This window comes from Alosa sapidissima, chromosome 24 (assembly GCF_018492685.1).
Source record: "Alosa sapidissima isolate fAloSap1 chromosome 24, fAloSap1.pri, whole genome shotgun sequence".
Lineage (NCBI taxonomy): Eukaryota > Metazoa > Chordata > Actinopteri > Clupeiformes > Clupeidae > Alosa > Alosa sapidissima.
The window spans coordinates 17,959,436-18,026,942 of record NC_055980.1 but is presented as its reverse complement, the minus strand read 5'-3'; the positions used below and the strand labels follow the sequence as shown (position 1 = coordinate 18,026,942).

The 67,507-nt window shown below is 43.2% G+C and overlaps 3 protein-coding genes and 1 long non-coding RNA gene across 5 annotated transcripts in view; 3 read left to right on the top strand and 1 right to left on the bottom strand.

Moving 5' to 3' along the window:
* Nucleotides 1-2,352: 2,352 nt before the first annotated feature.
* On the top strand, nt 2,353-4,052 carry LOC121700473. Its single transcript, XR_006027239.1, has 3 exons — nt 2,353-2,455; nt 3,508-3,717; nt 3,945-4,052. It is a non-coding gene; the product is annotated as an uncharacterized LOC121700473 (long non-coding RNA).
* A 6,898-nt stretch (nt 4,053-10,950) lies between these two features.
* Nucleotides 10,951-25,499, bottom strand: kcnj19b (potassium inwardly rectifying channel subfamily J member 19b). The gene is made up of 3 exons (XM_042083401.1): nt 24,373-25,499; nt 13,675-13,891; nt 10,951-12,833 (listed from the first exon to the last, which is right to left on the bottom strand). Exons 1-3 carry the CDS (start codon nt 25,036-25,038, stop codon nt 12,121-12,123), a joined length of 1,596 nt encoding a protein of 531 aa, XP_041939335.1. The 5' UTR covers nt 25,039-25,499; the 3' UTR covers nt 10,951-12,120.
* A 3,842-nt stretch (nt 25,500-29,341) lies between these two features.
* znf281b (zinc finger protein 281b) lies at nt 29,342-40,954 on the top strand. Its single transcript, XM_042083400.1, is given in 9 exon segments — nt 29,342-29,466; nt 32,476-33,081; nt 34,049-34,156; nt 35,403-35,526; nt 36,025-36,117; nt 37,413-37,531; nt 38,020-38,922; nt 38,924-39,696; nt 39,698-40,954. Coding segments are annotated over 8 exon segments (2,814 nt in total). The 5' UTR covers nt 29,342-29,466; nt 32,476-32,532; the 3' UTR covers nt 39,843-40,954.
* An 11,516-nt stretch (nt 40,955-52,470) lies between these two features.
* The window catches only part of LOC121700785 (mucin-13-like), a 20,789-nt gene continuing 5,752 nt past the window's right edge, over nt 52,471-67,507 (top strand). The window contains exons 1-6 of one of the 2 annotated variants that reach the window (XM_042084032.1): nt 52,471-52,664; nt 59,188-59,881; nt 59,942-60,081; nt 60,236-60,349; nt 60,772-60,878; nt 61,168-61,229. In XM_042084032.1, coding sequence (XP_041939966.1) covers nt 52,601-52,664; nt 59,188-59,881; nt 59,942-60,081; nt 60,236-60,349; nt 60,772-60,878; nt 61,168-61,229 — 1,181 coding nt within the window. In that variant the 5' untranslated portion in view covers nt 52,471-52,600. Of the gene's footprint in view, nt 52,665-59,187; nt 60,082-60,235; nt 60,350-60,771; nt 60,879-61,167; nt 61,230-67,507 lie in introns of both variants that reach the window. The other variant, XM_042084031.1, reaches the window with a different exon arrangement.

Below are 67,507 nucleotides of genomic sequence, written 5' to 3'. Positions count from 1 at the left end.
AGTGAGAGAGCCTCCTATCTTTTTGTGAGAATATGCGACTGTCTTCAGAATCAACAGAACAAACAAATGTGGAACACTTTCTATGAACCAGTGCTCATAAAGCATTAGAAATGCATTCATAAAGGGTTATAAACCATTCATAAAGCCTCATAATAATTGACATTAATATAATGATTTATACATAGCCTACTCATGACTGCACTCATGAAACATTATGATATTACTGGCACAAAGCATTATTAAGATTCTTTGCCATCTTCATGATGACAATGATGACATCTTTGTTGTAAAGCTTTAGAGCAGATTCTGTGAATTCACCAAATACTCTTATGTATGCCCATATGTGGCCCCATGCAAACTTTCATAATGATAGATGTGCCTTGTGCATATTTCCCTCAATAGTCCTTTTTTAATTGCTCATAACAAATTAAGAGTTATAAGCCCCGAGTGAATACTCTAGGTAAAGTGAGATTTAAAAAGTAAAGTGCATAACTAATGGATAATAAATAGCTAATAAATCTAAATATTAAATAAATAGCTGTATAACAAAGATGTCATCATTGCCATTATCAAGATTTACAAAGAACCTGAATGTTGTTGACCAAGTCCACTCTCATAGTTATGGTCCCAACATAATTTTCACTTCCTCACTGATGTCTTCATTTTTATTCAGGCTGTTAGGCAAAAAGGATATAAAATAATAATAATAAAAAAGAAAACATCTTCCTTCTTCCATGGCTCCAGCTAGTCTTTGAGAGCCTCTGTCAAGCACATGGCAGAATTACAGGGGCACATAAATTCATTATGCCACATCAAACGGATGAGCTCCTCTCATCGTTTTCATTTTCGAAAAAATTCCAATTACTCAGTCTGTAAACTATGTCTGGTTTAAACCCATTCTTGATTTCAAAACAGTGAGAGTTTGATTTCTCATTTAGGGTTAGGGGAAGTTCATTATGCCCCTTCAGTAGACTCAGGACTGAAAATGTTTGTCCTGCCTTGGCATGATGATTCTAAAGAGAGTGGCTTATTGCACTTCCAGGATGGGTGGATTAGGGTCGGCTGCATATCTCTCCAAACAATGGTCCGGTTCTTACTTTGTTCCTAAATATATTTTTAAAATGAGTTGATTGGGCATTACAAATGCCAATCTGATGGCTAATTGGCTGTTGTGATGACCAGATTGGAAGCTATCTTTTTTGTGTTTCCTCTGGACTGACACCTGCCAGCAACACAGGGGAGCTGAACCCTTCCCAGAATTCTCAGCGTGCTTGCCTCACACTCCCCTTCCCCATGTCACCATTCACAGCGGCCCACTGGAGAGGACCTGGCCCACCTCCGGCGCTGGTCTGGCTGGCCCGCGTGCCAGATTGAGGCTCGGTCCATTCCAGGCTACCGTCTCTTATCTCGGCCAACCCGGGCTTCACGGGCCAGTAGGATGCCTCGAGCAAGCTGTTCTTTAAAGAGAAATCTGGCCCGCAGATACGGAGCCGAGCACAGCAGAACAGCTCCCCATTTTTCACTCCTGTTTGGAATAGCAGGCTGCATTTTATGGTCTGGGAATGCAGAAAATATAATGCGGAGTGTGATAGCCTTTTTGCACTTTAATAGAGTGAAAAACGTTCTGGATATTTTCCCCATCATTGCAGTCATAACTGATTACTCCTGCTTAAAGAGTTTGGATTGATTTCAGGAAACACTGGAATTTTCTTTGATAATATCAGAGATAAAATATTTGATGTAGGATATACAGGACTCAAAACTATTGTTATGCTACAGTGAAAGGCATAACTTTTGGTAGGGTGTGAGCAGTGGCGGTTTTAGGTACGGGCGAACCGGGCGGTCGCCCGGGGCGGCATCTTGTAGGGGGCGGCACGAGCGCTTAAAAAAAAAAAAAAAAAAGAATAATAATAATAAACGTCGCAAAACGATTTTCTATTATCCATCACTTGTGTGAGGAATTAGGGAATTGGCGCCCCTGTTGCTCAGAAGGTAGGCCTACTGCACTGCACTGTGCAGAGGAAGGGGCGAAGGGAGGGGTTTGCGGGGGACAGTTCACCTCTGGGTCTCCTTAATGAAACGGGAAAGGGGGGATGAATGGGGATCCACTGTATAGTAGCCTACAACAGTCTATTAGTGGGCTAAAATCAGTCACACCTTGACTTTCTTCCAAACAACGCACATCTCATAATGTTATGAATGCAGACCTATGATTCCTGCACATTTAATTAACTGTGTGAAATGGCTAATAAAAATAGGTGACAAAACGATTAAGAGGTCACCCAGGTGAATTGGTTTGGTCTTGACTGTGGTCGCGAGTGGCTCATGGGAATTTGTTGATTGTTGTCGACTGTCGAGTGCCAAACACGATGGACAGAAAGCGGTCAAAGCCATCAGGTGCCCAGTTCCGAAAAAAAAAGAAAAGTAGAAGAGGAGAAACGAGCAAAGGATAAAGGTATGTAATGTCCTAATAATAACAGTATCATGTCATGAGTGAAGGGCTAACGTCAATGTTAATTGATAGGGCCTAGCCCATAGACATAATATACATAGACGCCGCATCGACCGCTGCTCCCTACTAGCGCTGACGAGATTTGGAGCCGCCATCTTGGACCGGTCATCCACTCCACTCAGTGTAATCTGTTTGGCCGGTGCAATGAGCTGTCAGCACACTTAATTAATCATATCTCACTGAATACCGAACAGATTTTCACGCGGTTTTTTTTGCTGCAAAGGTCATACATGTAGCTATGATACAGGCCACATTGTTCGAAAATACAAAATACAACCAATAGTACGGTAACGTTAAATCTTACTTGTGAAAAGTAAATCCCCCGAGTATGGTCCGCCGATTTGAGCAGGAACATGCTGCACAGTGCTGTCATCTTGTGTTTTCTGCTGCAACGCAATGAGGAGTATGACCGGTCCAAGATGGCGGCCGCATTTCTTGTTTCCAGCAGCCAATGCGGCGTCTATGTATATTATGTCTATGGCCTAGCCTAGTATAACTTTTACGTTTGTTAGCCATCTTGCAATGATACCTATGCTTAGCCTATAAAATAATAATTCGGTTTTAACAAATACAACAACTAATTTCACCATGAGATGGATCATGCTTTGCAACAAAACGGTCAAAACCTCAAAAGTTCTGATTATTTATTTCCATCATTTTGGTTAACGTTGCAGTTTAGACAACGCAATTTTCATGTAACAAGGTAGGTAGGCTAGTTTCAAAGACGAACACTTGGCATTTGCAACAAATCCGTGACAGCAGTTTAATCACAACAATCATTCAGTCATAACTAAAAGAGTGCAAAGCATAGTAGCCTATTCGAGGCAGTAACCAAAGAACTAATTGTTCCTCCCTAATTTAATATGACAGCAGACATTTAGCATGTAGGCCTAAGGGCATGTTTATGAAATTTGCTATCAATGGATGTTTTGTTTTGTATAAGAGCTAAATTGTAGCCTGAAGTCTTTTAATGACAATTTCAATTGCAATTTCAGGGGCACTTCTAAAATACTTTGGAGCATCCTCTGCCACTGCTCAAGATGAGCCACCCACAGCCCCTGTTTCACAGGATGAGGAGGAGCCATCAACCTCATCAGCTGCACAGGCCTCTTCTGAGGTGGTCCCTGTCCTTGAGGATGAGCACCAATCCATGTCTCCACAAACATCTCCCTCTACGTCTGCTTCTCCTCAGCATGAGCCTTCAGGTGGGTTTTTACATCTCTCTCTCTCTCTCTCTCATTCCTTGTGTGTGTGTGTGTGTGTGTGTGTGTGTGTGTGTGTGTGTGTGTGTGTGTGTGGAGGGGGTATGCCTAGGCTACAAGAACAAGTAATTTAATGTAGTCATAAGATTTTTGATAATTTCTTAGTAGGGCTATGAGTTATGTTCTTCTGCTATGTGCTTTGAGTAATGTGACAATATGCTGTCTGATAGAAATGCCTGGAGCTGAATGCCCCACTGCTGAGGAGCCTCTGTCAACTGACCCTGCTAAATGGCCTACACTTCTGACGGACAGGATTCGGACTGAACTGGTTCGCAGAGGACCCTCTAAGTTGCCTCCTGATTTTGTTTTCCAAAGGAGTGAAAGTGATGGGAGAAGTTGCCACCACCACTATTTTAAAAATACATTAGTTAGTGGTGAAAAGATGGCAAGAAGTTGGCTGATATTTTCCATGGAGAACAATAGCCTCTTTTGCTTCTGCTGCAAATTGTTTTCCAAGAGGAACATTCATTTAATAAGTTCAGGATTGTCCGATTGGAAACATGCAAGTTCTTATCTGCTTGTTTGTGCAGAATTGCCTGTTGTTGCTTTAAAAATGACATTTAAAATGTCTCACTAAAAAAATGACTGTTTGAAAAAAAAAAAAAATTGTTGTTGGGGGGGGGGGGGGCGCTCGGGGGGGATCTCGCCCGGGGAGTAATTGAGTCTAGAACCGCCACTGGGTGTGAGGTTTAGTATCGGGAGATTTATGCTCCCTCGTCCCCTCCCCATCCAACAGACTAGCTTTCCTATTCCCCCTAGGAAGCAAGATATTACACTCGCACTGCAAAGCAGTATTTACAATCCTCATGCTGCTTATCACGACCCAAAATCCAACCACATCACTCCTCGGGAGCGACCGACACTTTAGCCTCCAAGGTCGCCAGTGCTTCATCGGCTTTTGGGTGAAATTTGACATCAAAAAAAGCCATCCTTGACTTAAATTATGCGCCACTCACTCCGCTTTTCTGAGCGATCAGATGCCCTCCGCCGGTGACAAATGTAGGCCTTCGATCACAGCTGCTTGGAACTGTTCCATTAACCCGGGGAGAGCAATGAGATGGACTCACCTTCAAGGCCGCACTTTCGACAACGGCGCTCACTGATTTGTGTGTTCAGCCATAATGGGTCAAAGCCCTGGCTTGCTGAGCAGACAGCTTTACATGTCAAAGACGCTGGTGCTTCCTCCAAGACCCCAGCTCCAACCCACAAGCACTCCCTCCACCCGCCACCACAATCTTTTTCAGACGTTTGAGGTTTGGTTATTGGGGCAGGCGACCTGGATGTAACAGCCGTATTTGAGCAGGACCTGGTGGTGATGTGGCGGCAGAGCAGCAGAGCAGGGGGCAGCCGTGGTCTACTGGTTAGGGCTTCGGGCTTGTAACCAAAGGGTTGCCGGTTCGATCCCCGACCCAGTAGGAAAAATGTGGGCGGGGGAAGTGAGTGAGCACTGCTCTCCCATGCCCACATCCACTTGAGCAAGGCACCTAACCCCTCACTGCTCCCCGAGCGCCGATGTAGCAGGCAGCTCACTGCTCTGGGTTAGTGTGTGCTTCACCTCACTGTGTGTTCACTATGTGCTGTGTGTGTTTCACTAATTCACGGATTGGGATAAATGCAGAGACCAAATTTCCCTCAGGGGATCAAAAGAGTATATACTTATACATATACATAGAGCATCAGGTCGAGGGTGGGTTCACGGGTCCATATGTCTGTTAGAGCACTTAGGATTTTGAGTGCTCCTCTGTCATTTGCATTCAATTTGCAGGAGAGAACATTGCAGCGTTACCTTGTTTTGTGGAATTAATTAGAGGGTCCACTTAATTATTTGGAGCTTTTTTGTTTTAATGTATTCATGTGATGCACTTTGTCTTCCTGAAACTACAAATTTGGTACCACTTATGCTTGCATGGTGCAATTAAAATTGTTTTGAATTAATTGATTAACTTTGAGGCACAGACATGTTAATGATCATCTCTCCAAGGCTATTAAGACTGGCAGTATTTTGATGCAATGATGGGTGATGCATGTAAGTAAATGCTCCACCGAAGGAAGGGTGTGATTAATTGTCATGGCGATGAGCAAATTTATCAGCCTTTCACTTCTTGGGTAGGCAGCCCTTCTGTCGTGACACTTATGTTACGAAAGACACAAACATTTCGAAAGACACAAACATTTCAATGCAGGACCCCAAGAAACACTGCCATCTGTTGTCCTGACTGATTCAGAACGCAGAACAGTTTGGTAAGGCTTATATCGCTGCTCTGTTGGTAAATAGCTTTGAAAGACAAGCTAATTGGGATTCCAAAAATTCTGAGCGAAAAAAAAAAAGAACTAGAGGAATCAACAGGCCTTCTGCTGAAGCTGGTGTTAATAAGCTTGGCTCACCTCCTTGCAGACCTGCCACACAAAGAGAACCCCCCATCTCCCCCCAAACCACCCAACCCACGGGTGAAGCAGTCATATGTGAGAGAGTGAGCAGTGCCATGTCTTACACCTCTCAAATCCGATCCAAAAACCCCATCCGGCGCCGCAGAGACGTCTCAAATCTCTCACTTAGCCCAAGAGTCTTCACAATGGCTGAGGAATAGTTTGCAGGGAGAACTGCACAGTGGCTGCTCATGTTTGTAATTTTGTTTTATGTTTATCGAGAACCAAACATTTTGTTGCTGTTTTGTTGCTCTCTTTTTTTGTTAAATGAAGTTTAGAATAGTACCCCAACACACACACACACACACACGCACACACACACACACACACACACACACACACACACACACACACACATACACACACACACACATACACCATTTATTTTGATCTGGGTTGTTGGTTTAATTGTGTTTTGTTGGTGGTCTGGGGTTGCTCACGCTAACTTGATTGAGCCCTGTTATTTAAAAAAGGCCCTACTTATCTCCTCATAAATGGATTTGGGCAGAGCCACTCAGATACATCAACACATTAACTAAGCACCAGGACCAAGCCGCATCCTTTGTGGCGACTTGTAATGAAATAGTAGCTATTTATGGGTTGTGTACTGATAAAATCAGACCCTGAATTGACTTTAATTTTGTTCTAACACTAGGGACAGGCGGGTTGTATAGTGGTGTTGGGAAAGGGAGCTCAGCTGCAAAGTGTTTTTTTTTTTTTACAGAACTACCATGGAGATTGAGATTGAGATTCAGTACCACAGCCATAGGTTTCTCCCAATGCGCCTCTGGGTAGGCCTTGGGGCCAAAACAGACTTGAACCACAAATGTCTTCTAATTTAAAAGCAACTGTGGTTCTATGTGTCATTTCAGATTTCAGATTTTCAGAAGGCTTGGGACAATCTTCAACCAGAATAAAGGGTCAGAAAACTTATACTGACCTGCTGGCCAAGGAAGTTTGACTCCCTTACAAGAAATGTAAGGGCTCATAGAGAAATGATTGAAACTTCCTGTAACCACATTTCGCATTTTGCTTTCATGATGCAACATCAGAACGTCTCAAAAGTCCAGGGGAATATGTCCATTTCCATTTTAGTATTGGCACGTATTGCAAACAGGTGTTTGGGGTCTGGTTGTATGAGATTCGTTGTTGTCGATTCTTCTGATTGTTCATTCATCCCTCGCTTTCAGTCCAAACATGTGAGTGGACACAGAGCCGAGACCGTGTTTGTCGTGTCTGGTGCTGTGTTTTGACACCAAATTCTCAGCGTTCATTAGTTATTTATGAGCAGCTGGTCGATGGAAGACCAGGCATCGAGGGAAAGGCAGCTAGAGAGAGAGAGGGAGAGAGAGAGAGAGAGAGAAAGATAGAACAGGTGGGGGAGAAAGAGACAATGTTCAGGATTTGAGAGAGGGGGGGAGGAAGAGAGGGTAGATGTTCAGCAATTGTTGATCATACAAAACACAAAGCTATATAATACACAGCTCATTATGACCAATGGGGGGCTAGCCAAGAAAGTGGTCCAACCAGGTCGGAGCTGGTCATCTGCCAGTGTATTGTACATTATCTCATTTTATGTCTGATGTGATTATATGGATGGAGGACATGCAGGCCAGTTTGAAAAGTCGCCATTAAAATCAGCCCCGACGGATGGCCAAGACTGTGTCCTCAAAGCTTGCCTGATGCCAGTTTAAGTGGATTTGTTTCCAAAAAAAAATAGAAAGCGTGCCCACAAGAAAAGACAATTCTGGCGTGGAAAAATGATGAAACAGAGACCATTAGGAGGAGGAAACCATGTGCTGAAAGGATTTTATAGTGTAATATTCTTGGACTCACATTTTGGGATCCAAGGTCCCTCCAGTCATCGTTCTCCCAGCTCAATGTCCATCTGTCTGCAGTGCATGTATCCATGTAGAAAGACAGAAAGAGAAAACAAAAAAGACAGAGAGAGAGAGGGGGGGGGGTGCTAAACTTAGGCAAAAATTATTCAGATGTAACATTTGTCCAGTGTGCTGTGGTGTGCGACTGTCCAGCGATCGATGTGTCGTCTCAGTCAAAACCACTGGGGCTGGAGTGCTGGCGCACAGTCAAATCTCGGTGAAAATAACCTTCTCCTACCCCTGAGCCGAGGGTTACGTCCCTCTGTAAAAGAGAAGGACTCTCGTGGGAGACGCTCAATGACACTGAAGCGATGAGTTATTACTGCCAAGCCGAGCCTGCAGTTGGGCGAGAGAATGCTGCCTATTTTCTGGAAGGCTACAATCATAAAGATGTATTTATTTGCACAGAGCTTATTTCCAAAGCCAGAAAAACCATAAGAGTCCCTTTCTGTTCACAGCTGCAGTGAGCACATATGGTGAACGACATCAAAGGGAAAAGGAATTTTGCAATCAGGGCTTTTTTGTGGTTATTGCTGCATGCATCGGGACCAGAGACTGATGAACTCCCTCATTCAGACCGAAACTGTGGAGAGGCAATGTCGATCAAGTGCCTTTTCAGAGGTCTTTGAGGAGTGTGTATGTGTGTGTGTGTGTGAAAATGAGTAGCCTACGTCTGAACTGGTCTGGCTGCATATGACCTTCTCAGCATGAGTCACATCCTCGCTTGACGTCAGGACCAGAATCGGCATCCGCACAGATGGAAAGTGAATCTCTTCTCTCTCTCTCTCTCTCTCTCTCTCTCTCTCTCTCTCTCTCTCTCTCTCTCTCTCTCTCTCTCTCTCAGAGCACCAGCAGAGTGCAATGGAAAGCTCAAGAATTTCCTCTCATTTACAACGGCCATTTAAGAGTAATAAACTTGTGACGTCTGGCTTTCGCTGAGCACGGGGAACGTGTCCAAGATTTATTTCCCCTTCTAAACAAATTGAATTCATTAACTTCACTTCCGCTTCCCACTGCCTGAGGTGAAAACAGGGGTTGCCACGGAGATGGCAATTAGCGATAGCGGAGGCTATGTTGACGCACCATTGCTGGTTTGGTGGCCTTGCCATACAGAGAATGGCCCATAGAGGTTCTATAAGTAGGTTCAACCAGAGACTTTCTAATGAGGAGATACAGCACTCCTCCATAGAAATATATAGGGTTAGTTTGTAATGCCAATATGGCAGTTGTCTACACATATCCCTCCCCTTCTCCGGCCAAAAGCCGACATGTGAATACATTGCGAGGTTGGTGTTGTGAAGTATTGCACACGTGCATTTCTGCCCGAAATAGATGCCCGTTAAGTGCCCGAAATGCGTTGCAATATGTCCACCAAGTGGAAGGACTTTGGCTCAACTAAGGCAGTCTGTTGTTAGAAAGCATTTGTTTTCAACTAAATTTACTGGCTGAGATGAAAGCAAACAGATATGGTAGGCTAAATACACACTGCACTGAGATGTAAGTGACAGAATGTCTGATGTGTCCTTGTCATTGCACCAGCATTGCACAAGTATTTTAGGCCTAAAAGAGAAACTATGCAGTATTGGCAATTTCTTCGCTGTTTTCTCGGTTTTTGCTTCTTTTTCGCTGGCTCTGTCATGACGAATGTCTGAGAAACTCCATCGCTACCATGTTCTAGTCGGTGCCTGGCGTGTATGTGTATTTAAATGCAGTAAAGGAATTCGTTACACCTTTATACTTCCTGACACTGGAGCCGTCGGCCTGCCGGGCCAAAGTTGCAAGGGTGTTTTTTCCGCTCACAGGCGCTAGGGGGAAGTGAGACGGCCACCATTCAACCGGAAAAAAGTCATATAACCATTCCAATGACTCCTGTAGGAATAGAAATTTGTCTAGGGATTGTTTCAGAAATGAAGTCTCAGTCAGCCCGGAGTATTGCTACACTCCGAAGCTGTTAAATTAAGGTGAATTAAGCTAAACAATAAACAATCTAAATGTTAAAAATGTTATTTTTTGTCTTTTCTAAAACATGCATGTGGAAATTCACAAAGCACAGCCAACACCAACAAATTCATTTCAAAATCATTTATTTTGATGATTTATTCCAATATTGCACAGGTGTTAATATTAAAATGTGTCCAGTGCACTCAAATCTAGGGAGGAAGCACTAGGCTAGTACCTCACTCCAGTCTATATTGTTATAACAACAATAATTTAAAGTATCAACTGAAACTAAATCAAGTTAATTCTTGAAAGCAAATGCTGCTGGAGCAAGCTATAGTGTTTTTCTACTTACAGTGCAATTTGCATGATCTTGCAGATAAAAGAGATATGCATTTTTTAATTAGTGCTACCCCCATACTCTATGCTGGCATTGTGAAATCTGTGTAAGTAACAGAAAAAGTGCTGTGGATAACACCATAACCACAAGGGCTATCTCATTCACAAAAAAACAAATAAAGTGTACATTACGTACGAAATGTACAGAGCTGTAAAGTTGTCAAAATTCCTTGCTCGACATGGGAACCAATTTGCTGCCAGCTTAATTGTATGTCAGCTGTTTTGCTCTGTGACGTTACAGGTAAATTGGAAAATGCCCAAATGCTAACAAGCCGAAAGCGATTTATATATCGTAGCTGTGTCGGACATATTCAATCAATGATTCGATTCCCCTCCTGTGCTTGTATACTGGGACAAAGTACAGTAGTCCAATTGAATGGGCTAGTTGAGCTATATTGTAGCTCGACTTAACTGTGCATGTAAAAGTACTGACTGATTACAGAAAACATAGCTTCGAACAGCACTGAACTGGAATAGCACCATAATGCAAACACCAGATCCATGACTACCAGGGATGAATTTTTCCTATGTGCTACGTGTATTGTTTTTAGTTTACAACATTTACAAATTACAAAAAAAAAAATATCAACAGAATGTGAAGAAATAACCATTTTGACATAATCTCAAAAACCCCTTTAGATGCTCTGTGCTGTCCAGATATCCTCTAAAGCTAGCATGATAAAGAACCGGAGGCGGACCGTCTCTCTTGCAATGCTAGTTTGGACCTCAGTGGCACTGTATCGAACACAATGCAAGTCAGTAAGAGTGCCGCTGATGCGTTGAAGACAACACAAATTCAACAGAGTTCTACATATAGCCCCTTTAAGTGTGTCTTACTCCAAGTAGAGCAAGATAATAACCACATCAATATCATAGGGTCCTTAACCAGGAACCTCTCACTCTAATTACAATCTATATCTTCGCTGCACCTTAGCTTGGTTTGGCTAAAAGCATCTACTAAATTAATATATGTTCATATGAAGTTCTGATACTGGAGTAAAATATTACATGTTTTATTAAAAGGTGTGCTCTCCTAATTAAAGGTATCCATAATTAAAGGTCTAAATCCTCTATATTGTAGATAAAATGTCGATAAAAAGTAGGAATGTAAGACTTGCTCATGGCACTAGAGGGAAAAGGACCACAAAATTGGTTGAAAATTAGTTTTGGATGGGTCCCCTGTCAGTGTGCAAAATATCGCAAATGAACTGAAAAATGGGCTCCCATTGATTCAGCTGGCAGCAGTACAAATACACCAACAACACAGTATAGCTCTTCCCCCTCTGGGAGCATGTTAGCCTCCAAATGAATACAGATGCACTGCAGTTTCAAGCTCTAAAGGCGCTAATGTACTGAATGTTGTCTTAGAGTAAAAAGCATACCATGACATTTAAATAGTCATTTACTATAATAGCTGTAGTAGCAAAAGGATGGACAGAAAGTGTGACAGAGAGCGTACTTAGTACTGAGTGTACTAAAAAGTGGAAATCAAGAAAAAGGTCAGGAAATAATATATCACAGTTAAATTCCAAATGACTCATTTCTTATTTGTGTGTGTGTGTGTGTGTGTGTGTGTGTGTGTGCGTGTGTGTGTGTGTGAGTGGAGGGGGGGGCCCTGCTGATTTGTTGATTGCTTAAATGTCCCGCTTGGTCACCCACTGATGAGCCAAGGGTCAGAGTTCACTCTTCCAAGACTCCAAGACTAGCGGTCTGCGTTCATCCTGCGCAGTTTCGCAGGCAAGTTGTCCTCCGGGCGGCCCCCTGCAGTGGCCATGGGGTTGGGGCTGGGCACGGAGGCCAGCGGGAGTCTGTGCTGGTCGTGCTCCCCCCTCTCCCCCCCGCCGCTGACGCCACCCCCACCACCAGAGGGGTGCGTCTCTGAACCGGGCTTGACCACCGCCCGTAGCTGAAGCTTCAGCTGCTCCTCAGCCTCCGCCGGCTGGCACGGGATGGAACCAAGGCGTTGGACCCTTAGGGGCAGGTCGCCCGTGCTGTACGCCTTCTCCGTGGGTGGCGCTCCTCCACCTCCACCTCCTCCTCCTCCTCCTCCACCAGGTCTCAGACTCTCTTTCCCATTCCTAGAGCTCATCCTCTGAAGCTTACTGGGGAGCCTCCCCCCGCCGAGCCCCTGCTCTTCGAAGTGGGAGACCCCGCCCAGGGAGAAGATGCGCTCACGGCGACCCCGCGTTTCCCCAAAGCTCGGGGACAGGGGTGTGATGGGCGCCGGAGAGGGCAAAGAGGTGTTCTCCTCCTGCTCCTTGACGCTGAGTGGCGGCGTGTTGACCTCAAACGTGTTGTGGAACTGGGAGTAGTCGACCCGGAAGAAGCCGTCCTCCAAGGACATGACGGGCAGGAAGCGGTGACCCCACAGCACCTCGTCCTCCGTGTAGGACGTACGGGCCTGACATGTCATACCTGAGAAACAGAGAGATAGAGAGGGGTAGGGAGAAAGAGAGAGAGAGAAAGAGAGAGGGAGGGAGAGGGTGGTCAGAATAAGAATAACAGCTTTGGCTATGCAAGTGTGTATTTGTCATGCCAATAAAACACTTTGAGATTATTTCTTTTGTAGGGACACTTTATTTATTTGTTGTGCCGAATATATTAAGGTCAAACTAACAAAGCCCAATAAGAGAGAGAGAGAGAGAGAGAGAGAGAGATGAACAGATACAGTGCCAGTGGGAGAGACCGTGAGAGGCAACAAACTCTGGTTTGTTTAACCATTAACCCTTATCATGCCATTAAACCATTAGAACATTTAATACCTGGAATCCAAAACATGCGTGCTGCCTTGACATGAAGAGAAAGGGAGAGAATAGAAGAGAGAGAGAGAAAGGCTGAGAGAAAGAGACTAATGGACCCTGGTGGGTGGGTCCAACTAAATGCCTGTTTGGAGTGGATGATAAGAGGTATGAAGCACAAATCCTATCATAGTGTGATTATTAAAGCAATTATGGTGAGACACCTTAATTGCCGCACCTATTTTTTAAAGGATGTGTTTTGCTATTTTCCTGCACCTGACAGCACTTGTTAAACTGTTCATTCGGGAGGTTTTTTGACGGTGGAATGTGTTATTAAGGTTTTCACAAGTATCAGAGGTTATTATGTGTTAAGTTTTCAGCTTTGTGTGTGTGTCTGTGTGTGTTTGGGGGGGGGGGGGGGGGGGGGGTTACTTTGCCACCAGTTTACTCATCCAATTTTGTACATCTCTGCATCCTATGCAGATTCAGGTGTGCCGCAGCCACTCAATCCCCCTCACCTGTGGTCTCAACAATGCCCTCCAGAATGACGACAATCTCGAACTGCTCGTTCATCAGCGAGCGCTTGGACAGGTCGAAGAAGGGGCTCTTGGGATTGATCTCGTGGCAGATGGTGAGCGGCGACACGAGGAAGAGCTGGTCTGCACCCGTCCCAAAGCCCACGTCAAGCTCGCGCTGGTCCAGCGGCAGGAACTCCCCCTCAGGGGTCTGACGAGACTAGAGAGAGAGAGAGAGAGAGAGAGAGAGAGAGAGAGAGAGAGAGAGAGATGGAGGAAAAGAAAAAAGAGAGATAGAGTAAGAGAGAGATGGAGGGGGAGATAAAGAGAGATGGAAGAAAAGAGGGAGTATAGAGAGAAAAAGAAAAAAGAGAGATGGGGAGAGAGATGGAGGGGGGAGAGAGAGAGATGGAGTAAAAGAAAAAAGAGAGAGGGTGTATTGAGAGAAAAAGAAAAAAGAGAGATGGAGGAAGAGAGATGGAGGGGGAGAGAGAGATGGAGGAAAAGAGGGCGTATTGAGTGGAAAAGAAAAAAGAGAGATGGAAGAAGAGAGATGGGGGACAGAGAGAGAAAGAGACATGAAATAAAATGTTACCATTTATGACTTAATCTGTGAGGTGAGACAGGTAAATGACATTGAGCAGAAGAGAACAACATCATATTTATATATCTAGTAAGTATTTTACAGTGAAGGGGGAACCTCAGAGGCCTGGCCCTGCCCACCTGTGTCTCAGCTCATTTTCATCTCATTGACCAGGTTGGTGGGCCAATCAGCAATGAGAGAGGATGCTATTAGTGTGAAAATCAAAAGAGCAGACGTAAACGGTAGCAGAAACGACTGCAAACTGTAATTTTATGCAGTAAAGGTAAATATATTGTTTCCTGACTGCCGATGCTGTTTATTAGTTTGTGAAGGTTAGGCTAGGTTAGACGAAGTAGGAAGTAACTTTAAGAATCTCTAATCAATGTGATTGGTTAAGCTGGACCAATGATACCATGACAATGATTGGAAACATTTCCAAATGGAGACTACCCAGACTCTCTTCAACAAAGTACTTGAGTCTGATATCAGGCTAGAACCTCACTACTACCACCACTACCAATGTGTAGCACCCACCTGGGTGAAACATGACAGACATTTTGTACCAGAACGCTCATCACATATACCAGCTTGAGGTGGAGAGTGAGAGAATGAATCAGCCAATTACACTTAGCGGCTGATTAGGGAGATGAAATGACTGAGCCAGGTTGGGAATTTAGCCAGGACACCAGTTAACCCCCTACTCTTTGTGATAAGTGCCATTGGATCTTTCATTAACCTCAGTGGGGTCAGGACTTTGCTTTAACCAGCGACTTTCTAATGAGGAGACACAGCACTCAAAAAATCCTCCATAGAAATGCATGGGGTTAATTTGTAACGCAGTTGTCTACACATATCCCACACCTTCCGTGGCAAAATGTCTACATGTCAATACATTGAGCCAATCATGTGGTGTGATGTGAATACATTGAGCCAATCATATGGTGTGTTGTGAAGACATTGTGCCAATCATGTGTTTTGATCTCGCCGCTGGAGCAAGTTTGGTGTAGTGAAGCCTTACGAATGTAGCCTGACGAGCCAGGCCCACATTAAAATGTAGGGTCTGGGCAAACACCGTTCGCAGTGCTCAGTCCGAGGGGCGGGATAATCAGTTGTCTTTCAAATTCCCTCTGCACGCAATAGGACAGCGGCAGCGCTATGAGTCCAATGTGTTTCCCACCAGCGGAGCTAGTTGGCTAGTTCAAACGTTTGCCTACTTAATAAAAGCTTAACTCGTGTCACACTGTTCGCCAGCAGCAACATCCATCTTATTTGTTTTCAAGTAGCAGGGAATTCAAGCCAAACCGTTGCAACTCTGCCATCAATCATTATGTTAAGCCCACCTAACGACTCTATACACAATGTCATTGGCCTGATTAAGTTTTGATTTCTGGAGCTCACAAGCCAACGGAGAGTTGCTAGACTAGCCCTGACAGCAAATGTAATTTGCGGCCGCTAGGGGCGCGTCTAGATTTCTAGGCTATTACGAATGCGCATTTCTTCCGAAATAGATGCCCGAAAACTGCCCAAAAAATGTTGCAATATGACCACCGAGTGGAGGGACTTGCCTAAAAGGACTTTGCTTTAACGTCTCATCTGAAGGAGCCCGCTGTCCCCGTCACTGTACTGGGGCATTGTGACTGTCTTATGACAAGAGGTCAGACTGTCTGTTACTAAATCACCAACACCACTTCCAGCAGCAACTTTGTTTTACCAAGAGGTTTCCCATCCAGTACAGAGTCCAAGCCCACATCTACTTAGCTTTCATTAGTCATTCAGCAGAGACAGGGTATCTGTTTGTCTGGCTGTTGATGACCAAACGAGACAGACATCAAATCCACAGCTTTAAGACATGATCCATTAATCCTCATGTCTGTCATTGTATTTTGCTTTAATTCTTCAACTAAAACTTGTGTTGTAAAAGCGTTGTAAAAGGATGAATATTGTTACTGCTTGTATTCTGTACGCAGACACAGAATGTAGCTGATCAAAGTCAACTCAGAGAAAGCGACCAAGCTCCTTTAGAATGCTCTGTCCTCCTCCTCTCTGGATTCGGCATGTCTGTCTGTGGTAGAGAGTTTAGTTTAGCGTTCCCAAGCCCTGTTGCACGGATGGTGCAATGGCCTGAGCTGACACTTTCAGGACACAGATGGTGAACAGACCGGGCTACACGCTCACCGTGCCGTTCTCGATAAAAATTAAAAAAAAGTGTCTGTGTGTGTGTGTGTGTGTGAATATGTGTGTGTGTGTCGGGACATTTCACCCGGCAGCAGTGAGTCAACACTGACCGCCTCCCCATACGGTCTCTGAGAGGAACCCACACGGAGCAGGTCAGTATGGGTCTCTGCCATGGTGGCACTGTAGAGGTGCTTGTCAGTACGCCACTCACCAATAAAGTGAGGCAAGTTTATTTACATAACACAACTAATACAATGTTAACTCTTCAGAATGCTGATGTTCCATTAACATAAACTTGAATTTCCCCCTGGGGATTAATAAAGTATCTATCTATCTATCTATCTAACTGGCCTTCAGAACATTCTGAGGTCCGATAAATATGTCTAATGACCACTCCAAAAAGACAATGACTGGCCGCTGTCAATGGCTACAGGTTTTATACTTTTGATTCATGTCTTTCATATCATTGCTATTCAGTTACCTCACCTAGGCCTACATATCATTTTGGGAGTCCCATTGGATAAAGATGTCCCCTGTGAATGGCTCTGGACACAGTGAATCAGAATTCGTATTGCTATTCCTAACCATGGACTGTGCTTTAACTTCTGATGACTCTGATGTAAAATAAGGGCCAGAGAATGAAGCATGCTTAATTAGACACACCTCAGGGCAATGGCTGTTCATTTTATGGAGAGGAAAGAAAACTCCACTCAGCATGTTTTATGTGGAGAGTATTAAAAAAAGATAGGTAGGTGGTGTGGCAGATGTGAATGAGTGAGAGGTGAGTGAGACATGAATGATGAAACAGGGAAGAGTGTGGGAAGGGTGTGTGTGTGAGAAACAGAGAGAGAGAGAGAGAGATAGATAGATAAATAGATAGAGAATAGATGTATGAGACAGAAAGAAAAAAAGAGAGGGGGAGAGGAAGCATGAGTGGGGGATGTGAAGAAAAGTGCCAAACAGACACACACACACACACACACAAAGAAGAAAAAAATCAAAGTGTTTCTGACAGGCAGTGTTCAAATCTCCATCTTCAAAGCAGACTCCACTCAGCTAGAAGCTGTAAGGCAGTATGGAGCTGGGTTCCCCAAGGTGGCTGGGAAGCCCGTGGAGCCTATGAGAGGGCATGGGAATGCATGGAGGAGCCGAGATATCCCGCTCACCCCTCTAGAGCTGGAGGCCCAGCGTGGGACCTCAGGTGATATTTATTCATGTCCTTCACCTCCTCCTCCTCACCACCTCTTGCCGCCGCCCGCTGTGCACTCCTCCGCCCTTGCGCCCCCCTCCCCCGAAAACACACACTTTCCAGAATGTTCTTTCACATTTCACACACACACACACACACACACACACACACACACATATTCATATTCTCAGTCACGCATTTACTCTATCACACACACTCATAGGCGTGCACACAATCACATACATAGAGTACACACACACACACACACACAAATACTCACTCACACACATAGACTAACACCACCACCCACAGGGAATCTGTCATTTTCACTGTGCTCATGCCTAACCTGGCCATGTATTCAGCATACTTACATACTGTACACACATGAGAACACACAAAATAGGATACATGAGAATGCAGACACACACATGTAAACCACAGATGTAAATTTGACCAGAGATGTAAATAGTATAGCTAACTCTGGTACAGGGATTGAACTGTGCATGGTCCCTGACAAATAAACTAATAAACTAATTAAACACACACACACACACACACACACAAACACACACACACACACACACACACACATCTGACAGACACCCACCTACACCAGTAAATATTGTGTGCTGCTAATCACAATTGCTTAATGCGAGATAATGAGTGCAACCTGTGTCAGGAAATTAACCAAAATGAAGGCACTGATGATTCAGTGCAGAAAACATTAACTTCAATCTCGCTCTGATGCAATATCTGCATATATTTATATATACTTTGCAACATATCCCTGGAGAATGCATTTTTTGCTGCAGTGAACTGTACAAAATGCAACGCTCACTGCAGAACGGAAATCACAAAGGGACTTACTATATCAGGGAATGAGCCTCTACATTAAAGCACAAGTATTTCTTTCTCATTCAGTCCCCATGCGTTCATTCTTCACACTTGCTAAGATGTGTCAATGTCTGAAGCTTGCAGAATACGAAAGTTCTTCATTTACATGATAAGGTTCAGATTTACTTTTTTTCATTTGTTCATTTGAATTCTAGCACACCACAATCCCTCAGCCAAATTGCCCCCCCCCCCCCCACACACACAACCCCCACAACAACGCCGTCCTCTACCTACAGCCTGTGGAATCCTCACAAGCGGAACCTCAGCCTCAACCACCCAACCCCCCGATCAGTTCTTTTATTTTTTCTGCCCTGCTTCAGATAATGCACCTTGGCTGGGAAATAAATAGATAAACAAACCAAACCAAAACAAGGAAATAAATAAATAAAATAACCCCGCCTCCAACAACCTAACCAACCCTGACTCTCACCCAGCCTCACCTGCCTTATCTCCAGCACACCAGAGGATGGAGGGAGTTGGAGAGGAGGACCAGAAGAAGAGGAAGGAGGGAGAGATGGTAAGAGACAGAGAGAAGGATGGAAGAGTCGGAGGGAAGGATGAGGAGAGAAGGCGGGGGCTAAATCACTGGCCTGAGACATAGTGCTTACGCTGCAGACTAGCCAGCCAGAGAGATATTGGGATGTTTCTCATGCCACTGCTGATGCTTGCTTGAGGGAGGATTCAGAGCATTGCATCTTTGCAGGTGTTGTTGTTGTTGTTGTTTAAGGGTGTTGTGTTGCAGGACAGTGGATGTGGAGAGGAGCATGGGCCGAATGAGCTGCTGAGATCTGTCACCTGTCATGTGAGATACATAGGCGCGCATCCCAGCAGACAAACTCTTGTTTTTTATGACAGTATGCACACACACACACACACACAAGCAAACACACACACACACACACATACTCCTTCCCCTCTATTTCTCATTTCTCTCGTATGCAGAGTTGCTCCTTCTCTCTCACACAGTGTCAGAATCACTCTCTCTCTCACTACACTACACACACACACACACATACACACACTCTGTTGCCTGGGACTCATTGCGGACGACAGTGCAGGGTGCTCCATCTGTCAGTCATCCTACATTTCCTCATTCTGTTTGTTCTACCACTTTTTCTGTTTCTTCTTAATCACACTTTCTCTCCTTCTCCATCACTCTATCTATCTCTTTCCTGTTTTTTGCCAACTCTTCACTATGTAGTCTCTCTCTCTTTCTCTCCACAAGGGAAATAAATAAATCTATCAGCCGATACTGTATCATGCATGTAGATGGCTGCAACTGAAGTAGGTGTAGTGTTTGGAAGTACTGAGTGTTCCTTAGGTCCACAAACGAGTTACTAGGAGTGCTGCTTGGGTGTTGAGATGTCTATTCCTCTGGTGCTCTTCGGCTTGGAGATCCAAAATGTTTCTGAAATAAACAGTAATTCTGAGGCACTCACAAGGAATATAAATTAAAAAGCCAAAATCTTTTAATGGATAGCCAAGTTTAAAATAAAGGCTTTTTAATATTCCTTGTGAGTGCCTCAGAATAACTGTTTATTACTGAGTGTTCCTTGTTTGAGTGTTTATCTGAATACCTTGTTTTTTATGCTGCCTGGCAGCATGAGTATGAAAAGAAGAAGCATATTATATTGTTTATAATAAATAGTAAATTGACTGCTTTTATATAGTACCTTTTTCCACTCAAAACACTTTACCTTCATTTTTAATTTATTACAGTGCATGAAAATGCACTGTACTGTTCTTCCAAGGCAACAGCAACAACAACAACAACTTCTTATTATTATTCCGCTTACCACTTTTTCCGTACACAATTTCTCTTGAACAGTTTAACTCAGAAACTTTGTTCAAACTTTGTAACGTAGGTCTTCAAACGAACCAAGCTGCTATGTCTTTTCAACTTTGAAACTTTTATACTTTTTAAACTATTAAAGAAAAACTTTTTAAAAATCCCCATAGACTTAACATTGCCGATTATGACATCATAATACGGCCATTAAGCAATTAGAATCCTATGGCAGGTGTTCAGGCCACCTGGATCAACTGCCAGTCTCAGGCTTTAAGCATACAAACTGGCCCTATTAAGACTACACATCCTGTTCAACTGCTTCCTCTGCCAAAAACTGTTTCAAAATAAAAGTCCTCACTACAATATTTCACTATTAAACCATTTAACCCTTTAAACTACTGAACTTGTTAACTGTTCAGCCATTGTAATTGTTACTTGTCATCAACTATGACTCCTACCCACTGTAGCTAGTTAGCATGGTTAGCATTGCTACCATTGTTAACATTTTTAGCATTTTTAGCAAAACTGCTAAAAATGCCTAGCTAAGTTAGCTAAGTAACATGGTTAGCATAGTTAGCATTGTTAGCATGCTAGTTAGCATTTTTAGTAAAACTGTTAAAAATGATTAGCTAAGTTAGCTAAGTAACATGGTTAGCATAGTTAGCATTGTTAGCATGCTAGTTAGCATAGTTAGCATAACTACTAAAAATGATTAGCTAGGTTAGCTAAGTCACATAATTAACATAGTTAGCATGTTAACATTGTTAGCATGCTAGTTAGCATTGTTAGCATAGCTACTAAAAATGATAAGCTAGGTTAGCTAAGTCACATGGTTAACATAGTTAGCATGTTAACATTGCTAGCATAGTTAGCATGTTTAGCAAAACTGCTAGAAAACATTAGTTAAGTTAGCTAAGTAGCATGGTTAGCATAGTTACCATTGCTAGCATAGTTAGCATGTTTATCAAAACTGCTAGAAAACGTTAGCTAAGTTAGCTAAGTAGCATGGTACTATAAAACCTTAGCTAAGTAGCATGGTTAGCATAGTTAAAAATCTTAGCATAACTGCTAGCAAACATCAGAGCCATTCCAACTTTCAGTTATCGTCAAATATCTACCTATACACAGCCATTAAACTATTTGAATATCAACATTCATTAAACTGCTAGAAAGCGTTAGTTAGCTAAGTAGCATGGTTAGCATGTTAGCATTGCTAGCACTGCTATAAAACATTAGCTAAGTAGCATGGTTAGCATAGTTAAAAATCTTAGCATAACTGCTAGCAAACATTAGAGCCATTCCAACTTTCAGTAATCGTCAAATATCTACCTATACACAGCCATTAAACTATTTGAATATCAACATTCATTAAACTTCCAGTCTGTCAACAACTTTTAAACTATTTACCTTCAACTTTTAAACGGTCTACTTTTAAATTATCATTAAACTATCTATGAAACTAGCTGTCTATCAACAACTTTTAAACTATCTACTGTCTATCAACAACTTTTAAACTATCTACATTCAGTTTTTAAACAGTCTACTTTTAAACTATCAACTTTTATTAAGCTATGCAACCACCATGTCTATCCTAGCATCACCGTAGTAACCATCTCTGTATTATCTGTTTTAACTATACATGATATTTTACATCACAACTTTAGCATTTTCATGCACTGGTAATTCCTTGGAATTGCATTTCTAGTTTAATTTATATTACTCTAAACCACCTTCTGTAAACCAACTGTATACTACTGTCTGCACTGAACTATATATCTTGTCCTGCCTATGCACCACCTGTCTATACTTTGTATATCACATTGCACTTTTCTGCTTTTTTAGACTTCTGGTTAGCAAACTGCATTTTGTTGTCTTTGTACTTGTACTCTGCACAATGGCAGTAAAGTTTAATCGAATATAATCTAATCTAATCTAAATTACACATTCATACACCGATGGCGGAATCTGCCATGCAAGGCGCCAACCTGCACTTCAGGAGCAATTTTTGAGTCAGGAGGAGTTAGGTTCAAACCGGCAACCTTGACAGTTACTGGGCGACTCCTCTACCTCCTGAGCCACTGCCACCCAATAAATGTATACTATACAGACTGATATACCATAACAACCTTGCATTAGTAACACAGAGGCTCCAGAGTGAATTCAGGTGAAGAGGCCAACTTCTGGAGACAGGAAAACTCAAGGCTACCTCCCCTCTTGACAGACAGCTAAGAAACGGAGAAACCTTGACCCTGCCTCACTCTATCCACTGAAACAGAGAATGGAAAGTGTGCTTGTGTGTGTGTGTGTGGATCTCACCTGGAGTCAAAGACTTGTATTTGTCACATACATAGAGATACTACTGTAGAACACGGAGTGAAATGTGATTGGTTATTCAACTTCTTTCTGCGCAGTGGTGCTCTTGGGGGAATCACCAACTATTTATAAAGATCAAGAGAGATTTAATAAATCACGAGGGGCGGGGGTATTTTGACTCTTGCCTGATTTGAACGGTACTGCATGTTTTGCTGTTTGTGCATACTTAACATGTAAATACGAATGACCTTGGGCTATATGTCGTATCCCAGCTTTTCTTCTCTCTCTCTCTCTCTCTCTGTCTTTATCTTTCTCTTTATCATTCTTCCAAAGGCAACATAATACTGCTGAGTTTGAACCGAACCCATGGTCCATTCAGTCCCACTGAACCTAAGCCAGCAGCAGAATCAAGTCTGCTCATGCTGTCTACAAAATAAAAGGGTACATCTCTTAACAGCAATCCGCTTCAGAGACACCATGGTTCAAACTGTCACACTCATCCGAAACAAACGGCCATTAGAGCTATTTTGAACCATTAGTAAATAAAAGTAAAATGCGATGCCTTTAAAGCAATATTAAATGATTTATTACTGGAGTGATTCTGCCTGCTGCGCTTAGAAGCATATGTCTGGAGCAAACACATCTTCTGATGGCTATTTATGTATGAGTTATTTGTCAAGCGGACTAACGGATTTATAGAGCTCAAGGGACAAGATGCACTGCTTGTGCTGTGTACTCAAGCAGATGAGAATGAATTACCCCAGACAAACAATTGTTTATGGTGGCTTTGTAGTTTTGGGCTGTGTGTAAGTAAAGCAATAAAACCATACTTTTTTGTTACAATCATATCATATGATTTTGTTTTAGTCATTAGTTTCCAATTCCACATAAAAAAACTCCCACAAGCTTTGTCCACATGTTGTCATTACATGCTTCACTGCCAAACCCCCCCCCCGCCCCCAATCGGAACTGTTTTGTAAGAAACACATCCTCCCCTTCTCGGTAAGCTTGATGTGGTCCCTCAGGTTAGCTTCAACACACCTTTCACTGGGTGTGCTGGGAGGACATGGGAAACATCTATCAAGGCTGAGGCCTCATTACAGGGCCTGGTGCTGACAGGTAAGAATGAGGTGTATCTACACCATCTCTCTCCCATCTCATCACATCCAGTGTAGCTCAATGCCGGGGGGAGGCAGATCACCGTCCAACAAATCCACACTTATTAGAAGCCAGCTCCTGTTAGTCAATTTTGGTGTTGTTGGTTGTCTCCCAACTCTCTTTTGCTCACTGTCTCTATCCCCCTCTTTCACATGTGCGCGCGTGCACACACACACACACACACACACACACTCACTCACTCACTCACTCACTCACTCACTCACACACACACACACACACACACACACACACACACACACACACACACTAACTCTCTTTATTTGTTTCTTTCACACACTCACAGGAACAACTGCACCTGAATGTAAATCCATCTAAGCATGACATGTACCAACATTCAATCAGATCACTCTTGCTTTATTACAGAGAATGATGCTGGACGCCTTCATTCATTTGATTACCCCCCCCTGCATGTTCCGCACTGCACACAACACACACACACACACACACACACACACACACACGCACCACCACACAGACAGATCCAGAATTTAATGTACACAATTTACACATGGAGGGGACACAAATTGCGCACAAGCTTTATATGGTATTGTCCTCTGATGCGCTGCGCATTTTACCTACCTTGATAAGTTTGCACCGGATCTGTGCCGACACCATGTGGCTGTTTCGCAAGTTTCCCACGCGGAACATGAGGCAGAGTTTGCCGTCCCGCTGCGAGATGACCGCGTCCTGGCTGAACATCAGTGTCTCCGCCCGCTTCTTCGGCTGGGACATCTTGATGAACATGCAGCCGATGAGGAACGCGTCAACGATGGAGCCGAGCAGCGACTGGAAGAGGAAAAGGATGATTCCCTCTGGGCACTTCTCTGTTATGTATCGGTAACCGTAACCGATGGTCGCTTCAGTCTCGATGAAGAATAAGAAAGCCGAAGGAAAGTTGTACACGTTGGCGACGCACGGGGTGTATGACTCGTCGTGCCCGTGGTTTATGTCCCCGCGAATGTACGCGATGATCCACCACATAAATGCCATTATGAGCCAAGCAACGGTGTAAGTTAAGAGAAAAATCAATAGGTTCCATCGCCACTTCAAGTCCACGAGTGTTGTGAAGAGATCCGATATGTATCTGCTGGTCTCGCCGCCAAGGTTACCATGCTGGACATTGCAGCGTCCGTTCTTGTCCACGAACCGCTGGCGTTTCCGTTTGGCTGGAGCAGTGAAACCGACTGCTTGGTTGGTATTGACCACCTGGTAGTCCTCTCCAAATTTCCTTCTAATCGCAGACATAATCTCACAGTTGTTGCCCGATTCGTGTGCCTGGTTATTTTTTGTAGGAAAACAACAACTCACTGTCTCTCAATTGCTGACATCTTCAACTATAACAGAAAAGGTTGCTCTCCTCTTGAGATGTTAGGCAAAATCTTAAGGAAGAGAAGCAAAAATGAAATGCAACGTCGCGCTGAGCGCTTTACGCAAAGTCCTTGCACAATGGTTACTTCACTCCATAACTTTTTGTCGCAGACATAATAATAGCCTATGTTAGAGCAGCAGTTGCCGTTTCTCTCAAGTACAATTTACTAACATTCAAACTGCACATGACAAAACTGTCCGGTAGTCTCTCTCGTGCGTAACGATCGGCACTCCGATAGTCTGTCAGGGTCACCAGTGCGCTATTAAGAAATACAAAAAAGTATGACAAACTGCGGCACTCTCTGCCAGTTCTTGTGGACTATGCGATCGTTGGCGTATATGAGAGTAGTTGTGGGGGGAGGATGGGCATATTGTGTGCTAGTCTTTACCCAAACCAATCAGGTACCCCACAGGCAGAGCAGAGCTAAGCGACTTGGGATCTCGATCGAGGCTGAGGTTGCCCATGTACCCATGTCGATGGCGCCATCTACCTAAGAGTCACCAATTGTGCACTTGATAGGTTTCATTTGGAACTATATTACATTTTCATACCGTTGTCACTGTGTTTTAATATGCAGATCTGGCAGCTTTGTGGCACATCAGATCGGACCTATTTTTGCAGTGTAATTTTCACAATTCCAGTTTCTTTTCTTGGTTCTTAACATACCAAGCGATCATGCCACACTTTGACATCCTATCAATTTGACATCTTTTCATCTTGGACATGATGGGAAAGAAAAGAAAAAACGATTCACAACAACAGCTATTCATCTCCTCAATGCAAGTTCCAGTCAAAATCACTCCTTAGGCCATACATAACAAACATATTGCAAAAAATATGATTATGATTATGTGTTTTTTTCTAACGCATACCTTTTTTTCACACATAGCCTACCAAAACTACTGACAGCCAGGCCTATTTACCATCAAAAACCAAATTATCTACAAAGCAACCTTTGTGGGCAAAGAACATCCCCAACAGAACAGCCTTCAAGAGCATTTCACTGGGGTTATCATGCAGGCACCTTCCTTCATTTGTGTTTCATTGAATTAGACCCATGACACCTCCAAAAGGCTCAACACTGATATCTGCTGTCCCAGGCCCACCCCCTCCGCACTCATGTTGGGTTCTCTAACTAACAAATACCAAATTCTTCAGTCCTTCGTCTTCATTGCTGTGGCCATTTTGGCAGTGAGTTTCCTGTTAGTTTTCTTTGTTGTTGTTTTTGTTTAGTGTTACTGTTTTTACAATTGAACTAGAAGATTAGTTCATTACAGAACCAGTGTACCTATATACCTGAGCAAGTTAAAATATTTTATATTTTAAAACTGCCAAAGAGTAATTCACTACATAATATAATCTGGATGTATTTATAGGGAAAAGGGATTTGTAGGGAAAAAATCAACCATATTTTGTGTTCATAATTTGTAGCCAATGCAATTCTGCAAAACATAATGTTGCATTTTGTTTCTCTCGGGCAATTGCAATTTCCTTTGCAGCCATCTGCTGGAGCAGCAACATTAAAGTGAGTGATATTTATGAGAAACTAAACAAAAACGTGAAATGCTGATAACAACTCTGGAACCTTTGTGATGGTTGTGGAGAGCTGGATGTTGCACAAACAGACCAACATAACACGGACAACACTGCACACATCCTTTACACGCTCTACCGGTCAGACAACAAAGGACACCTCTCCTTGAAAGGTTAGAGGTCGGAGACCCCTTCTGTTGTTGTGATAAGGAATGCTTCAGGAAGTAATTCCTTTCCATGGCTATCACAGTTGATAATGACTCTCTTCTGGGAGCACTCTGTGAAGAGACATTTTTTTGGCACAGTCAGGGCCATAGTTTGAATGATGGGCATTCAATAACTAGGAGAATCAATGTGCTAATTTAAGTGCATACATTGGTGATTCTGTCATGCATCATGATTGCTGACTTTGCACTCTGCTAGCCAGAGGATCCTAATTGTTATATCTTAAGTTAAAGTATTTTTTTATCGGTTTTATTTGTTCATTGGATCTATCTATCTATCTATCTATCTGATCATGTATTTGAGACTAGATAGATAGATAGATAGATACTTTATTGATCCCCAGGGGAAATTCAAGGTCTCAGCAGCAGCATACATACAACACAAACACATTCTTTAACAGCAGAAAGAGTAATTAAAGTATATAATATAAAAACACAACTAAGCAGTAAGGACAGTAGAAGATAAAGAATATGCTAAATATACTAAAATACAAATTATACTAACACTTAATACAATATATAAAAATATACTAAAATACAAATGACAAATGACAGGCGCTTGCAATGACTGAGGCAGGGACTGAGCCTGTGATTCTCTGTGCATAGTAAGGTATGGTAAGGTGCTCTAAGGTGCTCTGTGTGAATGAGTGTCATTGTGGTAGTGCAATGGTGATAGTGGTCATGGTGATAGTGCAAATGAGTAAGTCAACAGTGCAACAATGCAGAAATAAGGTAAAGTAAAGTGTATATATCTATATATTTAACTATTTAAGAAAATGTATAAGTGTGGCCACAGTTCGGCTGTGGCATGGAGGGGGGGGGGGGGTTATGCATATGTGCTGATGTGCTAATATAGCACGCAAACAGTGAGGCATAAAGACAGTGGTACAAGTGCCTAGTGGACAGACAGTACCAAACATGGAGGGGGTGAAGAGGCAGACAGACTATGCAGAGAAGTCTATCTCTCCTCTTCCCTTAAGTGAGGCATTGAACAGTTCAATGGCCCTGGGGACAAATTACTTTCTCAGTCTGTCAGTTGTGCAAGGCAGTGAGCGAAGTCTCCAGCTGATCAGGCTCTTCTGCTTAACAATAGTGCTGTGGAGTGGGTGACACTCATTGTCCAAGATGTTGATCAGTTTGTTCAGGGTCCTTTTGTCAGATAGTGAAGTGATGCACTCCAGTTCAGCTCCAACTACAGAGCCAGCTTTCCTTACCAGCCTGTCAATTCGCCCCACATCCTTCTTCCTTGTGCTTCCTCCCCAGCATACTACTGCATAGAAGAGGACGCTGGCAACAACAGACTGGTAGAACATCCTGAGGAGCTTACTGCACACATTGAAGGACCGCAGCCTCCTCAGGAAGTACAGCCTGCTCTGCCCTTTCTTGTAGAGTGCGTCAGTGTTGGCTGACCAGTCCAGTTTATTGTCCAGGTGGAGACCCAGATACTTGTAGGTGCTAACTACCTCCACATTGACCCCATCAATGTGGACTGGTAGCAGAGTGGGCTTAGACCTGCGGAAATCCACCACCATCTCCTTGGTCTTTGAAGTGTTAAGTTGAAGATGATTGAGTTTGCACCATTGCACAAAGTCCTCCACCAGGCTCCTGTACTCCTCCTCCTGCCTGTTCCTGATACATCCCACAATTGCAGTATCATCAGAAAACTTCTGCATGTGGCATGACTCGGTGTTGTAGCAGAAGTCAGATGTGTACAGGGTGAACAGATGCTGCAGATCACAGTGTCAGAGAGACAGTTCTTCAGTCTGACGAACTGTGGTCGCTCGGTCAGGTAATCTGTAATCCAGGTTACCAGGTGAGCGTCCACACCCATCTGCAAGAGCTTGTCTCCCAATCTGAGGGGCTGGATGGTGTTAAAAGCACTTGAGAAATCAAAGAACATGATTCTCACAGCACTTTTCCCCTTGTCCAGGTGGGAATGTGTCCTGTGTAGAAGATAAGTGATGGCATCGTCCACGCCCACTTTCTCCTGGTAAGCAAACTGTAACGGGTCTAGTGCATGGCGTACCTGGGGTCTGAGCATGCCGAAGACCAATCGCTCCATTGTCTTCATCACATGTGATGTAAGAGCGACAGGTCTGTAGTCATTAAGACTATCAAAACAATACAATGACTGCTCCATGCTTATTTATTATTCCCTGCCAATCAGTGTCATACAAGTCCATTGTGGCATGCACGCACACACACACACACACACACACACACACACACACACACACACACACACACCTTTCATCCTTGACTGAGTTACAGCACTTGCAGTAATCTTGACTTTGCCCCTGACTTTGAATGAGAGCAGAGCCATGGACAGAAATACAAAGGGTGCCCTCTGCTGGTACGTTAGCATTATACAGCACCAGTTGTCTGTCTCCTCTCACGACCCGTCCGCCAAACCCATAATTCCCCGCGCCCAGACAAGATGGAAGAGAACAGCAGCCGCAGGAGAACAATGTTTTGGCAGTAAAAACTCAAAGGAACGATTACTGGGGAAAATATAAACGCTAAAGAGTCGGTTGCGGTCATGTATTGGTGAGTGCGAGTGAACATCACTTTTTGCTTTAGGTTAAATATGGATATGTATCGAATAACGTAGGATGTAAACGGCAAAATCAGATCACGGTCGCTCAAGCGAGAGATGCATTCAATTCCAAGCATCATTGTTTCGGTGTTGCATGGGCCATTTAATGCGGGGTTTCATATTGTACAAATGTTGCGTGGCTAGCTTAGCTGAAAGAACTGCTTATTTGGCTCAGTCGAATACCTACTATTTCAGTATGATCTACGCCACTGCAAACTTTGCGGAATGTGTTACTAATATGCAGTAGTTGGAAATAGCAAGCTATAATTAGAGTTATAGCTAGCAAGCAAACGTCTTTAGCAGCCATCTAATGCTATCGCTAACTTAGCTGGTTATGCTACGTATTTCTTTCTCCACGAGAATGCATGCTAGTCAGCTAGCTAGTCAGTTAGCAAACCGTCTTTCAAAGGCAGACTATGAATGTGGTAATCAATACTTTAGTGTTTTTGTTTAAATTCCTGTTTTTTCATTATTTCTAATGTCTAACCAATGCGAAATTATACGAACTGTGTCCATATACAAATATATGTATGGTAAGCCTACATTAATGTAATATGTAACGATGTTGTCTGCCTGCTAGCCATGTTGTAACAAGTCAGTGCTTTGATGCGATGAATTAACGTTAGTTAGCCACACTGTAGCAATGTCTCGTGTGGGAAATTCAGCTTTGCATAACGGATTTCCATTATTTTTCGGTCAGAACAGCATTAAGCGCAGCGCAACATAACATACAACGTTATGAATGGACAATGGTTTTAGAGACATTAATTGGAAACTCACTGGATTAGCGGGAATAAACGGTTGGCTCGTTAGCTGGCTATTTTAGCTTGCATGAATGAGGTTAGTTAGCTAGCAAGTTAGCAATGTTCATCACAATAGTCCGCTTCTCCTACGGTTTCAATGTCGTCTAACCAAATGGTCGGGAGACTAGACAATAAAACTCGCAAGCCTTCATTTAAGTAAGGCTTTGAAAACGTGTCTAAGTGCGATTACATTTAACACATATTTGTTAATTTCACACTGTCTGATTGGTCGCTATATCAATGAATTTAACGCTATGATGAAAATAATATTGCAGAACTGAAGTTATCAATAAGCTTAGTGCACTTGTCCCCTGAGAATATGGGATAATGTATTCCGTCTTAATGGCAGTCTACGTGCCTCTGTGTTCAATGTTGCTGCTGATCCTTTAAATGTTCTCTCAGTGAAATGTTTTTTGGTGTATTTCGTTCACCAACTCAAACATGTCACCTCGGCGCAGTCTGTCAATGTTTTATAACTGACCCGTAAGGCAAGGTATCACAATAATCCCCAGTCACTGGTATTAGTAATGCATCCCCTAAACGCCGCATGCAAGTATTAATACCTCTAGGTCCTAGTGATTAGAAAGCACATTTAAAAACATGGCTAAATTCTACAGCGTGTCGAAACATGTAACATCGACAAAACATGGTGCTTTCAGATGTGTATGTCAATGTTGTTCTGTAGTTAGCCCATGAAGCTGAATTCTTAAGAGGTGAGTGTTTTTTTAAGCTGACATCTTCAAAAAATGGCTCCAGTTTCTTGCAGTTCTTTTTTTAAAAAAAAAAATAAGAGTAAAACCATTGTTTTGGCTCCTACTGGTAAGCTAGAGTTTGGCTGGAGTTTGGAACATGATTCATAATCGTTTTTCCTTGTACTTGCTTGGCCCCAATATTTGATAGGTTGATTCCTACAGTCAGGAGGTTAAGCCCTTACAGTCTAACTAGCTTATGTCGCCTGTAATCCTCCTTGACCTACACAGGTAAAGGCTAATCACTGGACGTGGAGTCTTCGATTTTACCATGATCTGTGATAACCTCCAGTGACATGCACGCTAGGAGCTGACTCATAAAAGATTCATCCAACCTCTGGTAGCCATGGTAGCTATGTCCAGTGGTGGGTCAGTTGAATTATGTGAGCGAAATGCAAGGCAGACATGGTCCACATGTTCCTATTAAGTGAAATCCCAGACATGTTTATGGCTGTTTCAGAGCATTTTAAAAACATGCCACAACAAACAGTCTTGTTTTTTTTTTTTTTTTCTCTGTACAAGATTATTTTTGTTGTTTGTTTTGTTGCAGTGCCTCTTCACAAACTTCAGTCTGTATTTGCACAATTTAATTAAGGTTATATGAATAGTTACCTAAATGGATTTATTTTGCTGTCCTTAGGTAAAGGTGACGGGCCAGACGTTCGAATAGACACACTATAAACAGGTCACCACCACCACTCCTTTGTGAGGTCACATGACTAAGCTTGCTATGGGCTTGTTTTAAAAAAAAAAAAAAAAATCAATCTCCTTCCCCTCAGGTCCCATCGCATAGTAATCCTGTCGAGTAAAGCCAGAGAAATCCAATCAAGCAATTAATGTTGGAGTGAAAGGTAGAACTGCGTGTGCGTATAGCTCCATCTCTGTGTCTGATTTGATATGGTGTCAAGGCTGTGGCGAAGCTTACAAGAAGTATGATTGGGTCGTGTTCTGTTGCCCGTCTTCAATCCTGACAACACATCACAACACTTTTGCCCTCAGATGGTGACGGGACAGGAAGTGGGTCAGTGTGGGGAATTATTAGTGTTATTATTTATTATATTTTTATTTTGAGAAGGTGTTGGGGAATCGGATTATGAGAACGTGGCTCGCTGTGTCCGGATCTGTGACTGTCTGGCTATTTTGAGAGGCAGTCAGTGGCAGGAGGAACGACGGAGGCAGCATTTCAGAACTCCGAGAAATGCTCTCCGAGTACAGAATAAAATAGGCTTAAGCTCACAGTGCAATACAAGCAGTATCTGTGTCATTTCGCAGAATAATGTGCCTCCCCTTTTCTCCTCCATGTCTGCAAAACACCAAATAACAAACGTTTGCCAGGTAGTCAACCATATTAAGCCTGTTACAGCAATTGATGTCATGTCTCCTCTTTTCTCTGTCTTTCTATCTGCAGGATATCCCCCTTTTAGTCCTTTTTTCTATTTTCCCCCTCCCCTCTTCTTTCTCTTGAATGAACGGAAGCCCCGTCCTCCAGCAATACGCCGCCACCAGCAGCAGCTGCAACAGTCCCACCTCCACCGTCTTCACCTCCTCTGCCACCATGAGCCTCATCCAGGACAAGCTGGGCAACGAGTTCCTGCGCGGTAACGGCGGCATGGACCCCAACTTCCAGCCGGCCAGCATGCTGATGTTCAGCCACCTGCCGCCGGTCACCAGTTTCACGCGGCTGGCCTCGCAGTCGGTTATGGGTGACCTGCAGCAGGAGATGATCCTCAAGAAGGAGCGCGACTCCCCCGACCACGGCGGTGGCGGCGGCTTCCTCCACGGCATGGGCATCAAGCAGGAGAAGCTGAGCGAGCTCGACTACCGCCTGCCGATGTATGGCACGCCACAATCTGCCGGGCACCACATCACGGTCGCCGGCGGCAACAACGGGATGGCACAGGGAGGCAGCGGCGGAGGAGGAGCCGGCGGGAAGGGGGCCGGCACTATGGACATGCTGGACATGTCGCTGGGCAACCACCAGAACATGCTTCTGCATGACCTCAGCCTTAGTAACGTAAGTGCATTACATTAGGCGGCGATCACACAGGCATGCTTTTTCACCTCCAAAATGCGAGTATGGAGTATAAAGTAGTTAATGTTGAAAACACAGAAATTGTGTAGAAATGTGTACATGTTGTTGCTATGATATGTCATATTTAGCTAAGTAGCTAGCTCCCTGTCAGGCAGCTAAGCAATGACCCATTGTTGAAAAAAATGCAACCTCAAAAGTTGAACTATTTTTAACTTTGTGCACATCACGTTTTTAGAAGCCTCACTTTTTTTTCTGCTTGCGCTATATTCATCTAAATGTGAGACGCGTTGCAATGGTCAGTCTCATCGTTGCATAAGGGAACAAATGATTTTGAGTGCCTAGAGGTAGAAAAAAGTGTCAGTCTGAATGGCCCCTTAGTCTTGGCAGATCTTAATTTTATTCAAATCCTTTGTGTAGCACTTCTAGACACTTGTCTGGGAAAAGGGTGGTGCAAACAAACTTTACGTACCTACTTAAGTGGTGATGGGGCTTGTCCTGAGAAGTTTTTGTGAACGGAACCGTTCATTGTTTATGCATGCGCACCCATGTCCAAATAAATTGAAACAGGTTTGCAGCTGTCTAAGAAGACAGAACCTGTTTCTGTTCCCTTCTCATTTTGATTTTGCAGCCTTTTTTTGGAACTTCTCCCACATAAAAGCGCGTTTTTATTTCTTCAACCACAATTTCCTTTTTTTTTTTTTTTTTTTTTGATAAATGGACGCGGTCACCTTCGCATTGTGTTAACGTTATTCACATACGGAGAGCTGGTTCATCATGTTAAAATGTGAACCCGCGACCAGAAACCTTGAAGGAGCTGACAGCTGAAAGCTGTCGTCCACCCCCCCCTAGCCCCCAATCCTTGTTATTGTTTTCCTGGGTCCCCACGGTCTGCATTGTTGTCATCTGCCCCCTTCCCCACTCATTAGCCTAATCTGTGCTTTGTCATCAGTTCTCGGGCAGATTGGGGAAGGAGCCCAAGGAGGGTCGACGGGCCAAGAAGCCTAATGGGGAGGGTAACGGAGGCAAAGGCCGCAGGAAACGAGGGGACGCCGCAAAGGTATGCACACATACAGGCCCATATCTATGTGCACATACCCCTACAGGCATTAACACACAAGGATACAAGGATACAAGGAAGTTTATTGTCACATGCATATAGTTACTGGATGTAAGAAATGCAGTGAAATTATGTCTGGTGTCAGCCTATTTACACACACACACTATATATACAGCTCTGGAAAAAATGAAGAGACCACTGTCCACTGCACATTTGGTCATCCTACGGTTGCTGAGTGACATTTTAATGAGTTGACGGTCATATTCAAATTTGCTGTGGTCTCTTAATTTTGAATATGACCATAAACTCATTCCAAAGTCACTCTGCAACCGTAGGATGACATCAGAAGAATGTGCAGTGGTCTCTTATTTATTTTTTTCCCAGAGCTGTATATATACACACACAAACTTTTTTTTTTTTTAAATCTCAGACATTGACACTCCAATATAAACAAATATAATAAATACAAATACACAAACACCCTCTAACACAGAGGACTAATTTAAACGAAGGGCAAAGAGCAGAGTCAATCAGTACGCACTTTAGACTTTGCACTTTGCCCACCTTTTAAATTAGGACCAAGAGACTTTCACTAAAAGAGAAAGCCAACAGACAGACAACATTGTAAAGACCAGAATTAACGATCTATACACACACACACACACACACACTGAATTAACGATTTGCACACTCACACACAGGCCCCTTCCTTTTATAAGAGAGGTCCATCTCCTCCTGTCCGTCTTCAGCTTGTCCTTGAGATGGAGTGCCTTTCTTTTTTGAATACTCTTTGTCACCACTCATCTTTGCAGAGTACTTCATTCTGATTGGTTGTCTGAGAACTGAATAGTCAGAATGTTGCCACAGGCAACAAGTGTTTGTTAAATTGTCTACAATAAAACCGTAATCAAGTTACATCAGAATCTATATAGAGGCTGTTCCTCGGGTAATAAAACCATTTAAAGCTAATGTTGTGACTGCCCTCAGCTTAATCTCAGCCTCCCCTGCTGTTAGTCTCTCACTGGCTCTGTTTCATTTGCATTTCTTCAGAAATTAACTTTCAATGTTTTAACGTTCAGTTTAAACCACGCTCCCAACTCCCAACAACCACAGATCTTTCTGAAATTAGTATACTGTTGAAGTGTTGTGGACATTGAGCAGATGTGAATGTTTTTCCTTTCATAACATCTTTCTTTCTTTCTTTCTTTCTTTCTTTCTTTCTTTCCCTCCCTCTGTCTCTATCCAGTCACTGATGCTGGATGGAGATGGGGGTCCAATGTCCCCGAACTGCAAGCCTCACATCTGCGAGCACTGCAACGCAGCCTTCCGCAGTTCCTACCACCTGCGCAGACACGTGCTCATCCACACAGGTGAGACGCTTTCTCTGGTGACTGCACGCACACGCACAGAAAGATCGCACATCACCTTTTACAGATCACCCAGTATGTCCGCAAGTACACACATGACCGTATGTCTTTAATGTGTTGGCACACTTTGTTTTAAATCCACGGAAAAGATACACCTGTCATGCTGGCAGCTAACAGTATGACATACTTTTAAGGGCTCCACCGGTTTAAGTTTTTAAATATATTATTTAGTTTCTCTATGTGCCTAATGTAGCATTTAGGGGTAGCACCCAGAATAGCATGTAAATCAAAAGGGACCCTGTGTCTGTCTGTCTGTGTGGATTTGAAAGTTCCTCTGTTCTATGTGTTTTTGTTCACTTTAAAGCATGAACATGCAGATTGACAATCTACTATTTTTGTTTTTTTTTAATCACACGACTATGTGAATCTAAAAGCTGTTCCTCTGTGTTTTGTGTGTTATTTTTAATTTAATGCGGGACGCGGGCACTTGTATTATTTCTGATGGCACAGGGGAGAGGCCCTTCAGGTGCAGTCAGTGCAACATGAGCTTCATCCAGAAGTACCTGCTGCAGAGACACGAGAAGATCCACAGCGGTGAGTCCCTCTGCCACACACACAGAAACGCGCGCGCACACACACACGCGCGTGCACATACACACACACGCACAGAAACACACATACAGTACGCACAGAAACATACACGCACACACACACACACACACACACACACACACCCCCACACCCAAGAAACAAGATGTTCTTTTCTCCAAAAGCTCTGTAGTGCTTTGGAAAAGCAGAATAATTTGGCAGTATGCTGCTGCATGTGAAGTGGGCACATGTTGGATGTAATTTTTAAAGATGGCAGTGGCCCTGTGAGTATTTTTGACACAAATTTGGCCTTTGAAGTGGATGGGGGTGGTACTTCCTCACTCTCTTTAGTTCTAAATAGTACGTCCATGATAATTATAGCTGTGGGGATACCCTTTACCAACCCTGTGGACATGAGTGTCAGACACCAAGACAGCAGATCGTTTACGCCAAGGCCCAAAACGTCTTTTCTCAGTGAAGAAGTAGTGTGTGTGCGGTGCAGCTCTCACACACATGCTGCTGCAGCAGCCCCTTGTTCAGGCACACAGAGCCTTCTGCTCTTAGCAACTAAGGTGGAGGGAACTAAGTGCTCAAAAGCGTGATTACACTGAACTAGAGTTGATGCGGACAGTGTTCGTCATGACCGCTATGACACCATCGCTAGTGGCCTATATAGTCCTCAGCATAGCAGATAAGAGTAGCAGGCTTGGTAATACGAGTAAACAAAGTTATTATTTTTTGTGATTACTTATCACTTGCTATAATTATGGCCATTTGGCTTGTATAGCCAACGAACATCAAAAAAGTAAGGAAAGTGCTCTAAAGGTTTTTGAGCACCTACATTATTACTACCATTAACCATCACACAGCTATACACATTTGCTCAAATTCCTTCAGGCAACAGTGTTTTTTTTTTTTTTCAAAATGTACTAGATTGTAATGTGCCTAAAATAATATAATGTAGAATAAATGACAAAAAGAGTCATATCGGTTGACCTCTAGTTCTCAGGGGGTTGAATTTAATGCGTTTTCCATTGACCTCAATGTGCTTTTATAGCAAAAGGCTATGATGTCACACTTAAGTGTATCCGTGTGGCCCTGGTTTATACTTAGAATGTAGTATAACCAAAATGGGACTTGTGCTATTTTAGCTGGTGAGGGATGTACTGAATCTCTCTCTCTCTCTCTCTCTCTCTCTCTCTCTCTCTCTCTCTCTCTCTCTCTCTCTCTCTCTCTCTCTCTCTCTCTCTCTCTCTCTCTCTCTCTCTCTCTCTCTCTCTCTCTCTCTCTCTCTCCAACAGGAGAGAAGCCGTTCAGCTGTGACCAGTGTAACATGCGCTTCATTCAGAAGTACCACATGGAGAGACACAAGAGGACTCACAGTGGAGAAAAGCCATATAAATGTGACAACTGCCAACAGGTAAGATCTATATGGATCCACTTGTGACTTTACACTTTAGTGTATATTTTCACAAGTTGGGTTTGTTGTTTTCAGGATTTGTCGTTTTCTTCGCTTTTATTAGCATAGTAGCTCAATGATTATTGATATGGTAGTTAATAGTTGCAATCCAGATTTGGTGAAAGTATCTATGTGTGTGCGGTTCAGGGAGTTTAGTGTTCGTAAACAGGATGTTTACTTAGTTAGTAAACGCACATGAAATACTCTACAGCCCTTAAGTTGGTACTGTCACACCAGTGTGATGGGAATGTTGAAAATAGAACGTTCTAAAGAATATCTGGGTTCACTCAGAGCCGTTTAAAGGGCTGTGGGTTCACTGAATTGAACATGTTATTTTAGAATCTTACATTGTTCCGGAACAGAATCTTCAGTTAGAATGTTCAAACCCCCCTGCTGAAGGGTTCCATCTTCCTTAACTCCCTCCACTCTGTGTTCCCCCTCACCCTCAGTATTTCTCACGCACCGACCGATTACTGAAGCACAAGCGCACCTGTGAAGAAGCCATAAAGAAGGGCCTTGACCCAAGCATGCTGGACCTCGGGGAAGATGACCTCGGCCAGGGCAGCTACCTCCTCACTCAGGGAAACCCTTCCGTCAACGCCCCCTCTGGAGGGCGCAAGCGAGGCCGAGGCAAGGGAGAGGGCGGCGGGGAGCGCCGGCGGAAGAAGGCGGCCTCCTCCTCCTCCTCCTCCTCTTCCTCGCTTCACATGCCCCGAGGCCTGGGCCTGCAGGACTACGGCGGCGGCCTACCGTCCGGCTCGGGAGACGGCGAGGCTGGGGGGCCTTCGTCGGGCGGCGGGGGCAACCACATGGGCCGCACGCCCAAGCTAGTGTTCAAGAAGGCCGGCCGAAACAAGGGCCTGGACAAGAGCCTTCTGTCGATGGCCGACGAGGCTGCCGCCGGCGGCTCTAACTCCGGCCTCCATAACCAGAAGCTCTCCGCTGGTGGGGGAGGGGGAGGGCTGGATGGCCTGGGCCTCATGCAAGGCTCCGGAGGCCCCAAACAGCCCGGCACCAGCAGCAATTACGACGACGCCATGCAGTTCCTGAAGAAGCGACGCTACCTGCACGCGGCCAACAGCGGGGGCGGCGGAGGCTCCGGGGCGGGTGTAGGCGGCGGCGGGAACCAACAGAACGACTTCGGGCATCTTCCCCCGCCCCAGCAGAACGTCATCCAGGGCGGCCTGGCCGGCGAGCCGACACTGGCCCTGCTGGACACGTCGCCGCTTATCAGCGTTGACAAGCACGACAAGTCGGGCATCCCAGACGAGGTGCTGCAGAGCCTGCTGGATCACTACAGCCACAAGCCAGACGGCTCGCATCACCACCACCACCACCACCACCACCACCCCCCACCACGATGATGTGACCTTCGACCTGTCCGGGCATCACGTGGATCTGCAGCCGGCCGAAGTGGTGGGCCACGACGATGATGGCTCGCCAGGCGGCTCTGGCGACAAGACTGTGGTGATGAGCGAGTACTCCAAGTTCCTGCTGCAGACCCTGGAGCGTACCAGCCACAGCTCGGGCTTTGCTCTCGGCCCCTCGGCGCCCTTCCCCACCCTTCTGACCACCAGCAGTCCCTCATCCTCCACCCTCTTCTCTGACAAGCACGTGTACACCACCTCGCCGATGGACTGCGGCTACACACAGCCCGTAAGCTCGCCACTGGCCCCTTCTTCCTCGTCCTCGTCTTCCGGCGGCACCAAGTCCCACTACAGCATGCTGGTGTCGGCACCCTCGCCCAACAGCCACGCCTCGGGCTCGTCGGGCTCGTACCACCTCAGCAGCCTGGAGCCGACCAGCCACCAGCAACTCACCCCGTCGCAAGAGCTCGACCAGCTGGAGAAGCAGCACTCGCCGCCCTTCCAGCTGACCTCCGACATGGCTAACGGGGCGGGATCCGCGGGTCAGAAGGACGGGAAAAACGGCGGCAGTTCTGCAGGAGGTGGGAACTCGGATGGTGGAACCGGCGCTGGCACCAACGGCAACGCGGGAAACGGGCCGGCGTACCCCGACCTGGCGCCGCTGGACCCCTCCAAGGAGGTGGACCTGCGTTCCACGTACCAGATCGAGAACTTCGCCCAGGCCTTCGGCGCGCAGTTCAAGTCCGGCCGTGGGACCCCCGCTGTCGGCGTACGGCGGCGCTGACGACCACCGGTTGCCGCGGACTACCGTCTCGGAATTCTCAGGGTATACTAGTCTGTTGGCGGACGTCGGCGAGCCCGCTAGCTCAGGATCCAAAACTCCCACGAGCCAAAGTTACAGGTAAATAGGGTCGTCCAAGGAGGGGGGAGGGGGCGGTGTCTTCCAACCTCAGTTGGAAACTTCAGAACATTGGAAACCTAATCGACCCCACTTCAACCCCCTCCCCCCAAATCCATTTTATAACAACCGTTAAACAAGACAGAGAAAGACTTACTACACTGCCATTAATTGTTAATATGAGACTCTACCAGGGAAGGTCTTCAAGACCTCATGCAATTTTTTTCTAAAAAAAGTACTCCTTTTTAATATGTATTCAGTCTTTGTCTTTATTTTAAAAAACAGCGTAGTGTGTATATTGTTTTTTTGTAGGTTTTAAATGTATTTTTTTTTTTTTTTCTTCCTCAATGAAATCTAGAGGGTAGCTATGAACTGGCTTGTGTTCCTAAAAACCCCTGTGTGTTTTAGCAATCAGGATGCATTTGTAAAATATTAATGATAATGATTACAGTAATAATGTGTCAGGGAGAGGCCCAGAGTTCAAAAGGCAAAAAACCCTATGTATTGTCTGTTACAATAATGAAAAGTATTACTCAGGAAAAAAGCAGCAAACTAAGAGGTTATTTTTTTTCCTCATTTTTTTTTTCATGATGAGGCAACTTTGAAAGGTTTACTTATGTAAGTACATTGAAGCTTTTTTGTTTTGTTTATGCATTTAAAAAACTTCCTACAGAAAGGGAAGACTGTAGCCAATCATGAATCTGTGCATTCAGTCACTGACAGACCTTTTCCACTACTAGTGATGTTATGGAGATTATGGTACCTTTGTTTTAGACATAAACACACCCTTTCATCTCTCTCTCTCTCTCTCTCACACACACACACACACACCCCGTTTCCATGGTGATGAGGGGGTATGCTGAGCACTGATTTAGCTCCCATCATCCTTTGCTTTGTTTTACTCTCTGGTTTTTGTTCCCTTGATTTGTTTGACTTTTTTTTTTGGTCATCCTCTTCTTTTGCAAGGAGTCAATGAGCACTTTTTTAACCAGCCGTTTTAACCATTGAGGAAAAAAAAAAAACTGATTCAGCCCAGTCTCATTTAAATTTTGATTTTCAAAAATCAAATTTTGATTTTTTTTTCTTTTTGTGGAGAAAGCTGTGAGTTTAGTGGGAAAAGGGGATGTGTTTTGGGAGGGGGTGGGATGAGTTGAGAGCGGGTAGGGTTATGATCAAGGGCATTTGGGTATGGTGGGGGTGGTTAGATGGGGCAGGGTGGGGGGACTTGGATGCTATGCCATTATTGTTCGTTATATTGATATGTAGTGGAGCCTTGGGTTCAAGTTACAGGGCCTTCTTTGTATTAAAGTGTATTTAAATATTAATGTTTTTTTTTTTTTATATATATAATATTTTTGCTCCATGAGAGTGGCCACATTTAGGGCAATCCTACCTCTCCACCTCAAACACTGACTCAGGTGTGGTCAGTGCATGCAAACAAAATGGGCCGAATATTTTTTTTTTTTTTTTTTAATCCCCTGCTGACACAAGCCAACATCCGACACACCATCATTGTGCAAATGAAAACAGAACATGGAAAAAAATACATGCTAGTTTTTTTTCTGGACCTAAAACCTGTGGTTTTTTAAAAATGTATTTTGTTGGCTCTTTTGAAAGAAAATGGAATGAAACAAAAGACAAAAAAAAAAAAAAGAAAAGACTTTTGAAAAATCAGGAACATGGTGATCGAGAAGGAGGACTTTTTGATGTGAGCAAAGTGATTGTTTTGCCCCCTCTCCCTTGCCCATCTCCCTCTCCCCTCCCATCTAAATGGTAATGCAATTTTTGATGACTTCCTTTTGTGACTGAACACTAATCTGCTTTGACTTCCATGGTTAGATGATTATTTTGTTAAACTTTTTTTTAATTTTTTTTTTTTAATTATTATTGTCTTGAGTGGCCAGAGTGTGATGTTTTACAGGTGGGGTGCTGGCCTTCTCTTGTTTTTTCTCTGTTCCCCAAGACCTGTCGAGGGTGGGGTTCAGTGGTCACCTTTCTGGGTGAAACATCACCAGAGGTAAAGACGCCCCTTTTTTTTTCTTTTTTGCCCACCCCAGCTATGCGCTATGGTTTCGAAGAGAGAACAATGGAATGGAGTATTGCTAAAGTGATTTTTGAAAAACAAAAAGTAGGATTGACCATAATATACCTCATATCAATGCAAATGGAAAACAAGGAAGATATAATTTTTTTTTGTGCAAAATCCCAGGGACAAGTGTTACGATGTATGTAGTGAATAGCAATTGAGACTAAAAAAAAAAAAAAATGAAAACAGAACACACATCCCAGGTAATGGTGTACTCTTCTTGGGTCCTTATTCATCCCAAAGTCGCCACTAGTTTGGGATAGAGTAGCCCTGTAATAATTTTGTAACGCCTCCTGTGTTGGCTGTGCTGGGGAGAAACTTGACCGGAGGTGCAAATGAACACATAGTTTGTTTTTTTCCTTTTCGTGTTTCGTTTTTGACCCAGTGAGTCATGCTAAGCAGTGTTGGGTTGTAGGTTGATGCCCCCTTTTTTTAGGATTCTCTCTTTTATGATGATTTCCCATCTCTCCCCACCCTCCCCATCTTACTTTTTGTTACTTGCCATAAAAAATGTGTTTTTTGATAAGGTGTCTAGAATGACTTTTGTTTACAATAATGTACAAATACACTAAATGTGTTTTTTTTTTTTTTCTTTTTTTTTTTTCTTTCATTCTGACTTTTTTTCTGATATGCATGATATGAAGTTTTTTTTTGTTATTTTATATGGCTTTTCTGTGATCACCATCAATGCACCAAATTTTTTGTAGCGTATATGTCCCTAATCCATTCAGAACTTGTTTTACATGGTTCTGCCCATCAGATGACTTTATAAATGATTAGGTAAGCCAATAAAAACCTTTTGTTACGAGAACGTACCAGAGGTCTAAGATTGAGTGAGTAAACACGACTGTAACCATAAAATGAATCGCACAGTCACCGTGAATGGACACTTTTGAACCTTTATGGAAAGATCGAATATGATTAACTTTTCAGGAAGGACAGACTTATTTACATAGCAAGAGGATGAGTTGGCCCAGAGTGTATTACAGTGATTTATTTTGGTAATCAATAGATTTCTGTCCTTTGAGGAAACAACTTCAAAATTCAGATTTTACTTGTTTAAAGGAATACGCCAACTTCTTGGGATATTAGCTTATTTGGCATCTAGTTAGGTAAGAGGATGCTTACTGCACCCTTCTCTTCTCCGTGTGTGCATTAACCCAGCGTGAGGCTTGTTTGCCTAGCTTAGTATAATTTACTGGAAGTCAGACCAGTTAGCCAATAGCTCAAAATGTGTGACCGACTAATCGACTATGAATCTGCAACTAGCAATTATCAATTTCACTTTATTGTGCTTATAGAGCGCCAAAACATTACACATGTATCATGGTGCTTTACAGAATGTAGGCAATCAAGAGAAGGAAAAGAGGAAGAAGAAAGAGAGAGGCCCATGGGTAACGGGGGTGAGGGAAAAACTCCCTAGAATGGGAGATACATACAGTATAGGAAGAAACCTCGAGCAGATCCATGACCCAAGGGCCTGAGCCATCTGCCTAGGGTCAATACAGGACAGTAAGGTCTGTATACATGACAAATGCATATGAGAGTCAGGTGTAGAGAATAGGACATGGTGTTTAAAGCACCTGAGGTGAAAGTTAGAGGTGGGATGATTACGTATCCGGTATGGTAATGCGTTTTATCATGATTTAGTGACAGAAAGTGCAAATAGTCCGGCGTTGGAATTGTCCAGGGGAAGGGAGTTGTCAAGGGGCATGTGATGGGTCGGCAGACAGGCCAGGAATCCGGGCAGAGTTGTCCTAGGCAGGTGATTGGGCTGTACGGGCCAGAAATCCAGATAGGGGGACCATAATAGAGCAGTCGAGGATGGGACTTCAGGTGAGATGGGTGAGAGGAGGGCCAATAAAAATGACAAAGAAGTCCACACACTAGAGCTCCATTATTGTTTTTCCTTTTTATTCACCACATGTGACGTTTCGGGACACACTGCCCTTCCTCAGACATAAGACGGGTACCTAGCAGCCCATACTTATACTAATTGAACACCTGACATCACATGATGCAAGTGATTAAAGTGCCTGAGAGGAGGGCCAACACATGGATGGTTGATGACTGGTGATGATATACCTCACGAGTGAGGTACAGTAAGGGGGAAGAAAGAGAGATGTAGAGTGGGTTAGTATTACTGAAAATCAAAATGGTTAATGTCAATAAGTAATGAGTAGTACTATATATTGTTACAGTATATCATGAGAATAGGCAAGAGGGAGAGTTGAGAGAAAAAGAGAAGGGGAGGGAGGAGGGTTGTATGGCGTGGCACATGAAATCAGATCTAATAAGAATATATGTGAATGAAAGGCGGAGTTCAAATCAATGCAGTTGTAACCGAAACACAAAAATGTTTTAAGAGATTTTCTAGAAGAGTCGTCATGAGGAACAAATTTGACCCAAACACCACACCCTGGAACATTGATCATGGTCCTAATGGTTAATCCAAAATATGGTTGTGAATAGTTAACCACTGATTTATGATTTTTGCAAATCTCAAGATGTTAAAGTAACATGATGTTATTTCACATTAAAATAACAGCTTTAAGCTCACACTGATGCTACACTGATGTGCAATGCAGAGAATGGAGTCGCTGTGCACGTGGAATGGCTGGTATTGCACTGTAATGGCATTTAGGAGCATAATGCATTGTTGTGGCTGTTAGAAGCATCATTTCAGAGACGCCTTTTATTGGTTTTTAGAGGAATTTGGTACCCAGTATGTTAACAATTGACAAAAATATTGTGTTATTTTAACAGATAAGGTTATGTCCTGGAATGTTGATCATATGAAGATTTATAACTTAATTGACCTCTATTAGAGCTTGTCTCCAAGAATAGAACTTTAATAACCTCAGAAATGAAGAGATAAGCGGCAACATGATATCACTCTCCATTGGGGTGTGTCCTGTTGAGCTTGATTAAAGTTAACGTTTTTAACTTTCTCCACCAACTTTAACTTTATCCTCCCAAAACCTTAGTTAAGACAAGAAACAGGAAACAACAGCTGCAGGTTAGGTGCAAATGTAAACAAGTTAAATCCTTTAATGAGAAGGTATAGGAAAACACATGAAGTGTTTTATTTTTCGAATGCTGAATTGTTACCAGTATTACTTTAATATCTTACAACAAAATATTAGAGCCAATCTTTAGAAAGAGAGTAGCCTATTTCAATAGTCCATAAGGCTATATTTTGACATTTCTATATCAATGGTATCCAAAACTGGTTGTAGCCTACTCCATTTTCAAACACAAAATACAGGTGCTGATTCAGGTGTGAGTTTGAAAATGTCAGGGTCTGTCAGTCTCTGATTCTTGTAGAAATACAGAGGGGTGGCTGGCTGGAGACACTACACCATCTGTTCACAAGATCTTTAAAATAGCAGTCAAAGATAACTATGATTTTTTTTGTTTTTGTTTAATTTGAATCTTTACAGAGGTATATGAGTCAGAGTTTGCTAAGTGATCTCTTTTTGCTAAGTGATCTCTACCAAGCTTTGTTGAATCTTGAATGATCGTCTTGTGATATTTGATGTGATATCAACAGGGAGGTCAGAAATATTAAAACCATGCATCCATTGAAAACTAGCATGTTTGGTTATGAGAGGGTAGCCCAGACAAAATAAGTGGGTCCATACATTTCCACGTCTGTTGGTCAGAGTTGGGGGGGTATTCCAAGTATGTGGTTTAGTGACAAATCTGGGTAAGTTAACTCAGTAAGTGGTAAATGAAACCATACAGCTCTTCTATTAGGAGGTTTAATACTTTTTATGAGTTAACTTACCCAGGTTTGTCACCGAACCACGCACTTGGAATACCCCCTGGTTTTTCTCTGATGACAACAAAAACGGCACGTTTACGCAACACGCAAATATAAAACCTACCAATGGTGTGGCGTTTGTAATGGAAAAACCACAACACACCTACTGTCAGTAAGCCAACAGCTTTTCCCATTTTATGGCTGACAGTCGTCATAAAGGACAGGTGAGCAAACACCAGCCAGCCTGTAAGTACAACTCTGTTAAACAGTGCTAAAGACATTGCCACAGTGCTTGACCTGAGTAAATAAGCACAGACAACTCTCTCTAGCTTTGAATAAGTCTTTCCAGTCATTTTGCCTGACTTTCCTCTCCACCTCATTTAGGTATTTCTAGAGGCTTTGTTACGTTTACATATACTCTTCACTACTTTTGAGGAACACCGTAACTACCCTGTGTAAACAAGTGAAGAGTTATGTTGCATAAATAGAGGTTTCAAGTTTTAAGAATGTTAATCACATCAACACTTATTATATATATTTCTTTTTTGTGGGGAATGGAGGATATGGTTTTGCAATCAAATGGACAGTTAGACAGTATTGCCATGATGCACTAGGGGGCAGTACAGATCCTAGTTGATATCCACAGCATCATTGCTGGGTTTAAAATCCTTTTTTTCAGTCCTCCATATACTTAGATTTAGGGTTAGTTAAAAAAAAAATGGCTGTCTAGTTTGCATTACATAACAGAAGGTCAAGTTCCTTGGAAGATTGCATTACATAACAGAAGTTCAAGTTCCTTGGAACTTGAGCTTGGAACAAAGTTGCTTTTCTTCGTTTTAATTTTCTCTAGGCATATATGCTCAACAAATATCAGCGAGGTATCAATGAACAGAAAACCGTGTTTGCTAACAATTTATTAAATAGGCCTACTCCTGTTATTGTCGTCAATGCCGTTCCCTTCATGTGTTCTATCAAAATGTTGTATGCCCTCATGGACAGTAGCTCCGTGATGTCTGCATCTTTCCAGGTCCAATATGCCACTCCATCATAACACTAAGTCAGATAACCACATGGACGCACGAAAGAAACGTCACCAACGCGCCCTCTCACTAGGTGTGAATTTTAACGCATGTTCTACGCCTCGTTCAGACACAGCACATTTACATAATGTACGGAGGAAATACTAGGGGGGGGGAGTAGTAGAACAACCGGCTAAATTCGGACTTCCATATGACCGGTTATGTCGTTCAGATATACGGCCCCACCGTTTAACATCGGCAGAACCTCCGGTCTTACACGTATGTCTGAAAGCGCTTAGTGTTGCCCTTTTCTCCCTTCTCCTCACTCCTCATCCTCTTATTCAGTTAACTTTTAACTTAAGATCGTAAAATAGCTTTTTTTTTACTTCTTGATGTATTGTTTAGTCTCTTAGTTCCCCTAAAGAGTTTAGGAGAGAGCCTACAGGTCCAAATACGGGTTGCTCTCAAAAAGAGCTTACAGTATTTATTTTGATGAGACAAAGAAAAGACTGCAAAATGTTCCTTTGGGTTAAATTCATGTTAAAACAGTCAGGAAAGTGTAGTTAGATAGCGTACACCCATTTGAGCAATGTCCCATAACATCATCCATTTATGCAGGAACATGCCAAAGGCATTGTATTTGGCAGTGTTCTTACAGTATATGCTCTGATGCAATTCACTGTGACTGTCAACACATTCATACCATAAGTCTATGGCATATGGTGGCAGCTGTTTAATTTTTGGTCCTTTGTATTACATTCTAGACTTATTTATTGACTAGCAGGCAGGTACTTCCTGCAAAGGCGTGCATGTTTGTTTATTTCATTTTTTTGTATATCACTCGTGTTTTTGTTATTTGTGATGGGTTTAATCATGGCGTTACTACAATGTTTTTAATCTTGCAAGGTGTGGCTATAAATTAATGAGCCTGCGAGTCAGTTTCAGAAATGAGGAAGCATTTAAATTACATTGATTACTGTCTGCATTCGCCTCATAATTTCCAGTACCGTAATAGTCACAGCAACTGTCCTTTTGGAATGTTTGTGAATGCCATATTGGAATGACGGGTCGGGTCATCTGGTATAGACCTTCGTCACTTCCTACAATGACATTCCCCATTCCTTCATGTTTAAGTCTAATGTCTAGAACATTGCAACATCGATCCACTCCTCAAGAAGATAAGCTCAAGTGGACTGATATTGACCACCCCACTTTGTGTGACATTGGTATCTCATTTCTGATAAAAGCCCATCTCCATGGTGATTGCTCAGGAGGTTTGGTTGCTTCAGGGACGTCACACCTAGCACATAGCTTGGTTACAAGCAAACAAAAGATAATATTTCCCAACAAGTGTAGGTTGCAGAACCTTTAAGAAGCCTTGATATGCTGTACAAGTTCACTGGGTGTGCCTACACAAACCAAAGTTCATGTCTGTCTGTTTGTGCATATTATGCATTTGTTTCATTGGGGACAAAAGTTTATAATGCACATAACAGGTAAAGATTCAGTTGTGTTATATCATCTTATCCACAACGATAAAAGTGATGGAGGGAAGGACCTGTCTAATCTTTAATTGTTTTATTCATGTATTCATGAACCATCATAGCAATGGTTACAGTGGACCAATAAAATATAAACTATGATCAAGTTTCCAGTGACACAAGCCAGATGGCCTGGACATGAATTCAGTCAGTTTGACGAGTTACGATTTGAAGTAACTTTGATCTAATCACCATGATGATTACAGTGATGATGAAACACATCAACATCATCAACCCTTGCCATCAGCAAAGCCTCACTGTGACCATAGAGTTGAGGTGTCCAACTAAGATTTACTAACACACTTTAAAGCAGATTATTATTATTCACTACTGTAATCTTAATATATGTTCAGAGATTACTATGAGTTGTGGAACATAAATGTTCTCCTTTTCATTGACTTAATTGATTACTTTACTTGATATGATGTGGTAGATTTGGTCCCAACTGGCTGTAGGTGTGTCCAATGACACATACCATTCATGTCAATAATGTCCTTAGACTTGAGCGTGAGGTCACGAAACTCACTCTATTTTAGTCACCCACTCAGGATTGTTGATTCATTGCTCAATCTTGGAATTAGCCTACTTCCCTGAACAAAGTGCATTTTTCTTACTGAGAGAGATGCGGTTGGAAAAATCTTACCTCTATTGCAGCCTAAATGGATCAGTTGAAAGCAGCTGGCTTTGCGGTCTGCAATATTAAATTGTGTATTGAGATTTTAGATCTCTTTGTTGCAACTCCTGAGATGAATCAAGGCCCTGTGCTGTATGCACTAAGATTCAGCATGCTGTTAGTCCCTTAAATCTACTTAAATCAGTTTGAAGAGTTCAGATGCTAAACCCTCCAAATCCGTCTGACTACTTTTCTTTTAACTGAGGATTTTTTATCAGGCTCCGATAGGTTTTTCCTACAAGTCAATATTTTAGACCGAGAGGAGAGAGTGGTATTGGAAGCAAAATTATTTATTATTTATTGCTTATTTGCTTAACATATACTATGTGTAGAGAGCATTCACTCACCAGCATTATCTAATTTTTGACGGAGGTGGCGTTTATATAGTGTTTTGCACCTGAACTCTTTGTATATTATGATATGATATAATATAATTTAAATATGTACAAATGTAAGATTTGTTATATCCATTGAGGTGATTAAACAATGTGCAATTTCCCCTTGGGGATCAATAAAGTATCAATCAATCAATCAATCGGCAGCATGCTTTTTGTAAATAGCACCGGGGCCACATTACGCCAGCTCTGTTGGGCTCAGTGTGAATAAACATCACAGTCATTTACATTTACTCATTTAGTTGACACGTTTAATCCACGTTTAAAGTGACTAACATGTCAATTATATTACAAGGGATTACATTGTCCCCAGAGCAACTTGGGGTTAAGTGCCCAACGGTGAAACGGTGGGTGCTGGGAATTGAAGTAGAAAAACCGCACTCATAAGTTTTTTCTTATTTCTCTTATTTATTACTTAAAGGAACCGTATGTAAGATTGTGGCCAAAACTGGTACTGCAATCACTTTCAAATTACTGTAGAGCGGTGTATCCCCTCCCCCCTGACTGGCAGAGCTGGCAACCGGATCTGGATGCCGAAACACTACTGACTTCGTGATTAGTAGATAGGTGGAGGGTGGCGCATCCGGCCAAAACACAACATGACAACATCAACATCAGTTGAGGGCTGCAACTTCACATTTTAAATGACAATATCCTGGCCGGACTACTGTTGTCAGTGATATAAATATTTGAAATGAACATGATTTCTTAATGTCTAGTGACATATCAGGGCCATTTTATGATTAATTGAAATACATTTCTTACATATGGTTCCTTTAATTTGTCACTTTATAACTCGCACCCGAAATTGCTGTAAGATTGGAAGTTGAGCGTGCCTGTTCTCACTACTGCTGGGAATTAACCCACAACTTGTCCGGCTACTGCATCCTTTTCAGACTACTGCCAGCTCCTTAACCACTACACTACCACCGCCCAGTCATCAGAAAGCAGTCATTAGAAAGCCTTCTTAAGAGGTAGTATGCTGGGATATCGGTTTAAAGCACACCCTGAAAGGACAATTTAGGGTCCACGAAGAACAGTACACTGAATCTGACAAAAAGTGTGTTGGATTAAAATGGCAGACTATACTTATAACTCTGGTGTGTAAAGTCTAATGGCAGCTTTCATAGCTCATCATTATGTATTAAATTTGTACAAAATAATGAAAATATTTAACATGTTTCTAACAGTGTATTTTAGTAGGAGAGGACAAAGGAGAGTATGAAGCCATACAACCCGTATGACAATAGTCGGGGTTCCCTTTCAGTAATTCAGTAACTGGTTCATTTCTTAGTTAGGTGCTACCTAATGGTATTCCAAGAAGGCCTATATGCTTTAGTGTCAACTCTTGGCAAATAACTGAGAATAAGTATCATACTCAAACGCATACCCTCCTGTTCTGATATATCTTTGTATCAAATGTCAGTAAATAACATGTACCCAAACTCTCTCCTATGCAAAGAACAAAATCAGCAGCACTTTTATTCATAATGTGTGTGTGTGTGTTTGTAGTCTATTTTTAAAGTAGCATACACATTTGTGTAAATTAATTTGAATAATGACGATTCTGAGTATGAATATCTGAGTATGTATCTGTTTTGTTAAAAAGAACCCAGGTGTCTGTGGTGTTCTGCAGTATAACCATTTAAAGTCAGACTGGCTTAACTGTGTTTCTGAATTTTAAAGTAGCACCCGTTCCTTTCCACATTCTCAAAAAATATATTTTTTGTCTGATGAAATGAAACAAATCTCAGAGTTGATGCAAACTGTCTTGTTAAAGTACCCAATGTTTTATCCTCTTCCGGACAGTTGATTGGAAAGGGATAGGTAACCACAAATTCCATGGGAGTCTCTGTTTTGTTGGTCCTGATATCGCCTGTCCCTATAGAAACACACAGCTGTGTGGCGTAACATGCTATAAAGGCATAAATCTGGCAGTGTGACATCAGTGATGACACACAGAATGGGTGATGGATAGAATTTATGGGCATATTAGCCAAACCACCCATATCACAACAACATCCGAATGCAGGCTAACATCCCATTACAATCAAATTTTCCATAGAATGATTACTTAGTTATTTAAAGTTACTTTATTTATCCTGAAGGATTTTATTTCTCTCTAAAGTGTTAATCCATCCAGGTAGTCTACATCTAACTCATTGCCATTGCCACTTTATTAATTGCACACTACACTTTATTTTAGCGAACACATGTCAGCCATTGTGTAAGTATCAGTGCTCAATAAGGTCTGTCGTCATTACACATTTATTAGGTCTTATTCTCACTCAAGACCTGAATTATTCTTGGTAAATCCTGAATAAACATGTTGGTCTTAATCTAAGGCTATCAATACATAGTATGGATCAAAATAGTACATACTTCTAATACATTGTCTTAATATGTTTTAATAATTATTCATTGCCATCATTATTAGTCACTGTAAGTCAAATATTAGGAGCATATAAACCCTCTATTTTGATCCATATATACCAGTAACCTTAGATCAAGATCAACTGGTTGCGTATTAAGGATTTACCAAGAATAAATGACCTACTGATTAAGAATAAAAATTGTTAAAAAAAAAAAACTAATAAATGTGCAATGGTGTTTAATACAGACCCTGCTGAAATATTGAATTTTACATGAATTTGTCAAGTTGTTTGAGGGAACCTTCTCAACCAAAAAGCAGTCAAGTAAGCTGTACCTTTAAAAAAAATGAGATGACAAACTTTGATTCAATTTACATCTTTTTTCTGTCACTGTGTCTCCTTAGGGTCTACCTGCAGTGTAGGAGTGAGGAAATTGCAGATGTGTAGCCTATATTTTCAAGTCAAGTCAGACTGCACTGGCATCTTGTTTTCCCCATAGCCTAACCTTAGATTTGAAAAACATTCAGCCCGCTTAGATCAAAGGAGGACAATAAACCAGTGCAGAAAATAAGTCATAATATTTCACTCAGAACTACAGTCAACAAAGGATGCTCCAATAAACGTTGTTTCAACATCCAACACTTGGCTACGTGAAACGGCTGGGAGGATGCTGAATCATTAGCAGGGTGGACGTTTACAACTCACTTGTATTGCAGGAGGTGTGGCTAGTAACTTATCTTTTGGGTTTTCCAAAGCTATAAAGACCACTCTCCGAAGACTTCGCCCGATACCCTCACTTCAAGCGTCTTGTGGATCCTATTACTACAGGTCGCCCGTTATTGCAAGAAGGGCACACTAACACAGATCTTTACTGTTTTTATTTAGTCTCGCTTGTGTTATAAATTAATTAACAATGAAGACGTTGGCAAAAGTTCTGATGGTGTGCTGGTTGGTTGCGTCAGGGGTGCATTCACAAGGTAAGCTCATTTCAGCCTCTGACTTCGGTCATTTTAAGTTTGGGTAGATTATGTAACCTAATGGTTATGGTGGTCTGCAGTTAGGCTTATATTTCTTACTACTTCTATTAGTAACAGTATACTAAACTATGATTAAATTAACTTAATAGCCAAATAGTTTAATTGCGAACGTCTGTTTGAAATCATTCTCTAGGCTACTGTTTAAAAGGCTGTCTAGTGGCCGAATTAGTAATTAATTCACCAAAACTAAAAGCCTCGTATCTTAATTGGAAAAAGATGCTTAATGAAGACGGCTACAATAAAGAGACACCATGTGATCCCGGACATTTTTATGGTCAGAGCCGCATATCCTTCCAGTGGAAAAATCCAGTGGCAAACTAAAGAGACCGCTTTGAACAAGAAACGGAATATCATCAATCCTAACGTCTCTTTTTCATCATGTTGAAATATTGAGCTATTTGATCTGTGTTTGGCGCTTTGTCAGGGTCGCGGTTATATGTTAAGCGCGGGACAGGTTTAGCTGCTTACCTGACCTCTCGGGTTAACGTGGGAGTTAATTTTTCACCCCTCTTGCTTAGCTGTTGGAGCAGAACTGGAGCAGTCTGATCTCTTCCGTTGTTGGATTCAGTGATGAATTGGCCCTAGTTTGTTTTAAAGTGGTCTTGGGCCTCATTTAGAAAGTATAGGGTCATAAAGGGTCACCTATAGCCTTGAGTTGCATTCCAGGTGTCTTGATGGAGTGGATGGTCGGTATGCCTAGTATAGCATAGCTTCACTGCCTATTGAGTAGCCCATGCTATGGGTTCTCTAGGATAATACAAGCTAAGATGAATGGCTTTTCTGTATATTTTGCCTTTGTTCATGAAATCCAGTTAATGTCGAAAACAAATTCAGTACTGTGGTGTGAATGTAACTTGCGGTTGACTCTGAAGGGGCACTGCAGGATGGTGAGAACTAGCGCACCTGTGACAGGTCACTGTTAGATTCGTGTCTGTGTGTCTGTTTGTGTGTGTGTGTGTGGGTAGGGGGGGGTTGCTGCCCCTGTTTTGGAGCAGTTGTGGTCAGAATCTCATGTCTAGGCTCTGAAACTGCAGATAAGCCAAGCCAGCCAAGGCCTGTGTACTTTAGTCAATACGTTTTTTGTGTTTCCTTCAGAATGGTTATCTTTAAGTCTGTGTCCCAGGAGTGGAGTGACCAGAACTTTTCAGAACAGCACCGCTTGATGGGCCGCATGCTATTCCAGGAATGTGTCCTAATCCCCTCCTGAGTAAGCAGATGTTTCCACGGTAACCCAGAAGTGTGGTGACCGAACCTTTATTCGAGTATGTCCCAGTATGTCCCAGGACCCCCTGTGACTCAGCAAGAGAGAAAGAGAAAGAGTGTGTATGTGTGTGTGTGTGCGTTCTAAAAGACAAAGCTTCACTGCTCAGGTGTTTGCCCATGCTTTCTTGGATCAATATATCTGATAATGGTGATAGTGACTAGCCTGGTTAGGGGGTAAGGAAGACATCCCCCCCTGTATGTCCCCCCAAGACATACCCCCCCTCCCAACACACACACACACACACACACACAGATTGGTTACCATAGAGTGCACTTGAGGGAAAACCTTAGGGCGAAAACTCACACGGTTACCCTCATGAAAGAAATGCATCTGATATCTTTTACCAAAAAAGTGAATCCCTCCACACTCTGTACTGGTTGTTTTGATACCTCAAGAGAAGTGTGTTTTAGTGACTGTATTTCCCATATCAGTTGTTACCAGGAGGAGAACAACAGGAGCCTTGCTGTGGCATTCTAAATCGGATCCATTGTGTGGTGCTGGGATTGAGGTTGCCCTCTGTGCATGGACATACGAGCCCTCACCAGCTCTCCCTCTCTTTCCCCCTCTCTCTTTTTCTCTCTTGCCTTTTTCTCTCTCTGCCTCTTTCTTTCTCTATGCCTGATTGTCATTCTCTCCCTCTTTCTCTCTCTCCACTCCATCTTGTTTATTCTCTTTCCCTTTATGCCTCTCTCTTTCTCTCCCTTCATCTCGCTTTCTCTGTCTCTCTCACACACACATATATTCAGTGTTTTTTCAGAGAAGCAGCACAAAGGGACCATCAAGGTGAAGGAGCACAAGGGGATGTGTGTGTGTGTGTGTGTGTGTGTGTGTGTGTGTGTGTGTGTGTGTGTGTGTGTGTGTGTGAGAGAGTGTGTGTGTGTGACTGCAGCTGGGCAACAGCTCGGAAGATGGAGAACAGGTGGTGATGATCGTGAGGGAGTTCTGTGTAGTTTTCTGGGCCATTGCGATGATATCCTCCTCACATTTGTTTAATCTATTGTTTTCCTAATTTTTATTTACAACCTCTAAAAAAGTTTGGGCTGCAGACAGGAAGCAGGAGTCTTTTCCTGGTAGTCTAATCTGTCACTTTTGATATCGGACACTAAGTGCTTGGAAAGGGAGGATGGGTGGGGTTGAGCTTCGAGGGTGGGGAGCCGATGCGATTATCTGCAGCGACACACAGTGAAACTCAGTGTGTACTGTGTGTACAGTCTTTCCGGATGGAGAGACTTTTGTTTGATTTGTTACAGCAGTACAAGGAGGTTCACAAGAGAATATGGCAAATAAGTAAATAAATGGATGAACTATTGGTGTACCAATGGTGTAGCATTTGAATTGCGGTTAATGGAGTTATTGTCTGATGGCACACACACACACATTATGTCCTGGTCAAGCTGAGCGCTTATTAACTTCATAACCCTTTGCTCTAGCTTGGTGTTAAAGGGAAACTTGACAGGATTAGCTATATTTTCCCTTCTGCTGGTAGTCAGCGCTAGACTAGATTTCACTCTTGGCTGAGTTTTACTGGCAGACATGTTTGTTTTTCTCCCAAGGAGTATTACCAGTACCCAATAAGACCTTTCAATCAGTTACACCTCATTACATCCTGGCTGTTTCCTGCAGCCCTCAAACCTATCCAGGAGTCCTCTTATATGAGGAAGCAGTTATGGCTAGCGAAGCATAAATGGCTGTCAAGCACAGGCTGTGAATAGGGTAGTTGGAGCAAGTGGTCCAGATTACTTAAGTTAGTGAGATCATTGGAGGTCAGGTTTTCACTGTTTACATGCAAAGGTAGTGAAAGAGGTAGGTTGAAGAAAAACGGAAGATGATGATGATACAGTGCTACACTCTGGGGGCATGAACAGTTTCTTATTTATTTTATAAGATAAGATTTATGCCCCCAACGTTGTCTTGGTGGCAGCGCTGCCTGGAAGACGACGTTGGGGGCATAAAACACCATCGAGCGCATAAACATGAGGGCACATGAACATGCCCCCAGAGTGTAGAGCACTGTAGCTGCCTGGCAGCTCTAGCTGTTGGCTGCAGCAACTCGAGCTTGGTAGAACCGATTGTTTTCCTTTTTTTTTTTTTTTTTTCGTACCGACAGTACTCGGTGACCTTGAGAAAGACAGATCTATGTGGAAAACAACCGGAATTCTCCTTTAAGGGTGGAGGACATGGACGATCTTGATAGGTAAAGAGTTTTCACTGAGCAGATACCGATAATCTAGATAGGGGGCGAAGGTACTATCTGAAACACCTTTGAACCAGTCCCCACCCAAGACACTACCAACCTCTCGAACACTAGTTACACCCAGCATTGATTTGTTCCAGGAGTACCCATGGTATATATCATGGAGTCGGGTCATCGGTGTCGACACACCTTATCCGGCACAGCTTTTATGGTGACTGTGATAGTAACCAGCACACACACTGTTCCTTCTCCTCCTTTCCCCAGTGTATCTAAAACCTCTCTTTATCACTCTTAGTCCACCTGGCAGACTTGCGTACTTGTGTTAGTCAAGCATCAAGCAAGATGGTCTTTATTTTACCAGGGATTGTGTGTGTGTGTGTGCGCACTTGATTATGTATGTATCTGTGTGTGTGTGTGTGTGTGTGTGTGTGTGCATATGTGTGTGTGTGCACCTGTGTGTGTGTGTGTGTGTGGTAAGAATAGAGAAGAGGGATTTCATTGGGTTTTCCAGCCTAGTAGCTTTTGAAGCTTCGTGTTTTTGTTCGGCTTCTCTTTGTGCGGTGAGTGTTTGCTTTTGTCTGGCCTCTCCACTCTCTCCACCTGCGGGGTGCTGCTCAGTCACGACTCACGACGCACTAAGAGGTTGGAGATCAGCAGCGAGTGGCAAGACAAAGCTGGCTAAAGAGGGAGACAGAGGCAGGTAACAAGCTCACATCGAGACAGACTGTCAGCAAAGACATCATCGACAGAGGGAGCGAGAGAGTGAGGAAATAGAAGAGAGGAAAAAAGGGAGGAGGGGAGTGAATTAAGGAGAAGGCGCATACACGGAGAGTAAATGAGGAGGAGGGGTTATCAGTATGATATGGACGTCATCCAACCTGTTAGTGGCAAAGATTAATCTTTGACTCGCTTGAGTCAGAATAACTGTCCTGTACTTGCCTTTGTGTTGTCTTTTTTGTTTTGGAGAGGCTTTGGAGAGTGTTTCTTGATTGGAGAGAGTTCTCTTGATTGTGACGCAGGTGAATTAATAAAACCTCAGTTAGTGATACATTTTTAGCTTTTTTTTATTACACCCATTTTTCCAAATTAACAGTGAAAATAACAGGCAAACTACTTTTATTGTATGGTACATGGTCCAAAGGTACAAAGGACTAGATTGCCCAAATCATATCTTGGCACAGGAATTTTAACAACTTCCCCCTTCCACAGATCAGCAAGAAAAGTAACAAGTCACCAATATTTGTTACACACTACTATGATACTGCAATGTTCCCCAGTAGGCCTACTATAATACTGCAATGTTCCCCACTAGGCCTACTATGATACTGCAATGTTCCCCACTAGGCCTACACATGCATCTTACAAATGTCTTTGCTTCACTCCACTCCACTCAAAACGGAGCATGTGTCACAATTTTCACATGTTTTGGAAGAGCTTGTTTCCTCTAGAGTTTGTATCCTCTTCTGGTTTCACTGACAGCAGTGATTTCCTATGTTTTCCCGGGTATATGCTATGCAGACCTTGTCTGAGAAACCCAAACCAAGTGAGGTTAGGAGAGACTGGTTTCTCTCCCAGGAGCATGTGCGTCTCTTGTTTCTACCCATGGGAATCTTTCATTGTGTCATTCCTGGGCTGAGCTCTCTGGCTTTGTATAGGTAACCCCAGGGAAAGCTATTCTGTGGTCTGACCCCAACCCTGTCCGCTAGTCTATTGGTTGAAATGGCCTCTCTGTGAATAGGCAGTGCCAAATGAGGTCAAACGTAGTAGGGGTTTATAAGGCCAAATATGCTGTACTTGGATTATTGTTGTAGCAAGACTGTTGTGTCTTGACTGGATTATTTCCTCTTGTGGTGTTTACAAACTGTATGGGGCCTTCATCGAATTTAGTTGAACTCTTTATATTTAATGTCATGGCCATGCATTGCTGCTGTACTACAGCATAGAACCCACAGCCAGACACATGTAGCTGAAGTACAACACTTGGACCATATGCGTATGACCATGTCTGGGTTTCATTAAGCTGAATGTTTTATTCCTCTTTAGATTACACCCCTTCCCTTCCTGGCACACATTCTCTCTCTCTCTCTGTCACACACACACACACACACACACACACACACACACACACACACACACACACACACACACACACACACACACACACACACACACATACATCCGGGACTGTGTTTGAGCAGGACTTAAAGTACACCCGGATCTCAACAAAAAAAAAAGCAATTTACACAATGTAAATTAATAATTTATAAGAAGTCAGCCTTAAAACAATACTTTGGAGAAGTGTGTGCTTGAAAGAAAGGGGCGGGGGCGGGGGGGGGGGGGGGGGGACACTTTTAGTATATTTCATAGTTTTTTTTAATAATTAAAGAACTAAAAATGTTAAGAAAATGTTCATATTTTTTTGTTTAAACAAGCATAAGATTGAAGCCTAGAGAAAGAGAGAGGGCTTCTGTGCCTTGCCACTCCTGCACCTGTGTACCTTGTCCTCTCTTATCACAACCCCTCGCTCCTTTGGGAGAATCAGCAGCTGCCAGTGAGATGAGAAGAGATATATAAGTCTAGTCCTATTAAACAAACATCAACAGAAACTGCTGCCGTTCATCTCAAAGTGTTCAGAGAGAGAGAAAATGGGTCTAGAAAATGTAAGGCCTAATAGAAAAAAAAAAAACAATGGAATGAAGCTCCCCTGAAGTTCTCACACTTGAAACCTTACCACATCTATAAAAAAACAGTTTTAAAACGTTATATAACCTAAAACATTTAAAATGTTATATAGGATATATTTCTGTTAAGTAGCATGAAACAAGCTAATGTGAGTTTTTGAGACCGGTTGCCTGGTTTTTGAGACCGGTTGAAAAGCATTCTTGTATATGTGATATATGATAGATGATTCTATCAAGTTCAAACCAACCTAAAACCCAAGCTTTAAAGTTATTACACAAAGCAAGTAATTCACTTCTCATTTCTTCTCCACTGAAATATTTCAGTTGCTGACAGTTCTACAACTCAAGTCAGTCCAGATGGCAGTACTTCAGATTCTATGAGTTCCAGTTCGCCACCCCCCGAAGCTACAAGTCCCAGTTCGCCTGCCCCCGAAGCTACAAGCCCCAGTTCGCCTGCCCCCGAAGCTACCAGTCCCAGTTCGCCAGCCCCCGAAGCTACAAGTCCCAGTTCACCTGCCCCCGAAGCTACAAGTCCCAGTTCGCCTGCACCCGATACTACAAGTCCCAGTTCGCCTGCACCCGATACTACAAGTCCCAGTTCGCCTGCACCCGATACTACAAGCCCCAGTTCGCCAGCCCCCGAAGTTACAAGTCCCAGTTCGCCTGCACCCGAAGTTACAAGTCCCAGTTCGCCTGCACCCGAAGTTACAAGTCCCAGTTCGCCTGCACCCGATACTACAAGCCCCAGTTCGCCAGCCCCCGAAGTTACAAGTCCCAGTTCGCCTGCACCCGATACTACAAGTCCCAGTTCGCCTGCACCCGATACTACAAGTCCCAGTTCGCCTGCACCCGATACTACAAGTCCCAGTTCGCCTGCACCCGATACTACAAGTCCCAGTTCGCCTGCACCCGATACTACAAGCCCCAGTTCGCCAGCCCCCGAAGTTACAAGTCCCAGTTCGCCTGCACCCGAAGTTACAAGTCCCAGTTCGCCTGCACCCGATACTACAAGTCCCAGTTCGCCAGCCCCCGAAGTTACAAGTCCCAGTTCGCCTGCACCCGAAGTTACAAGTCCCAGTTCGCCTGCACCCGATACTACAAGCCCCACTCCAGTTGAAGGAACTACAACTCCAGTCACAGTCTCTCCTAACAGCCCTAACACAGCTGAAACCTCAACTCCTGATGCCTCAACCCCACCTACCGTCACTGCACGTCCTGGTATGCTGATGTACTTCACAGATATGCATATTCCCTTTACACTGGTTCTACCTACACATAGCATTGCTGATTAAAAATGAAAGCATTAGTCCTTCCTTGACATCAGCTTTTCATTATTTTTGAAAGATAATTTGTTTGCTCTGTCCCGTCATAGATCCCTGCATGTCAAACCCGTGCCCAGTGAGAAGTCGGTGTGAGCCACGGTTTGACAACTATACGTGTGTGTGTTTCACTGGACTGGTGCTACAGGACAATGTCTGCAAAGAAGGTAAGCTGGTGTTGTGTACAGGTAACATAAGGAGGTGGTTGTCCAGTGGTTAGAGATCTGGGCGTTTACATGGAACACCTGAAGGTCATGGGTTCAATCCCAGGGGCTGCCAACACTGTGCCCCCCGAGCATGGCATTTAGCCCGGGGTTGCCCCAGAGGAAGCAACTACCTTTTCCACCGTACTTATTTCACTGTAATTCGCTCTGGATAAGAGAGTCAGCTAAATGTCAGTTAATGTAATATTGTACAAACAAACCTTGCCAAGAAAATTCTTGGCTATTTGCAATAAAAGAGTATTTGCTGTAGCAATTAAGACCAAGTATTAATATTATGTTTTATATGATCATTAGACTGAGACATTTTTGGTTCATTTTCAGAAATGAAAATAATAAAATTGTCTCCTTAATTGCACTTATTGCAGCAAATGTCTTTCCTGCTGAGATACGGGTATTTCGAAACTTTACCCAAGCCATGGCAGACAAGACTTCTGAAGAATTCAAAAAGACTTCTGATGAGATAGTGGCTGAGGTAAGTCTAACTGTATTGGATATGTAAAAGAATAATTTATAACCTCTAGAAAACGTCTCTCAGATTTTTCAGAATATAAAGATAGCAACACCTGTGCTTTTGATGTATTTTTAAAATATTTCCCTGAAAGGTATTAATTGTGGTGAAATATAAAGGCAAAGGCCATGGCATGATGGATTAAACATTTGTATTGGTTGGAGTAAACAGAAAAATCACATAATGCATGTATGACCTATGCCCTATATGTGGTCCCTCTGTCACTAAACCTCATCTGTCTTTAAAATCATAGCTCCAGTCAACGCTTAACAATAATACAGAGGGATACATCACCTCCATTGTTTTCAGCCTCAGGTGGGCCATCTAATTTATTAATGATCATTTATTATCAGTTAGAATCAGTTCAATAAATTGACTGAGTTGATATACATGTGTTGCTATTATTAATCCTCATGGAGTAATTGTTCAACATTGTGGGCAGCCGTGGCCTACTGGTTAGGGCTTCGGCCTTGTAACTGAAGGGTTGCCGGTTTGAACCCCGACCAGTAGGAATGGCTAAAGTGCCCTTGAGCAAGGCACTTAACCCCTTACTGCTCCCCGAGCGCCGCTGTAGCAAGGCAGCTCACTGCTCTGTTTTAGTGTGTGCTTCACCTCACTGTGCATTCACTAATTCACGGATGGAATAAATTCAGAGACCAAATTCCTTGTATAAGCCAGTATGCTTGGCCTAGAAACCTCATTTACATTTACATTTAACATTGCTGCTCTCAAAATATCTATGAAATGACAGACATGAGCAAGAGCCAACACACAATAAACACATCAGTCAGTCAAGCACATTGGTGATCAAATTAGCCTGTATTTTACAATGTCATGTTTTTGAGGTAAGACATTATATTATCAGTGCATTGTTATGAAGAGCCAGTACAGTCAGGGTGTTTGTACTGCACGTCTGGATAAAAACGTCAGCTACACGCCTAAACAAATTGATTTGGTGAATTGAATGTGAATTGGTGAATTGATAGTGCATCTCAGTTACATACAGACAAGAACAAAAAATACGCAGGTCAAAGGTCTTCAAGTCATCTACTGTAGGTGTTTGTCTTAACTTGATGCCTTTTGGACCTTACACAGAAGGCAGTGTGGTCACTGAGGTAGAGAATGGTTGAAACCAAAGATTCTAGAGCGCTACGTGCGAATCTTTGGCTGAAACTGAAATGGCACCAAAGTAGACCTGCAACTAACAGTTATTATGACCGCCGCTAGCGAAGCGGTCATATAATGATTGTCAAAGTTTTTTTTTTTTTTCCCCCCCGTCATCTACTTCCTGAATTTTTGGTCAACGATACCCGGGACACCGAAACACCGGTGCACATGAAATTTGGTGGGTATGTAGCCCCACTAGACTTTTACGGAAAAAAATCGTTTCGTCCCCAGTGGCCACTCCCCCCCCCCCGTACTGGGCCCCCCGAACCGCAAAAAAAGCAGTTTTTCCTAAATAACTACCTGAACCGTGGCACTGAGGATGAAGAATCTTTTATGGTATGTTGGTCTCAAGGGCCCACATCAACCTGGCCCATAATCCCATAATCACTCATTTGTGATTTGCACCCCCCCCCCCCCCCCCCCCGGTAAAAATGAAAATGCAATATCATTCTGCTTTAATCGCCCCTATCTTCAGTTAAGATGTTCAGAACTGCACCAAATTTTATGTGTATGATTGACCTGGCATTCTCTGGGGATATGCCAAGTTTCGTAGAATTTCATCCATGGGGGGGTCTAAAAAAATTTAGGCACGCACATACTATCAGTATTAGAACGGCCGATACATAATTACAAATTCAGAAGGATTAAAAGAAAGCCAAATATTCATCATCATCATCATCATCATGGCTGCATTTCCAGTATTGGCGATACGTAGTCGTTTGTCCACTAGATGGCGCATTGTTGCAGTGAGACGTAATTTTGTTGGAAGTTAAAAGTGGGTTGGAAAAACAATGGACGCTTCCTACAAGGACTGTAGTTTACCGCAGAGAACGTCTAATAAGGATAGGACGATGTTCACATGAAATGTAATTCCCATTTCTTCTTGAAGCCTAAATAAATCTGAGAATGTTTATCGGACATGCTTGGGTTTTTACTGCAGGTACGTTAATCTTATAATATCAATAAGGACCTAGGTACAATAATGTTACCGTTAGCGTTGGTTGAGTGATGGAGGCCAATTTGATTGATTGCATTTGTAGAAAACTATAAATGCGGTTATACCAAGCAAATTGATAGCAGCACTGTAATTGTATCTTTCGACTGTCATTTGTTGCACGTGCTACAAAAATCATTCTGTGCAATGGAAGATTTACCAACGTTACACCGGTCTGATACAGTTTTGCCTATACATGCGTGAGACTGAGACGCCTGTTTATTTGTTTTAAGTGCGTGCAGGGTGTGAGAGGGGAATTGATGTGCTTTGATTCCAGCTTGGTAGTTGTAGTCTGTGAGATTAAAAAGCATGTGTGTATGAAGTATCCAAACAATGACACCTTCATTTCATTATGGCTGCTTTAGCAACACACTTTAAGCTACTGTGTAGTGGGTCCCATTTAGAAGTGTCTACTTCATTCGCGCTTTCCTTGACTCATGGAGCTGCGTGAATTTTATTACAACTTTTCGCCACGATATGGCAGTTTAAGTCCGCTTCATACTGTAAGGCGAAAGCCATTGGTTTCTGTAATATCCTCTTTGCTATACAAGAATGGACGGGCAGCTGAATAACCTTTAGATTGGCTTTTACTGAACATTAGTAATTGCCGTACAATAAGCATAACCAACCTTCACTGGCCTACTACCACGCTATACTACCCAGTGCTACCTATTACATGGTACTTACAACCCTATGCCGCCACCTAGTGACAGAACCGAGATAAACATTCCCAACTACTACATTCCTTCCCCCTTAAGTTTTATGCTTCTTCCAGTGAACACCATCACTTTTTTTTTTTTTTTTACAATTCATTCAACACTCAAAATCCTTCAAATAACTTGGCTTGGCCACACTTCTTTGCGACCGTCGTGCAGGTGTGGCCAGTTGCTGTTGTGACTGTACTGGCATGCCTGGAGGTGGGCGGTCAGGCAGGGATGACCTTGAATTGTCGGGAGCAGGTTCTGTACAGTCCTGCATGCTTCCCTCTAGAACACAGCTGTTTCCTGCAGGAATGGAATGCTCGGACACTGCAGCAGCCGCTGAGGTCCCCTGTCCCAGGGTTTCCATGATCTTTGGTTCAATCCAGTCCTTGTCCTCAGATCTGGCCAGTATCTGGTCAACATGTCTGCGCACAATGCTGCCATCTCCCAGCATGACCTTATAGGAGACAGGACCTGTGATTTTGGTTATGACCCCGGGAATCCACTTAGGTCCATGACTGAAGTTTTTTGTGATCACTGTGTCTCCCTCCTGGAAGCTCCTCTCTGAAAACTGCTTGTCATGATGTTTCTTCTGGATGCTTTGTTTTCGTTCGACCCTTTTTCGGCGGTCTGGATGAATTTGGTCTAGGGTTGATCTTAACCTCCTACCTTGTAACATTTCAGCAGGTGACAGCCCGGTGGTGGATTGTGGCGTGATGCGATAGCTAAACAGCACTCTTGACACCTTAGTGTTGAGGTTCCCGTCACCTGCCTTCTTCATCATTGACTTGATTGTCTGGACTGCGCGCTCCGCACAGCCATTTGATGAAGCATGATAGGGGGCAGAGGTGATGTGCTCGATACCGTTTTTCTTCATGAATTCTTTAAATTCTGCACTCACAAAACATGAGCCATTATCGGACACAATTGTTTCTGGCAGTCCCTGATTGCTAAAGCTCTTCCGTAGACATTCAATAGTGATGGCTGAAGTCGAGGCTGTTAATGAGTAAGCATCCATCCATTTTGAATGTGCGTCCATTAGGATAAAAAACATGTGTCCCATAAAAGGCCCTGCATAATCAATGTGTAGCCTTTGCCACGGTTTGCTTGGCCACTCCCATGGGTAAAGGGGTGCCGGGGGTGGCGAGTTACGTTGTTCTTGGCATTTGACACATCTTTTTACTATAGCTTTAATGTCTGCATCTAACTTTGGCCACCAGAAGTAGCTTCGCCCCAAAGCTTTCATTCTTGTGATGCCAATGTGACCGTGATGTAGCTGCTGTAACAAGGCGTCCCGTCCTGGCAGTGGCACTACAGCACGCGAGCCCCACAATACGCACTCATCATGCACACTTAACTCTGTTTTCCTAACAGCATACGGCTGAACAGCTGGGTCTGGGTCATGTGGCGGCCAACTATGCTGGACGTACTCAGTCACTCTGGACAACACAGGGTCTCTGCTTGTCCATTTCCTCATTTCCGCTGCTGAGACGAGGGTCACATTCTCCATCATCAGCACTCGTTCCTCTTGTTGGACTGATGACGCAGAGGGAGTCGGCTCATAGCATCTGCGTTGCCATGGTCTTTCCCTGGCTTGTAGACAATCTCGTACTCATATGCTGTCAAGGTAACTGCCCAACGCTGAATACGAGGAGATGCCATTTGAGGCACTGCTTTCATCTCATTGAAAAGAGACAGTAATGGTTTGTGGTCAGTGCAAATTACAGATTTCCTTCCATATATATATTTATGAAAGCGCTGAATGCCAAACATCACCGCCAGACCTTCCTTGTCCAGTTGTGAGTAGTTTGATTCAGCCGACGTCAATGTCCGTGACATGAAGCTGATGGGTCTCTCCTGTCCATCTGGCCATCGATGTGACAACACTGCACCCACTCCGTACGGAGACGTGTCGCAGGACAGGATCAGATCCTTGTTGCTGTCATAGTGCACTAACACATCAGTTGACTGCATGAGTCGCTTAGACTCCTCAAAAGCTCTCTCTTGTTCCGCCTCCCATTTCCATTTGGTTTCTTTTCGTAACAGTTCATGTAAGGGCGATAACAATGTTGACAGGTTTGGCAGGAACCTGTTGTAGTAGTTGAGCAGGCCTAAGTATGCTCTCAATTCTGTTAAATTTGTTGGTGCAGGTGCTTTCTGTATGGCACTGACCTTGTGTGGTAGAGGATGTAGTCCAGAGGCGTCCACCTTATGTCCTAGGAACTCTGCTTCCTGTTCCAAGATCGCACATTTGTTGCGTTTTAGGCGAAGGCCCGCTTCCTGGAGCCGAGTCAACACCTGGTTCAGTGTTGTCAGGTGATCTTGGTCGCTCCGGCCCGTTAGCAAAATGTCGTCCAGATAAACAGCCACATTTTGAATGCCCGCCAGCAGATTCTCCATCATTCTCTGGAAAATTGCGGGGCTGGAGGAGACCCCAAATGGAAGACGATTCACCTGGAACAGACCTAAGTGTGTGTTTATAGTGACATACGGCTTGGATGCTTCATCAAGTGTCACCTGATGATACGCATAGCTCATGTCCAGATTACTGAACTTTTCCCCACCTGCCAGTTTCTCAAACAAGTCCTCCAATTTCGGTATTGGATACTGCTCAAGTTCGACACCAGGTTGACGGTGACTTTGTAGTCTCCACAGATGCGCACCGAATTATCAGGCTTTAACACCGGCACAATCGGTGCTGCCCACACCGAGAATTTCACTGGTTCAATAATTCCTTGTTTTGTGAGTCTCTCTAACTCTCCACCTTTTTTCTCATGGCATAGGGGACTGGCCTAGGTTTATAGTATTTTGGAGCAACGCCTTTGTTGATATATATTTTTGCTGGTGGGCCTACCCAGGTTCCCAGTTCCTCCTTGAAAACGTCCTCATGTTGTCTTAGCACATCCTGTAATGTCAGTTGTGGCTGCTCTATTTTATTCACAAACACACAGTTCATTCCCAGCTCGTTGGGCCCTGTGCCTGCTACGACCACTACTGGTAGCTGTTTGGCTTGGTCTTTGTACTTTACGGTGACTTCCGTTGCTCCCAGTGTAGGTACTTTTTCACCTGTATATGTTTTCAGAGTCATTGAGCAATCCTGCAGTTCTTGTGTGCGCCCTGATGTCCATAACTTGCCATATTCAGTCTTTGACACAATTGTCACACTGCAGCCAGTATCCACTTTGAATTCAACAATGTTGTCATTTATGTTAAGCTGGGTGGTAATGGGGTCTATTTTCATTATGTTGGACTTAGCACTTCGGACCTGTAACCGGAGGGTTGCCGGTTCGAATCCCGACCAGTAGGCACAGCTGAAGTGCCCTTGAGCAAGGCACCTAACCCCTCACTGCTCCCCAAGCGCCGCTGTTGATGCAGGCAGCTCACTGCGCAGGGATTAGTGTGTGATTCACCTCACTGTGTGCTGTGTGTGTTTACTAATTCACGGATTGGAATAAATGCAGAGACCAAATTTCCCTCACAGGATCAAAAGAGTATATATACTTATACTATATACCTCTTCATCACTTGACACCTCCTCGGAAGATTGCCTTATGTGATGGGCAGACTGCTTTCTATCATTTCTGAAACTCTTTTACTTGCGCTTCTCTCTCCCCTTAAGCTGCTGCTGGTCTAGAGACGAAGATCTGCACATTCTTTTCACATGTCCGATTTTACCACAGCCATGGCACTTTTCATTAAGAAAGCGACAGTCTCTTGCCATATGCTCACCC

What these genes read in the sequence shown, in the direction of transcription:
- kcnj19b (XM_042083401.1), bottom strand. Translation starts at nt 25,038, where the DNA reads ATGTCTGCGATTAGAAGGAAATTTGGAGAGGACTACCAGGTGGTCAAT. An exon ending in TCCGGTGCAAACTTATCAAG is followed by an intron (nt 13,892 to 24,372) that starts GTAGGTAAAATG and finishes CTCTCTCTCTAG; the next exon opens with TCTCGTCAGACCCCTGAGGG. An exon ending in GGGCATTGTTGAGACCACAG is followed by an intron (nt 12,834 to 13,674) that starts GTGAGGGGGATT and finishes TCTGTTTCTCAG; the next exon opens with GTATGACATGTCAGGCCCGT.